The sequence below is a fragment of the Aegilops tauschii genome, chromosome 1, assembly GCF_002575655.3.
Source record: "Aegilops tauschii subsp. strangulata cultivar AL8/78 chromosome 1, Aet v6.0, whole genome shotgun sequence".
In the NCBI taxonomy this organism is placed as follows: Eukaryota; Viridiplantae; Streptophyta; class Magnoliopsida; order Poales; family Poaceae; genus Aegilops; species Aegilops tauschii.
In genome coordinates this window covers 286,363,705-286,435,793 of record NC_053035.3, presented here as the reverse complement: position 1 = coordinate 286,435,793, position 72,089 = coordinate 286,363,705, and the positions used below count along the sequence as shown (strand labels likewise).

General features: G+C 46.5%; 2 protein-coding genes across 2 annotated transcripts; one reads left to right on the top strand and one right to left on the bottom strand.

Moving 5' to 3' along the window:
- The first annotated feature begins 48,324 nt into the window (after positions 1-48,324).
- Positions 48,325-53,364, top strand: LOC109737534 (uncharacterized). Its single transcript, XM_020296667.4, has 3 exons — positions 48,325-48,984; positions 49,088-49,174; positions 53,013-53,364. The coding sequence occupies exons 1-3, from the start codon at positions 48,448-48,450 to the stop codon at positions 53,157-53,159; spliced, it is 771 nt and encodes a 256-aa protein (XP_020152256.1). The 5' UTR covers positions 48,325-48,447; the 3' UTR covers positions 53,160-53,364.
- Positions 53,365-61,366: 8,002 nt separating this feature from the next.
- On the bottom strand, positions 61,367-65,380 carry LOC109737535 (uncharacterized). Its single transcript, XM_020296669.4, has 11 exons — positions 64,893-65,380; positions 64,565-64,759; positions 63,895-63,999; positions 63,762-63,803; positions 63,465-63,560; positions 63,286-63,378; positions 63,009-63,125; positions 62,871-62,903; positions 61,874-61,924; positions 61,707-61,784; positions 61,367-61,615 (listed from the first exon to the last, which is right to left on the bottom strand). Exons 1-11 carry the CDS (start codon positions 65,193-65,195, stop codon positions 61,595-61,597), a joined length of 1,134 nt encoding a protein of 377 aa, XP_020152258.1. The 5' UTR covers positions 65,196-65,380; the 3' UTR covers positions 61,367-61,594.
- Between the last annotated feature and the right edge of the window lie 6,709 nt (positions 65,381-72,089).

Genomic DNA, 72,089 nt, shown 5'->3' with positions numbered 1-72,089 from the left:
GCTTCTAGAAATCTTTTAGATTCGGCCGCGGGAGGCACTTTTATGGAAATCACTTTAGGAGAAGCTACTAAACTCCTAGATAACATCATGGTTAATTATTCTCAATGGCACACTGAAAGATCTACCAATAAAAAGGTGCATGCGATAGAAGAAATTAATGTTTTGAATGGAAAGATGGATGAACTTGTGAAATTATTTGCTACTAAAAGTGTTTCTTCTGGTCCTAATGATATGCCTTTGTCTACTTTGATTGAGAATAATAATAAATCTATGGATGTGAATTTTGTTGGTAGGAATAATTTTGGTAACAACGCGTATAGAGGAAACTTTAATCCTAGGCCTTATCCTAGTAATTCCTCTAATAATTATGGTAATTCCTACAACAATTCTTATGGAAATTTTAATAAGATGCCTTCTGAATTTGAGACTAGTGTTAAGGAGTTTATGAATTCGCAAAATAATTTCAATGCTTTGCTTGAAGAAAAATTGCTTAAAGTTGATGAATTGGCTAGGAACGTTGATAGAATTTCTCTTGATGTTGATTCCTTGAAACTTAGATCTATTCCACCTAAGCATGATATCGATGAGTCTCTCAAAGCCATGAGAATTTCCATTGATGAGTGCAAAGAAAGAACCGCTAGGATGCGTGCTAAGAAAGACTGCTTTGTGAAAGCGTGTTCTTCTAATTTCTATGAAAATAAATATGAAGATCTAAAAGTTATTGATGTGTCCCCTATTAAATCTTTGTTTTGCAATATGAATCTTGATAATGATGGGACTGAATATGAACCACCCTTACCTAGAAGGCGTTCCAAAAATTCAGAGTCTTTAGATCTTGATGCACAAATTGGTAAAAGTGGGATTGAAGAGATCAAAACTCTAGATATTAATGAACCCACTATTTTGGATTTCAAGGAATTTAATTATGATAATTGCTCTTTGATAGGTTGTATTTCCTTATTGCAATCCGTGCTAAATTCTCCACATGCTTATAGTCAACATAAAGCTTTTACTAAACATATCGTTGACGCTTTGATGCAATCTTATGAAGGAAAACTTGAGTTGGAAGTTTCTATCCCTAGAAAACTTTATGATGAGTGGGAACCTACTATTAAAATTAAAATTAAAGATCATGAATGTTATGCTTTGTGTGATTTGGGTGCTAGTGTTTCCACGATTCCAAAAACTTTGTGTGATTTACTAGGTTTCCGTGATTTTGATGATTGCTCTTTAAACTTGCACCTTGCGGATTCCACCATTAAGAAACCTATGGGAAGAATTAATGATGTTCTTATTGTTGCAAATAGGAATTATGTGCCCGTAGATTTTACTGTTCTTGATATAGATTGCAATCTTTCATGTCCTATTATTCTTGGTAGACCTTTCCTTAGAACGATTGGTGCAATTATTGATATGAAGGAAGGAAATATTAGAGTCCAGTTTCCGTTAAGGAAAGGCATGGAACACTTCCCTAGAAAGAAAATAAAATTACCTTATGAATCTATTATGAGAGCCACTTATGGATTGCCTACCAAAGATGGTAATACCTAGATCTATCCTTGCTATTATGCCTAGCTAAGGGCGTTAAACGATAGCGCTTGTTGGGAGGCAACCCAATTTTATTTTTAGTTTTTTGCTTTTTCCTTCTGTTTCGGAATAAATCTTTGATCTAGCCTCTGGTTAGATGTGTTTTTATGTTTTAATTAGTGTCTGTGCCAAGTTAAACCTATAGGATCTTCTTGGATAATAGTTATTTGATCTTGCTGAAAATTCCAGAAACTTTCTGTTCATGAAAATAATTGTTAAAAATCACCAGAACGTGATAAAATATTGATTACAATTGCTTCTGATCAATAAACAAATTTTCTAGGTCGTCCTATTTTGGCTGAATTTTTGGAGTTCCAGAAGTTTGCGTTAGTTACAGATTACTACAGACTGTTCTGTTTTTGACAGATTCTGTTTTTCGTGTGTTGATTGCTTATTTTGATGAATCTATGGCTAGTAAAATAGTTTATAAACCATAGAGAAGTTGTAATACAGTAGGTTTAACACCAATATAAATAAATAATGAGTTCATTACAGTACCTTGAAGTGGTTTTTTGTTTTCTTTCGCTAACGGAGCTCACGAGATTTTCTGTTAAGTTTTGTGTTGTGAAGTTTTCAAGTTTTGGGTAAAAGATTTGATGGATTATGGAACAAGGAGTGGCAAGAGCCTAAGCTTGGGGATGCCCATGGCACCCCAAGATAATATAAGGACACCAAAAAGCCAAAGCTTGGGGATGCCCCGGAAGGCATCCCCTCATTCGTCTACTTCCATCGGTAACTTTACTTGGAGCTATATTTTTATTCACCACATGATATGTGTTTTGCTTGGAGCGTCTTGTATGATTTGAGTCTTTGATTTTTAGTTTACCACAATCATATTTGCTGTACACACCTTTTGATGAGAGACACACATGATTCGGAATTTATTAGAATACTCTACGCGCTTCACTTATATCTTTTGAGCTATATAGTTTTTGCTCTAATGCTTCACTTATATCTTTTAAAGCACGGCGGTGGTTTTGTTTTATAGAAACTATTATTCTCTCATGCTTCACTTATATTATTTTGAGAGTCTTAAACAGCATGGTAATTTGCTTAAATTGGGAAATTAATCCTAATATGTTAGGTATTCAAGACTAGTAAAAAAACTTTCTTATGAGTGTGCTGAATGCTAAGAGAAGTTTGATGCTTGATGATTGTTTTGAGATATGGAGGTAGTGATATTAAAGTTGTGCTAGTTGAGTAGTTGTGAATTTGAGACATACTTGTGTTGAAGTTTGCAAGTCCTGTAGCATGCACGTATGTTAAACGTTATGTAACAAATTTGAAACATGAGGTGTTCTTTGATTGTCCTCCTTATGAGTGGCGGTCGAGGACGAGCGATGGTCTTTTCCTACCAATCTATCCCCCTAGGAGCATGCGCGTAGTGCTTGGTTTTTGATGACTTGTAGATTTTTGCAATAAGTATATGAGTTCTTTATGACTAATGTTGAGTCCATGGATTATACGCACTCTTACCCTTCCATCATTGCTAGCCTCTTCGGTACCGTGCATAGCCCTTTCTCACATTGAGAGTTGGTGCAAACTTCGCCGGTGCATCCAAACCCCGTGGTATGATACGCTCTTTCACACATAAACCTCCTTATATCTTCCTCAAAACAGCCACCATACCTACCTATTATGGCATTTCCATAGCCATTCCGAGATATATTGCCATGCAACTTTCCACCGTTCCGTTTATCATGACACGTTCATCATTGTCATATTGCTTTGCATGATCATGTAGTTGACATCGTATTTGTGGCAAAGCCACCGTTCATAATTTTTTCATACATGTCACTCTTGATTCATTGCTATCCCGGTATACCGCCGGAGGCATTCATATAGAGTCATACTTTGTTCTAGTATCGAGTTGTAATCATTGAGTTGTAAATAAACAGAAGTGTGATGATCATCATTGATAGAGCATCGTCCCAATAAAAAAAGAGAAAGGCAAAAAAAAGAGAAGGCCCAAAAAAAGGAAGGGGGCAATGCTACTATCCTTTTTCCACACTTGTGCTTCAAAGTAGCACCATGATCTTCATAATAGAGAGTCTCTTATTTTGTCACTTTCATATACTAGTGGGAATTTTTCATTATAGAACTTGGCTTGTATATTCAAACAATGGGCTTCCTAAAATGCCCTAGGTCTTCGTGAGCAAGCAAGTTGGATGCACACCCACTTAGTTTCTTTTGTTGAGCTTTCATGCATTTATAGCTCTAGTGCATCCGTTGCATCGCAATCCCTACTCCTTGCATTAACATCAATCGATGGGCATCTCCATAGCTCATTGATTAGCTGCATTGATGTGAGACTTTCTCCTTTTTTGTCTTCTCCACATAACCCCCATCAATATATTCTATTCCACCCATAGTGCTATATCCATGGCTCACGCTCATGTATTGCGTGAAGGTTGAAAAAGTTTGAAATTACTAAAGTATGAAACAATTGCTTGGCTTGTCATCGGGGGTTGTGCATGATGAGAGCATTCTTGTGTGACGAAAATGGAGCATGACTAAACTATATGATTTTGTAGGGATGAACTTTCTTTGGCCATGTTATTTTGAGAGGACATAATTGCTTAGTTAGTATGCTTGAAGTATTATTACTTCTATGTCAATATTAAACTTTTATCTTGAATCTTTCGGATCTGAATATTCATACCACAATTAAGAGAATTACATTGAAATTATGCTAAGTAGCATTCCACATCTAAAATTCTGTTTTTATCATTTACCTACTCGAGGACGAGCAGGAATTAAGCTTGGGGATGCTTGATACGTCTCCAACGTATCTATAATTTTTGATTGTTCCATGCTATTGAAGGAAATATGCCCTAGAGGCAATAATAAAGTATTATTTATTTCCTTATATCATGATAAATGTTTATTATTCATGCTAGAATTGTATTAACCGGAAACATAATACATGTGTGAATACATAGACAAACAGAGTGTCACTAGTATGCCTCTACTTGACTAGCTCGTTAATCAAAGATGGTTATGTTTCCTGGCCATAGACATGAGTTGTCATTTGATTAAACGGGATCACCTCATTAGGAGAATGACGTGATTGACTTGACCCATTCCGTTAGCTTAGCACTCGATCATTTAGTATGTTGCTATTGCTTTCTTCATGACTTATACATGTTCCTATGACTATGAGATTATGCAACTCCCGTTTACCGGAGGAACACTTTGTGTGCTACCAAACGTCACAACATAACTGGGTGATTATAAAGGTGCTCTACAGGTGTCTCCAAAGATACTTGTTGGGTTGGCGTATTTCGAGATTAGGATTTGTCACTCCGATTGTCGGAGAGGTATCTCTGGGCCCACTCGGTAATGCACATCACTATAAGCCTTGCAAGCATTGTAACTGATGAGTTAGTTGCGGGATGATGTATTACGGAACGAGTAAAGAGACTTGCCGGTAACGAGATTGAACTAGGTATCGAGATACCGACGATCGAATCTCGGACAAGTAACATACCGATGACAAAGGGAACAACGTATGTTGTTATGCGGTCTGACCGATAAAGATCTTCGTAGAATATGTGGAAACCAATATGAGCATCCAGGTTCCGCTATTGGTTATTGACCGGAGAGGTGTCTCGGTCATGTCTACATAGTTCTCGAACCCGTAGGGTCCGCACGCTTAATGTTACGATGACAGTTATATTATGAGTTTATATGTTTTGATGTACCGAAGGTTGTTCGGAGTCCCGGATGTGATCAAGGACATGACGAGGAGTCTCGAAATGGTCGAGACATAAAGATTGATATATTGGAAGCCTATGTTTGGACATCGGAAGTGTTCCGGGTGAAATCGGGATTTTTCCGGAGTACCGGGAGGTTACCGGAACCCCCCGGTACCTTAATGGGCCTTATTGGTCCTAGGTGGAAGAGAGGGGAGGAGGCTAGGGCAGGGCTGCGCCCCCCTCCCCCCCCCAGTCCGAATAGGACAAGGAGAGGGGGGCGGCGCCCCTCCTTCCTTCCTCCCCTCCACCTCTTCCCCCTTCCACTCCTAGTCCAACATGGAAAGGGGGGAGTCCTACTCCCGGTAGGAGTAGGACTCCTCCTGGTGCGCCTCTACCTCCTAGGCCGGCGGCCTCCCCCTTGCACCTTTATATACGGGGGCAGGGGGGCACCTCTAGACACACAATTGATCAACGATCTTTTAGCCGTGTGCGGTGCCCCCTCCACCATATTACACCTTGATAATATCGTTGCGGAGCTTAGGCGAAGCCCTGCGTTGGTAGAACATCATCATCGTCACCACGCCGTCGTGCTGACGAGACTCTCCCTCAACACTTGGCTAGATCGGAGTTCGAGGGAAGTCATCGAGCTGAACGTGCTGAACTCGGAGATGTCGTGCGTTCGGTACTTGATTGGTCGGATCATGAAGACGTACGACTACATCAACCGCTTTGTGTTAACGCTTCCGCTTTCGGTCTACGAGGGTACGTGGACAACACTCTCCCCTCTCGTTGCTATGCATCACCATGATCTTGCGTGTGCGTAGAATTTTTTTGAAATTACTACGTTCCCCAACAGTGGCATCCGAGCCTGGTTTTATGCGTTGATGCTATGCACGAGTAGAACACAACTGAGTTGTGGGCGATATAAGTCATACTGCTTACCAGCATGTCATACTTTAGTTCGGTGGTATTGTGAGATGAAGCGGCCTAGACCGACATTACACGTACGCTTACGCGAGACTGGTTTCACCGTTGCGAGCACTCGTTGCTTAAAGGTGACGGGCGGGTGTCTGTCTCTCTCACTTTAGTTGAACCGAGTGTGGCTACGCCCGGTCCTTGCGAAGGTTAAAACAGCACCAACTTGACAAACTATCGTTGTGGTTTTGATGCGTAGGTAAGAACGGTTCTTGCTAAGCTCGTAGCAGCCACGTAAAACTTGCAACAACAAAGTAGAGGACGTCTAACTTGTTTTTGCAGGGCATGTTGTGATGTGATATGGTCAAGACATGATGCTATATTTTATTGTATGAGATGATCATGTTTTGTAACCGAGTTATCGGCAACTGGCAGGAGCCATATGGTTGTCGCTTTATTGTATGCAATGCAATCGCCATGTAATTGTTTTACTTTATCACTAAGAGGTAGCGATAGTCGTAAAAGCAAAAGTTGGCGAGACGACAACGATGCTACGATGGAGATCAAGGTGTCGTGCCGGTGACGATGGTGATCATGACGGTGTTCGGAGATGGAGATCACAAGCACAAGATGATGATGGCCATATCATATCACTTATATTGATTGCATGTGATGTTAATCTTTTATGCATCTTATATTGCTTTGATTGACGGTAGCATTATAAAATGATCTCCCACTAAAATTTCAAGATAAAGTGTTCTCCCTGAGTATGCACCGTTGCGAAAGTTCTTCGTGCTGAGACACCACGTGATGATCGGGTGTGATAGGCTCTACGTTCAAATACAGCGGGTGCAAAAAAGTTGCACATGTGGAATTCTCAGGTTAAACTTGACGAGCCTAGCATATGCAGATATGGCCTCGGAACACGGAGACTGAAAGGTCGAGCGTGAATCATATAGCAGATATGATCAACATAGTGATGTTCACCATTGAAACTACTCCATCTCACGTGATGATCGGACATGATTTAGTTGATTTGGATCACGTAATCACTTAGATGATTAGAGGGATGTCTATCTAAGTGGGAGTTCTTAAGTAATTAATTGAACTTAAATTTATCATGAACTTAGTACCTGATAGTATCTTGCTTGTCTATGTTAATTGTAGATAAATGGCCCGTGCTGTTGTTCCGTTGAATTTTAATGCGTTCCTTGAGAAAGCAAAGTTGAATGATGATGGTAGCAATTACACGGAATGGGTCCGTAACTTGAGGATTATCCTCATTGCTGCACAGAAGAATTACGTCCTGGAAGCACCGCTAGGTGCCAGGCCTCCTGCAAGAGCAACACCAGAAGTTATGAACGTCTGGCAGAGCAAAGCTGATGACTACTCGATAGTTTAGTGTGCCATGCTTTACGGCTTAGAACCGGGTCTTCAACGACGTTTTGAACGTCATGGAGCATATGAGATGTTCCAGGAGTTGAAGTTAATATTTCAAGCAAATGCCCGGATTGAGAGATATGAAGTCTCCAATAAGTTCTACAGCTGCAAGATGGAAGAGAATAGTTCTGTCAGTGAGCATATACTCAAAATGTCTGGGTATAATAATCACTTGATTCAACTGGGAGTTAATCTTCCGGATGATAGCGTCATTGACAGAATTCTTCAATCACTGCCACCAGGATACAAGAGCTTCGTGATGAACTATAACATGCAAGGGATGAATAAGACAATTCCCGAGCTTTTCGCAATGCTAAAGGCAGCGGAGGTAGAAATCAAAAAGGAGAATCAAGTGTTGATGGTCAGTAAGACCACTAGTTTCAAGAAAAAGGGCAAAGGGAAGAAGAAGGGGAACTTCAAGAAGAACAGCAAGCAAGTTGCTATTCAGGAGAAGAAACCCAAGTCTGTACCTAAGCCTGAAACTGAGTGCTTCTACTGCAAGCAGACTGGTCACTGGAAGCGGAACTGCCCCAAGTATTTGGCGGATAAGAAGGATGGCAAGGTTAACAAAGGTATATGTGATATACATGTTATTGATGTGTACCTTACTAATGCTCGTAGTAGCACCTGGGTATTTGATACTGGTTCTGTTGCTAATATTTGCAACTCGAAACAGGGGCTACGGATTAAGCGAAGATTGGCTAAGGACGAGGTGACGATGCGCGTGGGAAATGGTTCCAAAGTCGATGTGATCGCGGTCGGCACGCTACCTCTACATCTACCTTCGGGATTAGTTTTAGACCTAAATAATTGTTATTTGGTGCCAGCGTTGAGCATGAACATTATATCTGGATCTTGTTTAATGCGAGACGGTTATTCATTTAAATCAGAGAATAATTTTTGTTCTATTTATATGAATAATATCTTTTATGGTCATGCACCCTTGAAGAGTGGTCTATTTTTGTTGAATCTCGATAGTAGTGATACACATATTCATAATGTTGACGCCAAAAGATGCAGAGTTGATAATGACAGTGCAACTTATTTGTGGCACTGTCGTTTAGGTCATATCGGTGTAAAGCGCATGAAGAAACTCCATACTGATGGACTTTTGGAATCACTTGATTATGAATCACTTGGTACTTGCGAACCGTGCCTCATGGGCAAGATGACTAAAACACCGTTCTCCGGAACTATGGAGAGAGCAACAGATTTAGTGGAAAACATACATACAGATGTATGTGCTCCGATGAATATTGAGGCTCGTGGCGGATATCGTTATTTTCTCACCTTCACAGATGATTTGAGCAGATATGGGTATATCTACTTAATGAAACATAAGTCTGAAACATTTGAAAAGTTCAAAGAATTTCAGAGTGAAGTTGAAAATCATCGTAACAAGAAAATAAAATTTCTACGATCTGATCGTGGAGGAGAATATTTGAGTTACAAGTTTGGTCTTCATTTGAAACAATGCGGAATAGTTTCGCAACTCACGCCACCCGGAACACCACAGCGTAATGGTGTGTCCGAACGTCGTAATCGTACTTTACTAGATATGGTGCAATCTATGATGTCTCTTACTGATTTACCGTTGTCGTTTTGGGGTTATGCTTTAGAGACGGTTGCATTCACTCTAAATAGGGCACCATCAAAATCCGTTGAAACGACACCTTATGAACTATGGTTTGGCAAGAAACCAAAGTTGTCGTATCTTAAAGTTTGGGGTTGCGATGCTTATGTGAAGAAACCTCAACCTGATAAGCTCGAACCTAAATCGGAGAAATGTGTCTTCATAGGATACCCAAAGGAGACTATTGGGTACACCTTCTATCACAGATCCGAAGGCAAGACATTCGTTGCTAAGAATGGATCCTTTCTAGAGAAGGAGTTTCTCTCGAAAGAAGTGAGTGGGAGGAAAGTAGAACTTGATGAGGTAACTGTACCTGCTCCCTTATTGGAAAGTAGATCATCACAGAAACCAGTTTCTGCGACACCTACACCAATTAGTGGGGAAGTTAATGATAATGATCATGAAACTTCATATCAAGTTGTTACTAAACCTCATAGGTCAACCAGATTAAGATCCGCACTAGAGTGGTACGGTAATCCTGTTCTGGAGGTTATGTTATTAGACCATGACGAACCTACGAACTATGAAGAAGCGATGGTGAGCCCAGATTCCGCAAAATGGCTTGAAGCCATGAAATCCGAGATGGGATCCATGTATGAGAACAAAGTATGGACTCTGGTTGACTTGCCCGATGGTCGGCAAGCCATTGAAAATAAATGGATCTCCAAGAAGAAGACTGACGCTGACGGTAATGTTACTGTCTATAAAGCTCGACTTGTTGTGAAAGGTTTTCGACAAGTTCAAGGGATTGACTATGATGAGACCTTCTCACCCGTAGCGATGCTTAAGTTTGTCCGAATCATGTTAGCAATTGCTGCATTTTATGATTATGAAATTTGGCAAATGGATGTCAAAACTGCATTCCTGAACGGATTTCTGGAAGAAGAGTTGTATATGATGCAACCGGAAGGTTTTGTCGATCCAAAGGGAGCTAACAAAGTGTGCAAGCTCCAGCGATCCATTTATGGACTGGTGCAAGCCTCTCGGAGTTGGAATAAACGCTTTGATAGTGTGATCAAAGCATTTGGTTTTATACAGACTTTTGGAGAAGCCTGTATTTACAAGAAAGTGAGTGGGAGCTCAATAGCATTTCTGATATTATATGTGGATGACATATTGCTGATTGGAAATGATATAGAATTTCTGGATAGCATAAAGGGATACTTGAATAAGAGTTTTTCAATGAAAGACCTCGGTGAAGCTGCATATATATTAGGCATCAAGATCTATAGAGATAGATCAAGACTCTTAATTGGACTTTCACAAAGCACATACCTTGACAAAGTTTTGAAGAAGTTCAAAATGGATCAAGCAAAGAAAGGGTTCTTGCCTGTACTACAAGGTGTGAGATTGAGTAAGACTCAATGCCCGACCACTTCAGAAGATAGAGAGAAGATGAAAGATGTTCCCTATGCTTCAGCCATAGGCTCTATCATGTATGCAATGTTGTGTACCATACCTGATGTGTGCCTTGCTATAAGTTTAGTAGGGAGGTCCCAAAGTAATCCAGGAGTGGATCACTGGACAGTGGTCAAGAACATCCTGAAATACCTGAAAAGGACTAAGGATATGTTTCTTGTTTATGGAGGTGACAAAGAGCTCATCGTAAATGGTTACGTTGATGCAAGCTTTGACACTGATCCGGATGATTCTAAATCGCAAACCGGATACGTATTTACATTGAACAGTGGAGCTGTCAGTTGGTGCAGTTCTAAGCAAAGTGTCGTGGCGGGATCTACATGTGAAGCGAAGTACATAGCTTCTTCGGAAGCAACAAATGAAGGAGTCTGGATGAAGGAGTTCATATCCGATCTAGGTGTCATACCTAGTGCATCAGGACCAATGAAAATCTTTTTTGACAATACTGGTGCAATTGCCTTAGCAAAGGAATCCAGATTTCACAAGAGAACCAAGCACATCAAAAGACGGTTCAATTCCATCCGGGATTTAGTCCAGGTGGGAGACATAGAAATTTGCAAGATACATACGGATCTGAATGTTGCAGACCCGTTGACTAAGCCTCTTCCACGAGAAAAACATGATCAGCACCAAGACTCCATGGGTGTAAGAATCATTACTGTGTAATCTAGATTATTGACTCTAGTGCAAGTGGGAGACTGAAGGAAATATGCCCTAGAGGCAATAATAAAGTATTATTTATTTCCTTATATCATGATAAATGTTTATTATTCATGCTAGAATTGTATTAACCGGAAACATAATACATGTGTGAATACATAGACAAACAGAGTGTCACTAGTATGCCTCTACTTGACTAGCTTGTTAATCAAAGATGGTTATGTTTCCTAGCCATAGAAATGAGTTGTCATTTGATTAAACGGGATCACCACATTAGGAGAATGACGTGATTGACTTGACCCATTCTGTTAGCTTAGCACTCGATCGTTTAGTATGTTGCTATTGCTTTCTTCATGACTTATACATGTTCCTATGACTATGAGATTATGCAACTCCCGTTTACCGGAGGAACACTTTGTGTGCTACCAAACGTCACAACGTAACTGGGTGATTATAAAGGTGCTCTACAGGTGTCTCCAAAGATACTTGTTGGGTTGGCGTATTTCGAGATTAGGATTTGTCACTCCGATTGTCGGAGAGGTATCTCTGGGCCCACTCGGTAATGCACATCACTATAAGCCTTGCAAGCATTGTAACTAATGAGTTAGTTGCGGGATGATGTATTACGGAACGAGTAAAGAGACTCGCCGGTAACGAGATTGAACTAGGTATCGAGATACCGACGATCGAATCTCGGGCAAGTAACATACCGATGACAAAGGGAACAACGTATGTTGTTATGCGGTCTGACCGATAAAGATCTTCGTAGAATATGTGGAAACCAATATGAGCATCCAGGTTTCGCTATTGGTTATTGACCGGAGAGGTGTCTCGGTCATGTCTACATAGTTCTCGAACCCGTAGGGTCCGCACGCTTAACGTTACGATGACAGTTATATTATGAGTTTATATGTTTTGATGTACCGAAGGTTGTTCGGAGTCCCAGATGTGATCACGGACATGACGAGGAGTCTCGAAATGGTCGAGACATAAAGATTGATATATTGGAAGCCTATGTTTGGACATCGGAAGTGTTCCGGGTGAAATCGGGATTTTTCCGGAGTACCGGGAGGTTACCGGAACCCCCCGGTAACTTAATGGGCCTTATTGGGCCTAGGTGGAAGAGAGGTGAGGAGGCTAGGGCAGGGCCGCGCCCCCCTTCCCCCCAGTCCAAATAGGACAAGGAGAGGGGGGCGGCGCCCCTCCTTCCTTCCTCCCCTCCATCTCTTCCCCCTTCCACTCCTAGTCCAACATGGAAAGGGGGGAGTCCTACTCCCGGTAGGAGTAGGACTCCTCCTGGCGCGCCTCTACCTCCTAGGCCGGCGACCTCCCCGTTGCACCTTTATATACGGGGGCAGGGGGGCACCTCTAGACACACAATTGATCAACGATCTTTTAGCCGTGTGCGGTGCCCCCCTCCACCATATTACACCTTGATAATATCGTTACGGAGCTTAGGCGAAGCCCTGCGTCGGTAGAACATCATCATCGTCACCACGCCGTCGTGCTAAGGAAAATCTCCCTCAACACTTGGCTGGATCGGAGTTCGAGGGACGTCATCGAGTTGAACGTGTGCTGAACTCGGAGGTGCCGTGCGTTCGGTACTTGATCGGTCGGATAGTGAAGACGTACGACTACATCAACCGCTTTGTGTTAACGCTTCCGCTTTCGGTCTACGAGGGTACGTGGACAACACTCTCCCCTCTCGTTGCTATGCATCACCATGATCTTGCGTGTGCGTAGAAATTTTTTGAAATTACTACGTTCCCCAACAGCTATATTATATTCTGTTTTGGACATTAATGGGCTTTATTATACACTTTTATATTATTTTTGGGACTAACCTATTAACCAGAGGCCCAGCCCAGAATTGTTGTTTTTTTTGCCTATTTCAGAGTTTCGCAGAAAAAGAATATCAAATGGAGTCCAAACGGAATGAAACCTTCGGGAACATGATTTTCGAAACGAACGTGATCCAGAGGACTTGGACCCTACGTCAAGACATCAACCAGGAGGGCACGAGGTAGGGGGGCGCGCCTACCCCCCTGGGCGCGCCCTCCACCCTCGTGGGCCCCATGTTGCTCCACCGACATACTTCTTCCTCCTATATATACCTACGTACCCCCAAACTACCAGATACGGAGCCAAAAACCTAATTCCACCGCCGCAACCTTCTGTACCCGTGAGATCCCATCTTGGGGCCTTTTCCGGAGCTCCGCCAAAGGGGGCATCGATCACGGAGGGCTTCTACATCAACACCATAGCCTCTCCGATGATGTGTAAGTAGTTTACCTCAGACCTTCGGGTCCATAGTTATTAGCTAGATGGCTTCTTCTCTCTTTTTGGATCTCAATACAATGTTCTCCCCCTCTCTTGTGGAGATCTATTCGATGTAATCTTCTTTTGCGGTGTGTTTGTTGAGACCGGTAAATTGTGGGTTTATGATCAAGTTTATCTATGAACAATATTTGAATCTTCTCTGAATTATTTTATGTATGATTGGTTATCTTTGCAAGTCTCTTCGAATTATCAGTTTGGTTTGGCCTACTAGATTGATCTTTCTTGCAATGGGAGAAGTGCTTAGCTTTGGGTTCAATCTTGCGGTGTCCTTTCCCAGTGACAGTAGGGGCAGCAAGGCACGTATTGTATTGTTGCCATCGAGGATAACAAGATGGGGTTTATATCATATTGCATGAGTTTATCCCTCTACATCATGTCATTTTACTTAAAGCGTTACTTTGTTCTTATGAACTTAATACTCTAGATGCGTGCTGGATAGCGGTCGATGTGTGGAGTAATAGTAGTAGATGCAGGCAGGAGTCGGTCTACTTGTCTTGGACGTGATGCCTATATACATGATCATACCTAGATATTCTCATAACTATGCTCAATTCTATCAATTGCTCAATAGTAATTTTTTCACCCACCGTAATACTTATGCTCTTGAGAGAAGCCACTAGTGAAACCTATGGCCCCCGGGTCTATTTTCCATCATATTAATCTCCCGTCAACAAGCTATTCTAGCGTCGTCTTTATTTTTCTTTCTTTACTTTGCATCTTTATCATAAAAATACCAAAAATATTATCTTATCATATCTATCAGATCTCACTCTCGGAAGTGACCGTGAAGGGATTGACAACCCCTTTATTGCGTTGGTTGCGAAGATTTATTTGTTTGTGTAGGTGTGAGGGACTCGTGCGTGGCCTCCTACTGGATTGATACCTTGGTTCTCAAAAACTGAGGGAAATACTTATGCTACTTTGCTGCATCACCCTTTCCTCTTCAAGGGAAAACCAACGCAGTGCTCGAGAGGTAGCAGCCGACAGTATGTACTTCATATTGAAATCTCTAAAAATACTTGGTACTTAGGAACGTAGGTAGTTGTATTTTACATCATTTATGCAATCTCAGTTTAGCTTTTAACATTTACTGGTTGCTTGTAGGTACATATATGAGCGGTACTGATCCACGCTTCAATCCCTTTTGCGCATGGGGCAATGAGATATTCATGAACAAGCGTCAAGTGAGGAAACTAAGAAAGATTGTTAGGCAAAAGAAACGGGTGATGGGAATTAAGCTCTTTATTTACACTTTGTCCAAGACAACAGTGAACTTTAGGATGGTAAGTAATGTGTTGCCTTTTCCCCATGCCCACAACAAGTTACTCTATTAGACCTGAGTATCTGATATTTTTCTCTTTTCAATGGTTTCCGAAGCTATTTACTGATGATTACCTTGCAAACTACATGACCGGAGTGGAGGCAACTAAGGTTAAAGTATATAATTCATGACACCATGATAATGCTCTAGAAGTCTTCCTGAAGGCGATGAAGGATGGGCGGGCGAACGTCACAAGGCGTTGGACAAAAGTTGTTCGTGCCTATGGCATGCAGGAAGGCACATTATGGGTCTTCCGCTTCTTCAACACCATCGGCAGTCAAAATGATTTACACTTGTCTCTTCACCTTTACCGCCTGTAAATATTGTGGTTCATCATAGTTAATTGTTGTCTAATCCTGTAATTACTGAACATATTGTACTGATAATTTTATTTATGGATTCGTTGTTTAACCATTGTGCTGAGAATTTGAATTGCGCATTTCATATTTCAAAATTTCCAATTCGAATAATAAATTACAGGCAAAGATAAAAATATACATGAGCGAATAAAATAATGTGCACACGGTTAGAAAGAAAATAGCGTGTACGATGAAAAAAAGAGAACAGATGGTTCTTTGATATGAAACGTTTGCGATGCCCGACGGACGCACACACGGTTTCATCTCATATGCTTGTGCGATTCATGGTAATATGGCAAATGTTTCAAACCAGTGTGCGTGTGTGATAGGAATACTAATTGCACACAGTTATGAAAATGGACACGTTGGCGTTAGTAGATGCACCGCACACATTTTACATTCTTGAACCATGTGCGATAACGTACCTATCACAAACATATCGGCAAATCAAATGTTGATGTCCACCTTTTTCACACGACTATAGCGGCATAATCATTTCGGATGTCTCTCTGATCAGAAACATAACATCGAGATGTGACGTGTGGGACTGGGGTGGCTTCTCATACGTTTATTCTATGGTGATCGTCAGTAGCCCCTCGCCCATCCCCGACGGTTTCTAGGTCGTGTGGGAAGGACCCCCTATCGCCCACACTTACTTGGCAACGGTTCCAAATGCCATCGCGGAAAGGGGTTAAAAACCATTTGTATAGCACCTTATGGTACCAATGTGTATCTAGGGTAGGGTCCTAGGCCTGACCTACATACCCTATCCAAAGATACCACATACAAGAATCCAAGGCTCGCAAAGATAGGAAGAAGTCACCGACTGGAATACCTGCAACGTACAAGTCACTCAGACATAGGATTCACTCAGAGGCTTCACCATCACTCGATCATCTCACCCACTCGGAGTACCCATCGTCACTCGACCACAGAACACCTAGGGTCACCCTGAGACAGCAACGGTCAGGCAATCAGTTTGTCACATTAAAGAGCATCTAATGCTGGCGTTACGTGTAACGCCCGCACCCCTTTTACTTCTCCATTGAACCCTTGGGTAATGGGGCCTTCATGAGGGGCCAGCAGACTCTATATAAGCCACCCCTCTACCCCTGCACAAGGGTTCGCACCTCCTGTAGCACAACACTCAGATAAGCAAGCTCCTGCAGCATCGAGAAGTAGGGTCTTTACCTCTTCCGAGAGGGGCCTGAACTCATAAATCCGAGTGTACAACCACACCATAGCTAGGCTCTGCCCTCCAATGCATACCCCTATAATCTACTGCCATATCTATTCCCACGACAGCGTACACGGGGCTTTGTCAACTTAGTCAACAAATGATTCTAGCAGCTAGACCGTTGGATCTTAATCCAACAGCCGTGCTGCTTCTTCAACCTCTGACCTTCTTGGTCCAGCCGCCCAAACCAGCGCCGGCGGGACCGCCTGCTCCTGCCTCCCATTGGCCGCACTGCTGCCGCGCAGGCCTCGTCGCCCCACCCTAATCCCACTACCGGTCAGGCCTTCCCTCTACTCACCTACACCCCGTGTTATTCTCCGGCGACGGCAGCCTCACACTGCAGCCGAACCAGTCAACCCTCGTACTCCTGTCGGCGTGGGCATCCACTGCCGTGTCTTCCCGGGCTCCACGTTATCCCCTTCCTAGGCCTCCCTGTCGTCCACAACCTTGGTGCTCTCGGCGTGGCGTGGTCAACATGGTCAAGGAATGACTTCCATCGGAAGAGGACTGTACGTGGAGAGGCTGACAGCTGGGTGCATGGCCGCAGCAAGGAAGTGCCTCCTTATTACGCGTAAAATAATTATTCCTCCACCTGACAGCAGGGGCCCACCAGAAGGGACTCTGTATTTTGTGAAAAAAACGTTTCCCCGTGACAGCTAGGACCCACCAGCTACATCTTCATATGCAAGAAGTGCATCCATATTATGGGCAAAAAAAGGATTCTCCCCCCTGACAGCTGGGACCCACCATTTATATCTTCGCATGCAAGGAAGTGCCTCCTTATCCTCCCTAATAGCTGGGACCCACCCGGTGGAACCGTACATAGGGTTGTCTGTCTGGTCGTGAACGTGTACGTACATACTGGTCGATCAGTCTCTCTGCAACGATGGCCGAGCAAGCAGCGGCACGTGTAGTAGTAGAGCCCCCGACGTAGCAGTTCAGGCAGTCCAGTCAAAACCATGTACATGTACGTACAGCCAGATGCCAAAAAATACGGCCACATACATACATACAGGCGGGGTCTCGAACACGTAATCGCGCATACGTATGGCCAGGGCTCGTGTACATGGAGAGGCAACGGACGGCAGCAACGGCGTCCTATTCATCGAAAGCCAACCGGCTGGGTCGGACCGGAGAAAATGTGTCATGTTCATCGGGAGGCAACAGAATGCTTCTTGTTCATCGGGAGCCAACCAGCTTGGACGGAATAGCCAAAACGGGGTCTGGCGTACGGCAGAACGGAACAAACGGCCTTCTATATGAGTGCCTACGGTCGAAACGGGGTACTGTTGATCGGGAGGGGTGTGGCGTACCACAAAACAGAGGAAACAGACTTGTGTTGGAGCACCTACGGTTGAAACGGGGTCGTGTTCATCAGGAGGGGTGTGGCGTACTGCAAAAGGGACTCCACGGGGTATTGTTCATCCATCGTCTACTGCCTCGCTCCAGCCTCTACGGGCTACTATTCATCCACCATCGACTTCCTCCAGCCTCCACCTGGTACTGTTCATCCACCGTGTCTTCCTCCTGCCTCCACCAGCTATTGTTCATCCACGGGCTACTGTTCATCCGGCCTCCACCACTACTGTTCAACCAACCCTCCACGGGGTTCTGTTCATCCACCCCAACCGGCTCGGGTTTGGCGGCCTCCTCTCGATCGCGGTCCTGTTCATCCAGCGGCAACGGCCTCTACTACCATGGGGTCCTGTTCATCCAACCCCCAACAATGGTCACTATTCATCAAGAGGCAACATGTTCGATCGGCTTCAGTTAGCAGCAGTGGTGAAGGAATCGCTCGGGTTCAGTTAATAGCCAAGGGATCGATCGCTCGGGTTCAGTAACGTAGCTAGTGCAATCACTCAGGTTCAGTAAAATGAACGCCTCGCTCGGGTTCAGTTAGAGCCCAATGCCTCGCACACACACGCATACGTGTACGAGAGAAACACGCAAACCTTCATGCATCGCTCGGCCCTGACCACCCACCGTAACCGGGAACTCCCCGAAATTTTCCTCACCCTCGCTTCTACCATAATTTTTCCCGTCGTGGACGGCCCAAGGAATGTCATGCAGGTGCGCGCCCAACCCGCGTAGGATGAAAAGCCAATTTTCTGTCATGATTTTTTGTCATAGCAGTAAGATCCCACCACATCTATGATGATACGTGGTTTTGTCATAGTTATCGTCATAGAAGTGCCATAAGCATGACAGAAAAAAATTCGTTTGGCCCATAATGTCACGGATGTGTCTTTTTTTTGTAGTGACTCTAGATGCATGTTGGATAGAGGTCGATGTGTGGAGTAATAGTAGTAGATGCAGGCAAGAGTCGGTCTACTTGTCTCGGACGTGATGCCTATATACATGATCATTGCCTTGGACATCGTTAAAACTATGCGCTTTTCTATCAATTGCCCAATAGTAATTTGTTTACCCACCGTATGCTTTTTGTTCGAGAGAGAAGCCTCTAGTGAAAACTATGGCCTCTGGGTCTATCGTTGTCATATATTAAAATCCAAAAATACCTTGCTGCAATTTATTTACTATTATTTTATTTTGTGTTTTTTTACCTATCTATCACTACGAGATTTGATCTTTGCAATTAACCGCCAAGGGATTGACAGCCCCTTGTTTGCATTGGGTGCAAGTATTTGTTCTTTCGTGTGTAGGTGTTGTTCACGAGGTCTTGCGTGGTTCTCCTACTGGATTGATAACCTTGGTTCTTAACCGACGGAAATACTTTTCTCTACGGTACTACATTATCCTCTCCTCTTTGAGGAAATCCCGATGCATCTCACAAGTAGCAGTTTCAATGCCAAAGGAGATTAAGCTTGAGCCACAGGATGGCCAATGATCACCGGCGAGGCAGAGCGAAGCGCATGCTCGGCAGATGGAAGAAGGGAAGGAGCATGCGCTGTCATGGAAGAAGGGGGAGGCATGTTGGAGTCACTCTGAGTGATAGGGGAGATGAGTAGATTGAGGAAGAAGGACGGGAGCATTTGGAGAATATCGGTGAAAAGCAGAACGATGGGAGTCTGTGGGGAAGAATGGCGAGTTGGTGATGGTAAATAAAAAGGGGCATTTTATAGCAGTAAAATCCGCCTCGTGATCTCTCGGAATCAATGGGGTTAATTCATTGCCTCGGGAACCCATGAGTTTCTCAAGACGTGAGGCACTAAAAAACCATCTAGAAAGATGAAACGTCCGCTTCTTCTTAACTACCCCACGACGGGAGATTCCCCTCCCTAGCACGAAACCACTTCACTTTCCAAGAGAAACGTGATAATGCTATTCCCAAGCTGGCCCATTTAATATTTCTGCCCCACCCGCATCAGAAAAATTAGAGGCACACTCTTTTCTAACTATCATAATTGCTACGGGCGGGTACGGGGGCTACCGACGGAGTATTTGAAATGGGGTACCCCTAATACTCAGTAAATGGGCCTCGTTGGAAAAACCATATTAGCCTAAAAATTGGCAAATGATTTATTTACCACTATCTACAGTTTGGCATACAGAGGTACACATAGATATAGGGCTACCACAACCACATTGGCCACAAGGAATCATCAAGGAGGCGGGTGACGCCAGCAGTGACGGAATAGGGGGCTGGAGCACCGAGCATCTAGGACACGCGTTGCAAGGGCAGGTGGCCCTTGTGGAGCACTCCACCGACTGAGCATTTAATGCATGCTCAGGATATGCAATGTAGCCAGGCGCATGCCTATGAAGAGAGGCTATCATCACGAGTGATGTGACCAGACCCCTGGCACGACACAAGACCAAAGAAGGGTAGTGTGGCGTGTCACGTCAAGAAGGGGCACTCGAGCACCTAACACTTCGAAGTGTCAGGTCATCTACTGATTATACAGACTACAAGTTGCACGCAACATCTACCATTTTGTATACCTCCTCGAGCTAATGATCAATATGTTCCTCCCAGGCCTATATAAGGGGAGGTCCAAGGTCAGTAGAGGGACAAGCAAGACAAACTCACTAGCACACATCCATCAAGAACACCAAGTACTATGTTTACCCAAGGGAAGGCAAGAAGACTAGATATAGGAGTGTTCGGGAACTCTATCTATACCCTGACCACCATTGGTCACACCCCGATCACCATCCTTGTAAAACCAAAGCGCTTGTACTCGTCCAGTTCATATCGATACCAACAGGAGGTAGGGTTTCACGCTCAGATGGCGGCATGAACCTCTGTAAAAATTCCTATGTCCGTGTACGATATTTTTCTTGTGGTTTGACAAAGTGTTTTAGCCCTTAGCTGAACTCACAAATACGGGGTATCCTTGATCCCTGGTGTCCTGAGTGCACACTCCGACGACCTCCCGTAGCCCGAGAGCTTGATTCCCTCGCTATGATGAGACCCTTCCCAATTCATCGTAGCTAGCCCTTCCTCTACACCCCTCTACCCCCCCTCTAACTTCAAGCATCGAAGCCCATGACAAGCACACGTTCAACCTCGTCGCCGATTGTTTCGTCGACTCTGTCACCCCTGCGCTGGTCATTCGGCCCACCGGTGTGATTGTGTTCGAGCAATCGTTCGACTCCCGCCATCACCCAACCTCATTAATGTCTCCTTCCCAGTAGGTAAGCCACCCATCATCACCTTCCTCTGTTTCTCTAACCAGCGAGGTATAGCGGTTCAACTCTTTTGAGTGGGCCCCACTTGCCGGTGCTAGAGGAAAACATAGTATCCAAAATACGTTTTCCATATAGAGAAACAGTTTGCCTTTTATGTCAAGGAAGTTTAGATTTCTTTAAGTAAAAGAGTATCCTTCTATTTAATCTTCCGACGCCTCCCCTGAGCACTTGACTGCACATCTGGGCTGACTCGTTTCCTCCCACTGGCAACAATGCCCTTTTTCTTTATTTAAATAGACCGCAAAAATCCATATCCTTCCGAACACAACTCCAAGTCTAGTGGTTCATTTTCCTAAATTCATCTAAAATCAAGGCTTTCCAATAAAATTAGTTTCATAATTTTTTTGAGCCATGTGTATGTCCCGTTGTATGTGTTTTGCTCGTGTGCTTTATTTTTCAAGCGGTTAGGGTTACACCTAATCGTGAATGTATGAGGGTGTTACGAATGACTAGTCACGACCAAGACAAGCAAGGTAAGCAACCTACTTTGACCATGTTGTTTTTATATTTTCATTACTTAGTTACAATTCATTTTCAGTGGCTATATTCTAGAAACGCTAATTTAATCTATTGGTTTAGATATGCCCCATGTTGCTTGAAGATATGATGCCCCTTTGTACTACTAATACCATACTTGTCTCCCTAGGTCAATTACTTATTGCTCGACTTCACTTTGTTGCAACTTCAGCATAATAAAATTTAATAGCTCAGCCATGCTTTAGCAAATAAAATTGTTGGATTTTGGATAAATGTTGTGACTTTTCAAAAATGTTTATAAACCTCTTGGGAGACATTTATTGCCCAATAGTACTTGTGAAAAAATAAAGTTCGAAAAAGTAATAGTGAGTTGGCAGTCGGAGATAGAGATGTATTCGAAAGCGAGTTCCAAACAAGAAAGATGTGGATGATGTGATGGTTATGACATGATTGACTTGTGAGGATGAAATTATTTGATGGTTATGGAAGTGATTATGGATATGGTAATGCGGAGATATTACGACTTCTATGGATAATGTAAATGTCTTATCCACAAGGCGAAGTGGTTGTAGAGATGGATGATAGTTTCTTTTTAGAAAACGCTCGAGTCTAAGTGCCATCAAAACCTAGACTTACATGTGCAACCACATTACCCCAATTTGGGATGGGGCTTGGCCTGGAATCTTGTCTTACCTAGTATAGATCCCGCAATATTTAACACTACGACGAGAGCTGAAGATGCCTCTCGCGGGATGAGACCTTGGTTGCCGAGGTCATGGAAAGCGGTATTCCTTTGAGTGCAATGATGGGTCCCTCATTCCAAATGTAGTGACCATTGCGTTCTGTGACGCCCCCGATTCAATCGTACACTAATCATACACGCAAACGTGTACGATCAAGATCAGGGACTCACAGGAAGATATCACAACACAACTCTAAAAATAAAATAAGTCATACAAGCATCATAATACAAGCCAGAGGGCTCGAATACAATTGCTCGATCGTAGACGAGTCAGCGGAAGCAACAATATCCGAGTACAGACATAAGTTAAACAAGTTTTCCTTAAGAAGGCTAGCACAAACTGGGATACAGATCGAAAGAGGCGCAGGCCTCCTACCTGGGATCCTCCTAAACTACTCCTGGTCGTCGTCGGTGGCCTGCAAGTAGTAGTAGGCACCCGCGGTGTAGTAGGAGTTGTTGTCGATGGTGGCGTCTGGCTCCTGGGATCTAGCATCTGGTTGCGACAACCAGGTAGAAGGGAAAGGGGGAAAAGGGGAAGAAAAGCAACCGTGAGTACTCATCCAAAGTACTCGCAAGCAAGGAGCTACACTACCTATGCATGGGTATATGTGTAAAGGGCCATATTGGTGGACTGAACAGCAGGATGCCAGAATAAAAGGGGGATAGCTAATCCTCTCGAAGACTACGCTTCTGGCCACCTCCATCTTGCAGCATGTAGGAGAGAGTAGATGGTAAGTTCACCAAGTAGCATCGCATAGCATAGTCCTACCCGGCGATCCCCTCCTCGTCGCCCCGTTAGAGAGCGATCACCGGGTTGTATCTGGCACTTGGTTTCGGGACCCCGATTCCAAGTCACACCGATCTAGCCTGTAACACCTCATATCACTTTGCGGCCTCACGCACGGTACTCCCACGGGTGTCGCCTTACCATGGCCCGGGACCGTTTGCGCCTTTTGTCTCGCGTATATGACAATGTCGCTAGCATCCATATGACAGAGAACCCGGGCCGACATGGCTAGTCGTGAACCCAAAGCGGCACTAACGTATGGGGACAGGCATACATGAATCAACATCGAACATGTCGGTCAGTAGCGTGCGAATCCGGGCTGTAGCACTGGGCTAACAGGACTCCGGGAACCCGGGCTATAGCAGGCTAGGCAGGACTCCGGATGTCACCGCGTGACATTTCCCCGAAGGGACAGACACAGGAACGAAGTGAATCACATGCCGGCCAGTCAAGTGTTCCGGAGCAGTAGTGCTGGGCTAGCAGGACTCCGGTGAACCGGGCTGTAGCGGACTACTATGGCTCAAGGAGGCACTAGACTACATTTCCCCATAAGAGAGGCTGCTAAGGATAGACAACTAGATTGTCGGATCCCACACATACCAAGCATTTCAATCATACACACAATATGCTCGATATGTGCAAATACAACATGGCATCACAACAAGACTCTACGACTCAGAGTATTTATTCATTAGGCTCCGAAGAGCCAGATATTACAAACATGGGTCTCATGACCCAACATTCAGAGCATACAAGTCAAAGCACATGCGGAAGCTCAACATGTCTGAGTACAGACATCTACAAATGAAAAAAAGCTGAGAAGCCTGACTATTTAGTAGATCCTGCCGAGGGCACAAGATCGTAGCTGAGGTATCAAGCTAAACGTCGAAGTCCACACGGAACTACTAGCGAGACTGACGTCTCTCTGCAAAACATAAAATAAGCAAACGTGAGTACAAATGTACCCAGCAAGACTTACATCAGAACTATCTACATATGCATCGGTATCAACAAAGGGGGTGGTGGAGTTTAACTGCAGCAAGCCAGCTTTGACTCGGTGGCTATCCTAACTACGACTGCAAGCAACTCTTTTGAGGTGGCGCACACGAGTCCACATATTCACCAAATCAATACTCCACTATGGACCCGCTCCCGTCTCCTTACGAGAACGCCATCCATAGCACTCACGCTTATCTTGCGCATTTTAGAGTATCCACTTTCACTTGTCTATGAACTGTTATAGGCAACCCAGAAGTCCTTTACCGCGGACACGGCTATTCGAATAGATGATGTTAACCCTGCAGGGGTGTACTTCGTCACACACGCTCTCGCCACTTACCACCATGTACACGTCGTGTACCTCGGCAACCTTCAAGCGGAAGCCTGGCGAGGGAGTCGGCCACAGCCTACCTAAACACTCAAGTCTCTAGTCCAGGTTTATCGCCTATTCAGGTTCCATCCGCAGGGAGTCCGGCCGAGGTTTCCACATACGGCCCCCAACGATGTGTGCAGGGTTCCCGAGACACCAAACGGGCGCCCGGTACACCGTGCCACGTGCCTACCGCATCACAGCCCACCCCTCGGTCAGCGCTGTCCACGGCCTCCAGCATACTACAAACACCAGAAACTACTTGCAACTCCTGGACAGAGGACAAGGGTGATTAAGAAGCCGAGAGGGTCCATTGGTTTCGGGCCCAATGCGTGGTAGTAACTGTATCATGGATCACAAACACAGAACTCAGTTCCTGAGGACGGCTTCAATGAGACAACCCACCATGTACTCCTACATGGCCTCTCACCGCTACCTTTACCAAATCGTGTTCACACACTTGGCTCACACACAGTAGGACATGTTCATCACCATTCCAATTCATCCCCGATGAATCAGACCCGACTCAACTCTAAGCAGTAGCAGGCATGACAAACAAGCATGAATGAGTAGGCACATCAGGGCTCAAACAACTCCTACTCATGCTAGTGGGTTTCATCTATTTACTGTGGCAATGACAGGTCATGCAGAGGAAAAGGGGTTCAACTACCGCAGCATGTAACAGTTGAATCGATTGTCCTAATGCAGTAGAAGAGAGCAGGAGCGAGAGAATGGGATTGTATCGGATTGAACAAGGGGGGGTTGCTTGCCTGGCACTTCTGAAGATATTATAGTTCTTCATCGGTGTCATCGATCACGTCATCGGAGCATCGGCTACTGAGAGGGGACGATTACCGGCAAACAGAGAAGGGCACGATCAATGCAATGCACAATATGATGCATGCTATGACATGGCAATATGAATGTGTTTTGGGCTAATGCAAGCTAGAGCAGAATGGTTTGAGTTGATTTGAACCAAAGATTCAAATTCACATTCAAACTATGAATTCAAATAGTGCATTATCATGTTTTCACCTATACAGCAGGTATAACTTAGTTTGACATGCATGAAAATGATACAGATGGATAGATTGCATTTTTCTGATAATTTTTCATATATAAATTATTTCATTCTGAGCTACGGTTGATTTTATATGATTTTTAGAAGTTTATACTATTTTCTAGAATTTCCTGAATAAACTTAAATCCAGATAATGCTTTACTGCGTCAGCCTGACGTCAGTGTGACGTCAGCAGGTCAACTAACCCAGTCAGGTCAAACCTGACCAGTGGGGTCCGCACGTCAGTGTGACAGGGCAGGAACAGAGGCTGACCAGTGGGGCCAGGTCAACGGCCACGTCAGCGTAGTCAAACTGACACGTGGGGCCACTGGACTTAGATTAATTTAATCTATTTTTGTTAGATGGTTAATTATACAGTGGGGCCCGCATGTCAATTGCACAGGGCATCATTAGCACTAGCCTAATCGGGGTTAGGCCGGCGCTTAGCCGCCGGTGACCTCTGGCCACGGCGGAGGCACGCCGGAATCGCGGCTCCGGCATCCATTCGACGCGCGGATGGGTGCTATGGGTAGCTAGCGCTCGCGCCCATCCAATGGAACAAGCGGGAGGCCGTGGGGTGGCCGGAAGTGGCGCCGGCGTTGAGGTTAGCGGCGGCCGGGGCTACGGGACCGACGAAACGACGCTGCAGTGCACGGCAGGAGCAACGGTTGAGTGTTCCAGGCTCCTGATGGCGTGCTGAGCATGTTGCAGTGCTTGGTTGCGGTCATAGCTAGCTCTGGCCGCGGCGGCGATGTGGCCTGACGGCGGCGAGCTTCGGAGCTCATGAGGACGGCAGCTACAGGGTGAAATCGACGAGGTGGTTAGGGGGAAAAGGATCGGAGCCTCACAGTGAGTGCAGAGGTGGCCTCGGCGTGCTCGGGGAAGCACCGGAGCGAGCGGGGCGGCGAGAGGGATCTCCGGCGTTGGGAGGTTGAAGACGACGACGTGGAGGCACTCGGGGCGTCCGGCGTTGCACAGCTCGACGAGGAGGAAGAGGGATACTAGGCGGAGCTCTTGGGCATCTCAGGGCGTCGCCGGGATGGCGGTGTCCGCGGTGGTGGCGAGCGGCGGCGACGGAGGCGTTCGGGCGGGAAGAACAGAGGAGGGGGAGAGCGTTCGGGGGAGAGAGAGAGCCGGACGGCTCTGGGGGTCGCGTGGCATCGTCCAGACGCGTCGAGGCGGAGCCAGGCGGGCTGGGAGGGAGGAGGTGGCCGCGGCGTGTAGCTGCGCACGTCGGGCACGCGCCCTCGCCTACTGGCGCGAGGAGGAAGGCGACAGGAGAGCGCCTGGTGGGCTGGGCCGCCAGCTTGGCCGGCCAGGTGGGCTGCACAGTAGGTAGGTCCAGGTAACTTTCTCTCCCTCTTCTGTTTTCTAATTTGTTTTTGTTTTCTAATTATTTTCCTCTGTTTTGAGCTTAGGAAAAATACCAAGGCATTTCCTAAAATCCTGAAAATATTCATGGACACTTGCTGAATTATTTTAGTGGCCCAAAAATAGTTCCAACATTATTTGAACATTTAAATTATTTATAGCATTTAAATGCCCAAAACTCAAATACAATAAGATTTAATTCAAAATCCAGGATGGCCTAGAAATAGGTGCATCATTTTTGGCAGGGGTTTTCACCTTTAACAAAAATCATGAACTTTTCTAAAGGGCATTTGGGTTCATTGAAAATATTTTTTACTTGAACCTAGTTGAATGCATTTGGTGCTAGGGTTTCAACATCCCCATTTCAAGTTTCTTTGAAAATTAAACATGATGACATGAGGAACAAGCAAAAGTCAAACAAGGGCTGATCTGGGGCTGTGACAGCTCACCCCCACTAAACAAGAATCTCGTCCTGAGATTCAAGACGTGAGGTAAGAAGGCAGAGGGGACACCAAGCTAACACGATCTTCATGACCCAATTGCTCTTCGCGAAGACGTTGATCCGTTGCTTCAATTAACGTTGACATCTTTGCCTTCGAGATCTTCATCCGACACGATGACGACAAGGGAAACTCTATAGAAATCGATCTCCTTAAAGATCGAGCAACTCACGATCAACTCACGGAATGCGACGTTGAGTATCTCTTGAGCTGAGACTCAACACATACATCGAGAGAGGGATGAAGTGAAACAGAGAACGAAGATTCAAGTTGATAAACACAATTCCACGTTGAATAAGACGGTGCATGGTTTCAAAGTAGCGAGGAGATAATTGCCACGATTCCATAACGGGGCACCTTGGGGAAGGTGACTCGTAGAACTATTCCTTCAGTGGCAAAAAGAATTACTTTTGATATAGAGATCATTGAAACTCTTTATACCAGCTTAAGGCAAATCACAGCAATCGTTTGGCGGAGTTCGAAGGAATGGCATACTCGGACTAGAATGGATGATGTGGAATACCTTGTTGAAGACAACGAAATGGATGATTTTTTTTTATATATCATCGGAAATGAATGGGACTTATGGTAAGACCACTTGAAGATGATCTTGATCAGTAACTACTGAGAAGGGTAGTCCATAGTAGGATGGCACAATGACGGTGCAAACTGGGAACATAATACAAATGCTGGAATGATTTTAGTAACAGGGGAGAAGCTCAACAGTAGAGAGTGAATCCACTGTTTGAAAGGTTATAGCATAATCGAGGAAACTGGGAGCAATTCCAGTTAGTGCCGGTGAAAACACCTAGCGCTTGTGCGTGCTCTCAAGAACTTGAGCATTTCCATATTCATCAAGGTTTTACCAACATCCGTGTCGAGGATCCTGGCAACACAACATACTACCATGATGAACGGTGACGGAGGATGCAGGTGCAAAGGAGGACATCACTTTCTCAGATTTCACCTTAGCGAAGCCAAGGGAGCAAAATCTGGATGATCGACCGAGAGACATTTAGCACTCCGCTTCTAATGTTCTCCTTGATGTTCTAGCGTAACCCATTAGATGTGGTTTGGAATCTTGAACATCAAGTAGTAGGTCGGACTTCGGGAGCGTAGGAATCCATAGGGAATAACTAGCGGAATAAATCCTAAGAAATCCTTATGGGGAGGTGGCCAACTTCCTCAATCAAGATACTACAATAATAGGCCTTCCGGCTGGATGTGTTGGCCACGGCATCCACTTTACCGGTTATCGAGAGGGCAATATTATAATTCTTGGGAAATGTTCCAACCATCATATCTGCCTGAGATTCAGATCTAGTTGGCTTCAGTATATTCCAGACTCGTCAAGTCTAGAAAGAAAATTAAGGTTTGCAACACAAATCGACGAGAAGACGTTGCAAGATTCTCAGGGGGTGAACTACGATAGCAAGCTCCAAAACATGAGCTGGTTCTGCTACATACATGTGAGCACGTTGTCCCAGACAAGCATGATCACATGGTAGTCTTATAATAAAACACTACCGGGTTCTGGTTGGGAACCATCAACGAGGATGTCGAAGTTCTTTGATAAGTCCGGATTAGCTCTTATGAAGGAACTCCTTCTCCTTGAACAAATCAATCAGTGGCTTGGTGTGCTAGGGATACATATAGAATGAAGGTTGCAAGTCTCCAAACCGCGGTATACTTCACACATATGCATGACTGACTTGGGATGATTCCAGAGGAGGCAAAACAAACTTTCTCGAATTCACGGCGGCAACTTGCATCTAATGCACATGAATTAGAGTAAGTCACTTCTTTCATCCAACATATGCTTCATGACGGAACACGAAGATAATGCTTATAAAGTTTCCAATACTAGCTGGATGTTCAACACGAGTCATGGAGAAGGTAGCAGTGTTGCTGATGGGCTCAACAACATTTCATCCAGGTTTCCATGGAGATGGAATTCCATAATTATGTGAACAAGTGATAGCATTGGTCAGACCCAAAAGATATAATGGTGTATGCTCGAGGGATCAACCACGAGTAAGACAACATTATGAACATCGTTGGTCCTGATTTGATTTGATGATAGCCCATACTCAAATCAAAGTCTTGATACGACAATAGGTCCAACAACTGATCACAGGGACCAATCGATGAAGATATCATCTATCTTCAACACACGCAAATATATCCCTTAACATGAACTAAGTTAGACGAGCTTTTATCTTTCAACTCTCCAAGTTGTTGTTTAGCTTGACCAACTAGCTAAGGGGTATCCAACACGGATTCTTGGAGAAGGGGTGGTTTACAAGAGACCCACTTGATCACGAACTCAACATAGCGGTCAGGTGGCAACCTGGTGACACTTCCAAGAAGATATTCGGAACATCACGAACCACCGATATGTTACTAAGCTCGAGAACGATCTTGCTTTTTAGAGCAAGATGATATGACTGAATAAGCAAGGACTGACACTATCCTAACTCATTGATCGAAAAGTGCACCGGGAATAAGGACTGGGTAGCACGATCAACCTTAGGATGTGATTCAGTAACCAACACGCTAAGGATGAAATTATTGTCCTTTAACTACCAAGCAACGGAGTTGCTAGGAGTATAAATTTCACACATCATAGTTCACCTGTCGGCATTCCGGTTGCAACAACACAGGACCAAGAAATGAGTGATGATGGCGAGGAGTATCACTAAGTCAAGAATTCATAAGAGGTGGTGCAATTCTCATGACACTCTTGCCATAAAGATGGTAACACTCCAAGGTAGAACAGAACAAAAACTGGATTGGCATTTGATCTGTGGAATACAACTACTTTGACCCAATCCCAGAGATGGACGAAGTACTGGAGTTTGTTTCTCCTAGTCATTCCGGATTAGAATGGCTTGACAGACCACCAGAATAATAGGCATCGATAACACAAATGCACAATTACTCCTGACTATCAATTGATAGACGAGGGCCAGAAAATAACTAAAGAGGGACAACTCAAAGGAACATATGGTTTTCTGAGTTGTGGATGCATAGATTAGTATGTCGGGCGAAGCTCAACATTTCTTCCGGATAACCCATGGAGAAAGGGTAGAACTGGCAGATTCACAATGTAGAATGGAGAACTCATTAAGAGCACTCTGGTCGTGACCTTTTGGTTCAAACGAACTCCTGCCAAGAATGGTTCATGGTATTTAGAAGAACGATATACCTCGGACCTCGAGGACTAATGCAAAGGTTACTAATAACTTAAGGGAACTAGCAAACACTAGCTACACGAGTTAAGTAGAGTGAATCTTGGGTTCAAGAACCCAGAAATAGAATGCCTACTAACTAAATGGCATCACGGGATGCTTTCAAAAATAGTGCCCAGAATCATCACACTGGGGATGCAAGCATTGCTAGATTACTAAGTGGTCCTCTAAGACACCTAGGGTCATAATAATAACTCAAACATACACGTCGAGGTAACGGAGTACCTCAACTCGACGATTAGTGTGGTTAATCTGGCCCAAAGGAACATCGAGAGCGGACGGAAAGGATTTGCAAATGCATCAGACCATTTAGGAACCTGGGATGACTCGGACAGCATAACGACTGTAAATGCTCAAAAATACTTGAGACATCCTGCAAAATAGTGGCATGACCACTCAACATCACAATATAAACTTCCGGGATCAATGGTCAACATACGGAAGTAGTAGGAACTGAACTGAGGCTTAAGTCCATTAATCCTATGAGTCTACGGATTAGTAACACGTGAACCTGATAGAGAGAAGAGAAGCCTAGTTCTTAATCCCCGTAGAAGAGAAGAGGGTGACTCAGATCAGAAGGGCATAAGGTAAAGGAGTAAAAAGAGCCTTACGTTCCCTTCCACAATCAATTCCCTTACATAACTAAAGCATTTCTAGACTCAACTTCGACCAGTTTGGCTTGGTAATCCTACAGGCAGTCAGGCTCTGATACCAACGCTGTCGGGACCCCGATTCCAAGTCACACCGATCTAGCCTGTAACACCTCATATCACTTTGCGGCCTCACGCACGGTACTCCCACGGGTGTCGCCTTACCATGGCCCGGGACCGTTTGCGCCTTTTGTCTCGCGTATATGACAATGTCGCTAGCATCCATATGACAGAGAACCCGGGCCGACATGGCTAGTCGTGAACCCAAAGCGGCACTAACGTATGGGGACAGGCATACATGAATCAACATCGAACATGTCGGTCAGTAGCGTGCGAATCCGGGCTGTAGCACTGGGCTAACAGGACTCCGGGAACCCGGGCTATAGCAGGCTAGGCAGGACTCCGGATGTCACCGCGTGACATTTCCCCGAAGGGACAGACACAGGAACGAAGTGAATCACATGCCGGCCAGTCAAGTGTTCCGGAGCAGTAGTGCTGGGCTAGCAGGACTCCGGTGAACCGGGCTGTAGCGGACTACTATGGCTCAAGGAGGCACTAGACTACATTTCCCCATAAGAGAGGCTGCTAAGGATAGACAACTAGATTGTCGGATCCCACACATACCAAGCATTTCAATCATACACACAATATGCTCGATATGTGCAAATACAACATGGCATCACAACAAGACTCTACGACTCAGAGTATTTATTCATTAGGCTCCGAAGAGCCAGATATTACAAACATGGGTCTCATGACCCAACATTCAGAGCATACAAGTCAAAGCACATGCGGAAGCTCAACATGTCTGAGTACAGACATCTACAAATGAAAAAAAGCTGAGAAGCCTGACTATTTAGTAGATCCTGCCGAGGGCACAAGATCGTAGCTGAGGTATCAAGCTAAACGTCGAAGTCCACACGGAACTACTAGCGAGACTGACGTCTCTCTGCAAAACATAAAATAAGCAAACGTGAGTACAAATGTACCCAGCAAGACTTACATCAGAACTATCTACATATGCATCGGTATCAACAAAGGGGGTGGTGGAGTTTAACTGCAGCAAGCCAGCTTTGACTCGGTGGCTATCCTAACTACGACTGCAAGCAACTCTTTTGAGGTGGCGCACACGAGTCCACATATTCACCAAATCAATACTCCACTATGGACCCGCTCCCGTCTCCTTACGAGAACGCCATCCATAGCACTCACGCTTATCTTGCGCATTTTAGAGTATCCACTTTCACTTGTCTATGAACTGTTATAGGCAACCCAGAAGTCCTTTACCGCGGACACGGCTATTCGAATAGATGATGTTAACCCTGCAGGGGTGTACTTCGTCACACACGCTCTCGCCACTTACCACCATGTACACGTCGTGTACCTCGGCAACCTTCAAGCGGAAGCCTGGCGAGGGAGTCGGCCACAGCCTACCTAAACACTCAAGTCTCTAGTCCAGGTTTATCGCCTATTCAGGTTCCATCCGCAGGGAGTCCGGCCGAGGTTTCCACATACGGCCCCCAACGATGTGTGCAGGGTTCCCGAGACACCAAACGGGCGCCCGGTACACCGTGCCACGTGCCTACCGCATCACAGCCCACCCCTCGGTCAGCGCTGTCCACGGCCTCCAGCATACTACAAACACCAGAAACTACTTGCAACTCCTGGACAGAGGACAAGGGTGATTAAGAAGCCGAGAGGGTCCATTGGTTTCGGGCCCAATGCGTGGTAGTAACTGTATCATGGATCACAAACACAGAACTCAGTTCCTGAGGACGGCTTCAATGAGACAACCCACCATGTACTCCTACATGGCCTCTCACCGCTACCTTTACCAAATCGTGTTCACACACTTGGCTCACACACAGTAGGACATGTTCATCACCATTCCAATTCATCCCCGATGAATCAGACCCGACTCAACTCTAAGCAGTAGCAGGCATGACAAACAAGCATGAATGAGTAGGCACATCAGGGCTCAAACAACTCCTACTCATGCTAGTGGGTTTCATCTATTTACTGTGGCAATGACAGGTCATGCAGAGGAAAAGGGGTTCAACTACCGCAGCATGTAACAGTTGAATCGATTGTCCTAATGCAGTAGAAGAGAGCAGGAGCGAGAGAATGGGATTGTATCGGATTGAACAAGGGGGGGTTGCTTGCCTGGCACTTCTGAAGATATTATAGTTCTTCATCGGTGTCATCGATCACGTCATCGGAGCATCGGCTACTGAGAGGGGACGATTACCGGCAAACAGAGAAGGGCACGATCAATGCAATGCACAATATGATGCATGCTATGACATGGCAATATGAATGTGTTTTGGGCTAATGCAAGCTAGAGCAGAATGGTTTGAGTTGATTTGAACCAAAGATTCAAATTCACATTCAAACTATGAATTCAAATAGTGCATTATCATGTTTTCACCTATACAGCAGGTATAACTTAGTTTGACATGCATGAAAATGATACAGATGGATAGATTGCATTTTTCTGATAATTTTTCATATATAAATTATTTCATTCTGAGCTACGGTTGATTTTATATGATTTTTAGAAGTTTATACTATTTTCTAGAATTTCCTGAATAAACTTAAATCCAGATAATGCTTTACTGCGTCAGCCTGACGTCAGTGTGACGTCAGCAGGTCAACTAACCCAGTCAGGTCAAACCTGACCAGTGGGGTCCGCACGTCAGTGTGACAGGGCAGGAACAGAGGCTGACCAGTGGGGCCAGGTCAACGGCCACGTCAGCGTAGTCAAACTGACACGTGGGGCCACTGGACTTAGATTAATTTAATCTATTTTTGTTAGATGGTTAATTATACAGTGGGGCCCGCATGTCAATTGCACAGGGCATCATTAGCACTAGCCTAATCGGGGTTAGGCCGGCGCTTAGCCGCCGGTGACCTCTGGCCACGGCGGAGGCACGCCGGAATCGCGGCTCCGGCATCCATTCGACGCGCGGATGGGTGCTATGGGTAGCTAGCGCTCGCGCCCATCCAATGGAACAAGCGGGAGGCCGTGGGGTGGCCGGAAGTGGCGCCGGCGTTGAGGTTAGCGGCGGCCGGGGCTACGGGACCGACGAAACGACGCTGCAGTGCACGGCAGGAGCAACGGTTGAGTGTTCCAGGCTCCTGATGGCGTGCTGAGCATGTTGCAGTGCTTGGTTGCGGTCATAGCTAGCTCTGGCCGCGGCGGCGATGTGGCCTGACGGCGGCGAGCTTCGGAGCTCATGAGGACGGCAGCTACAGGGTGAAATCGACGAGGTGGTTAGGGGGAAAAGGATCGGAGCCTCACAGTGAGTGCAGAGGTGGCCTCGGCGTGCTCGGGGAAGCACCGGAGCGAGCGGGGCGGCGAGAGGGATCTCCGGCGTTGGGAGGTTGAAGACGACGACATGGAGGCACTCGGGGCGTCCGGCGTTGCACAGCTCGACGAGGAGGAAGAGGGATACTAGGCGGAGCTCTTGGGCATCTCAGGGCGTCGCCGGGATGGCGGTGTCCGCGGTGGTGGCGAGCGGCGGCGACGGAGGCGTTCGGGCGGGAAGAACAGAGGAGGGGGAGAGCGTTCGGGGGAGAGAGAGAGAGAGCCGGACGGCTCTGGGGGTCGCGTGGCATCGTCCAGACGCGTCGAGGCGGAGCCAGGCAGGCAGGGAGGGAGGAGGTGGCCGCGGCGTGTAGCTGCGCGCGTCGGGCACGCGCCCTCGCCTACTGGCGCGAGGAGGAAGGCGGCAGGAGAGCGCCTGGTGGGTTGGGCCGCCAGCTGGGCCGGCCAGGTGGGCTGCACAGTAGGTAGGTCCAGGTAACTTTCTCTCCCTCTTCTGTTTTCTAATTTGTTTTTGTTTTCTAATTATTTGCCTCTGTTTTGAGCTTAGGAAAAATACCAAGGCATTTCCTAAAATCCTGAAAATATTCATGGACACTTGCTGAATTATTTCAGTGGCCCAAAAATAGTTCCAACATTATTTGAACATTTAAATTATTTATAGCATTTAAATGCCCAAAACTCAAATACAATAAGATTTAATTCAAAATCCAGGATGGCCTAGAAATAGGTGCATCATTTTTGGCAGGGGTTTTCACCTTTAACAAAAATCATGAACTTTTCTAAAGGGCATTTGGGTTCATTGAAAATATTTTTTACTTGAACCTAGTTGAATGCATTTGGTGCTAGGGTTTCAACATCCCCATTTCAAGTTTCTTTGAAAATTAAACATGATGACATGAGGAACAAGCAAAAGTCAAACAAGGGCTGATCTGGGGCTGTGACACTTGGAAGGGTGTGTTTTATTAAGTATCCAGTTCTAGTTGTCATAAGGTCAAGGTACAACTCCAAGTCGTCCTGTTACCGAAGATCACGGCTATTCGAATAGATAAACTTCCCTGCACGGGCGCACCACATAACCCAACACGCTCGATCCCATTTGGCCGGACACACTTTTCTGGGTCATGCCCGGCCGCGGAAGATCAACACGTCGCAGCCCCACCTAGGCACAACAGAGAGGTCAGCATGCCGGTCTAAATCCTATGGCGCAGGGGTCTGGGCCCATCGCTAATTGCACACCTGCATGTTGCGAACGCGGCCGGAAGCAGACCTAGCCTAGCAGGCGTTCCAGTCCAATCCGGCGCGCGCGGCTCAGTCGCTGACGTCACGAAGGCTTCGGCTGATACCACGACGCCGAGTGCCCATAACTGTTCCCGCGTAGTTGGTTAGTGCGTATAGACCAAATGGCCAGACTCAGATCAAATACAAAGAACTCGTTAAGCGTGTTATTTTGAAGTAACCGCGGACGCCGACCAGGGCCAGGCCCACCTCTCTCCTAGGTAGTCACAACCTGCCCTGTCGCTCCGCCACAAAGTATCAGTCGGGGGCCGTCGGGAACCCAGGACCACCTCTACCGGGATGGAGCCACCTGCCCCTTCAGCCCCATCTCTGAACAGTATCATAAGTAATGTAACAGTACAAAGTATATAGTATATGCCCGTGATCACCTCCCGAAGTGATTACGACCCAGTAGTATAGCATGGCAGACGGACAAGAGTGTAGGGCCACTGATGGAACACTAGCATCCTATACTAAGCATTAGGATAGCAGGTAAAGGTATCAACAATTGTACCAACAATGACAGGCTATGCAACAGAATAGGATTAACCGAAAGCAGTAACATGCTACACTACTCTAATGCAAGCAGCAGAGAGAAGGAAGAGGCGATATCTGGTGATCAATGGCGGGGCTTGCCTGGAAGCTCAGCCGAAAATGAGGGGTCGTCAACACCGTAGTCGATCGGGGGTCGCCGGCAGTCTCGAGGTCTACCGGAAAGAAGTAACGGAGGGGGAACACAATAAATAACAGAGCAACCAAAGCATCACAAAACATAACGAGGCAATACGCGGTGCTAGGTATGCCCTAACGCGGTAGTAAGTGATACCGGCGAAGGGGGGAAACATCCGGGGAAGTATTCCCGGTGTTTCGCGTTTTCGGACAGATGAACCGGAGGGGGAAAGTTGCGTGTTTGCTATGCTAGGGATGTGTGGCGGATGAACGGGCTGCGTATTCGGATTCGTCTCGTCATTCTGAGCAACTTTCATGTAGAAAACATTTTCATCTGAGCTACGATTTATTTTATATGATTTTCTAAAGTTTTAAATCATTTTTAGAATTTATCTAATTAATTTAATCCAATATTATCCAGAATAGTGTTTGCTGACGTCATGGTGTTGACTGGTCAAACTGACGTGTAGGCCCAGCGGGACCCACCTGTCATACTCTGTTAGGTTGATTAGGGTTTAGATTAAACAAAATACTGTTTAATTAAACTAACAGGTCAATTAGATTAATTAAGTAGGATTAATTGACTTAATTAATTAATTAATTAATTAAATTTATTATTATTATTATTTTAATTCCTTTTTTTAAACACGTTCTGGGGGGTGGGGCCCCACATGTCATAGGCCCCTGGGGGCCTAGCGGGCGAAACGGGCAGCGGGCACCAGGGCGTTTGCACCCGAAGGGCAGACCCGGCGCGCCACGGGGTGCCGGAACTGGCCGCCGGCGTGGCGGTGGCCTGCGGGGCCAGAGGAGGAGGCGGGGCACAGGACGACGGCGGGGCCAGAGTCAGGGCGGCCGCGGTGGAGGTGGTGGCGGGGTCGCGTGGGCGGAGCAGGGGCACGGCACATCACAGCAGCGGCAGCAGCACGTGAGCGCGGCGGGGTGGGAGTTAGGCGCGTGCACAAGGAAGCAGGGGCGCGGACGTGGGCGCGCGCGGAGCTGCGGGCGCCGCGAGCGGGCAGGCGCGGCGACGAGTCAAGGGGGTGCAGGGGGAGGGCCACGCGCGGAGCGCGGACGGCGCGGCGAGCGGGCTATGGGGAGGAGAAGGACAGGGGTCCTCACCGGGGTGCGTAGGGACGGGGCAGCGGGCTCGGAGAGGAGGACGAGGAAGGGGCGGCGTCTGGGTCGCCGGCGACGAGTGCGGCGGGGCGACGGGGTCGAGGGCGCGGCGTAGGGCGACGGGGCACCGGCGAGGTTGTCCGGCGAGGGAGGGCACTCCGGGCAGCGGCGGGATCGGGGCGGTGAGCACTGGGGCGCTCCCGATCCAGATCGCGCTGGGGGGGAGGAGTGGGGATCGTGGGAAGGGGATTAGGGTTTCTGGTAGTGGGGGGAACGGGGCCATATAGGCCAGAGGGTTGGGGTGGGCCGGCCTGGCTGTTGTCTGGGCCAAGGCCCAGGGGAAAGGGGGTTTTCCTTCTTCTATTTTTGTTTGTTTTCTGTTTTGCATTTTCTTTTATTTATTATTTTCAGTTCTATTTTAGTTACACCTATTTTAGTTTCTATAAAATACAAAACAAACTCCTAAAATATTTTTATAATATAGCTCACTACCTCAAAAAGTTTGGTGCAATATTAAAAATACTCGGTACATTTTTATTATTTAAAAAGTACTTAAATATTTGTTTTAGCCACATTTTTTATTTATTTTAGTGCATTAAAACATGTTATAAAATTGTGGATTCTCCACCATAATTACCTATGCATTATTTGTCACAATCCGAACATTTTAGTTTTAATATTTGAAAACTTTTGTGGTTTGCCTTTAACTCAAATTTGAATTTGAATCGTTTTGAACTAACGTGAGATTAACAACAGTAACCGCGATGACGTGGCATGATTAACAGGGAATTACTGTAGCTTAAATATTCGGGCGTCACAATTCTCCTCCACTACAAGACATCTCGTCCCGAGATTTAAGAGGGGAAGTGACGGGGAAGGGATTTGGTTACGAAATTCTAACGAGTCATCTCGGTCTTGGTTGCTCTTCTCGAAGAGGTCGATCCATTACGTGGGTGTCTTCATTTCTCTGCTTCGGTCATCATGACGATGTTGGCATCCTTTCTTCGGGAGCTCCATCGTACTTACGAATAGGAAAGGGGCAGCTTGACAACGATAGAACGCTACCAGGGGTAATCACCGGGGGTTATCCCACGAATGAACATATGAGTATCTCTCGAGTTGAACGAATAAAACATGCCGAGAGCAAAGTAATATGGTACAATAAGAAGTTTCAAACGGGTAGATAGTTGCTCGAAGTCTGAACCAGAGAGGAAAAGGGGTTCAGAGCAGCGAGAGTAAGTATTGCGTTTGATACCAAAATAGAGCACTAGGAAGGTGGCCCATGAATTAAATACGAAGCCAAGCGTGAGGAATAACCATTAGAGACAGGGTTGTACAAGAGAGTCAGGTTTTGATCCTGTGGAACTGTGGGTTATGGGCCCACCATGTGGGTTAAAAGTAGGAAGGGCGGAGACGTCTTGCGTGATCATGTAAGCAAGGCATGTCAGAGGATATCCTGTCATTTATGTCGACAACAACATCGGTACCAAGAGCGAGGGACGAAGAGAACCATTTTCCTGCTCGTTGAACGAGGCGGGCCAATAGGCAAAGTTCTCGTCCATCGGTGGTTACCGGAATGCTATCAACAAAAGCAACAGGGTCTTACTGACACGGTTGTACACCAAGGTGTTTACATAAGCAGAAGAACATTACTGCTTAGATCATATAGATCACCAGAAAGGTTAAACAAAACAATGGAAAGGAAAATGTGCCATCAGATTAAACAGAACAATGGAAAGGAAAATGTGTTTAAACACATATTTCAGGGGTATATCCTTTCCAAGGACAAGCAGATGATTTCCATGACAGGATAGAAGGTAGAAAACCATTTAGGTAAGGGGAGAGAACTTTCCTGACATTACCCATACAACGGTGTTTGGATAATTGATAAGGAAAATTTAGCATTGTGCTTTAAATGTTCTTATTGATGATTGGAGTACCACAAACATGCTTCGAGATAGCTTTGACATGGTCTTCAAGCAAAGGTCGGACTTTGGATACACAAAGGATCCATCAGGAACAACTTATAGAATAAGTCTTACGATTTCCTCATGGAAGAATCAATAACCTTGTTAAGAAGGGAACTATAACAATAGGGTCCTCCGACAAGGTGTACTAGGTATGACATCACCTTACCGGGTCATGTAAAGATGTTATAACTCCTGGAAATATGTTCCAACCATCATATCTGACCGAGATTCAGATCTGATTGGTGTCAGGATACCTCAGACTCAGGATGTCTGAGAAGAAAAGGTGCAACACAAATTGACGAGATGACATTGTAAGATTCTCGGGAAATGAACTATGGAAGCGAGTTCTGAAACAAGAGTTCATCATTAAAACAAGGAGAGGATGAGGAGGTGGCTGATGGACTCGGCGACTATTCATCGAGATTAACAAAAGATGGATTTCCACAATGATGTGAACAAGGATTTAACACTTGTCAGATCAAACGATATAATGATGTATGCTCGAGGAAAACATACACAATTAAACATTGGTTGAAAGGTGCACCCGAAATATGGGCTGGGTTGCACGATCAATGTTAGAATGGTGACTTAATGAACAAGAGAATTAGAATGAAACTCGACCATTCACTTCAAAGCAATAGGGTTGCTAGAAGTTTTGAATTCACACATCATAGTTCAATTGTCGGTATTCCGGTTAGAAACAACACGGGTATCAAGAAAGAATGGTGAGGGTGAGAAGTATCACTATACCAGGAATTCTTAAGAGGTGGTGAAATTCCCACGACATTCTTGACATAAAAGGTGGTAATATTCCAAGGTAAAGAAGAACAAATGCTGGGTAGCAAGGAACTCAAGGTATAACACAAAACATGAACAAGTTTGTGTTGGAGGGAAGACAATAAAGTGGCCGATGATAACACAACTTCGAGGGCAAGGATGTATTTCTCATCGTGAATTCGATTGATATCCTGGAAGAGCTCAGAATGTTGATGGTGATCATGACAAATTTTGTCAAGAGGCCCCACGAAGAAGCCATTGAACAACGGCTACATCAAGCAACAGGACTAATGCAGAGAAAGATTATTGGAACCACGGATACGACACCAACTCGGAATCAAGCTTGTTGTTCGAGGTGATACGATAAGACAAGGAAGATCGACGTAAGCTTAGCTCATCGCCGAAAGTGGTGCTCCGAAAATAAGGACCAGGTAGCACAGTTAAAATCAGCACGATACTGATATAGCCGATCAGGCTAGAAATGACGTGATCGAGTACAAACTCGTAAGTAAAGAAGATTACTAATAGTTGTTTAATCACGATGCGGACTCGATTCAGTTACCGATGTCCTTGAGTGTTTAATGACCCAGAGCCCGTGAAAAAAAATTGAATCAGTGAGAATGTAGTACTTGATGGAGAACTCATAAGAAGTTATGCAGTTCCGTGATAATCTCAAGATACCAGGGTGTAATACTCAACGGAAGATCAAAGTGAAGGTTGGACTGGTGTAATGATCCACAGAAGATAAGTGCTTAAACTTGCACGAGAAATGGTATTTAAGGGAGAACATGGTCGGAACCACGATTGCAAAAGGCCAGATCCCAGATATAAGATGAACTTATACCAAAGGAATAATTAATTTAAGAGAAGCTTTAATGATAAGATCTACATCGTGTCCATGGGCATGAACACAAAGTTCAAGGTCGACTCCCACTTCTCCAATGTATAACCGTTCAATCACTCCTCGCCTTCGATGAAGTTGTAGTGTAGAAATTTATCTGGCATAACACCAGTAGAGTATGACCCGTAGAAGTTCCCGGGTTCATACAGATTAGGGAAGGCAGTGGTTCAACCCATCGGGGCATCTTAGGAACATATACCACAAGCTTCGAGAGTAATTATCACCAGCTCAAAAGCAGAGCATGGTTGGCCAAATCAGAGAACGAGATTTACCAATGGCATTATGTATCAGGGAAAGAACTTCCAAAATGATTGAATATGAGGGACGTTGTCGGATAAAATCCAACAAAGGATCCGATGGTCCTCAAGGGATCTGATATAAGCATCGGTACTCAACCAGAGGAAGAAACAATGCAAGGCATTAGATTATAGAATATCTGATTAATTCGATGCTTAAATAACAAAGGAATTATGATTTCCAAATCGAAGGATCAGAAGCAGACGCTCTGATCAAGGAGGGATAAATTGAATAGACCAGAGGCACAATCGACGACAGATAGTTTGGTCGAGAACCAGCTCATGTTCAAAATGACGCCTGAGCCGGAAAGATAATTTAGAAGGGTCGATTGATGATTGTGTGCATTCGCACACGTGTTGAATCAATAGGATCAAAATGACGGTGTCAAAAGATACTAGTGAATATTGCTAGTGATATGGGAGCATCCATAATATAAGCATACAAGTATTTGCAGAGCAATAGTTTGAAGAGGATGCTCAGAAGGTCGGATAGTATTTCAGAGTATCTTATGAAGCATACGAAAAACTGGGGATGAACGGATACTCGATAAGTGCAAGGAATTTTCAATAGGGGTATTCATGTGGTAAAGAACTGCAAGGCAATAAGCTCAAAGGATTTTCGGAACAACGAAGAGCAGTTCAGGGCATCCTGTAATAACAAGAGCAACTGAGGATGAATGTATGAATGACAATTGTAGGTAGTTATCCATAAGGGTATATCAGTGGTAGGGAATTGTAAAGTCGGTGGGCACAGGGGTCTCGGAAAAACCTCAGAGAGTATCTTCTGACTCTTCTGGTGAAGCAAGCGATCGTCCAGAACAAGGGGCTCTCCGGGAAAAAGTATTTACGAGAACCTAGAGTTAGAGTTAGCAAAATCATTTAACCCGAATAGAAGAGAGATCAGAGTCCCAGAGTATAAACGGGGAATAAAAGATCCTAATACCACCCAATGGCGACGTGGGCCCGTAAGGCACACAGCCATGTTAATAAAAGTTTTGTAATGTCTAGACTCAACTTCGGCCAAGGAGTGTGGAAGGGGATTCCTACAGGCAGTCGGCTCTGATACCAACTTGTGACGCCCCCGATTCAATCTACACTAATCATACACGCAAACGTGTACGATCAAGATCAGGGACTCACGGGAAGATATCACAACACAACTCTAAAAATAAAATAAGTCATACAAGCATCATAATACAAGCCAGGGGCCTCGAGGGCTCGAATACAATTGCTCGATCATAGACGAGTCAGCGGAAGCAACAATATCTGAGTATAGACATAAGTTAAACAAGTTTGCCTTAAGAAGGCTAGAACAAACTGGGATACAGATCGAAAGAGGCGCAGGCCTCCTGCCTGGGATCCTCCTAAACTACTCCTGGTCGTCGTAGGTGGCCTGCAAGTAGTAGCAGGCACCCGCGGTGTAGTAGGAGTTGTCGTCGATGGTGGCGTCTGGCTCCTGAGCTCTAGGATCTGGTTGCGACAACTAGGTAGAAGGGAAAGGGGGAAAAGGGGAAGAAAAGCAACCGTGAGTACTCATCCAAAGTACTCGCAAGCAAGGAGCTACACTACCTATGCATGGGTATATGTGTAAAGGGCCATATCGGTGGACTGAACTGCAGAATGCCAGAATAAAAGGGGGATAGCTAATCCTCTCGAAGACTACGCTTCTGGCCACCTTCATCTTGCAGCATGTAGGAGAGAGTAGATGGTAAGTTCACCAAGTAGCATCGCATAGCATAGTCCTACCCGGCGATCCCCTCCTCGTCGCCCCGTTAGAGAGCGATCACCGGGTTGTATCTGGCACTTGGAAGGGTGTGTTTTATTAAGTATCCAGTTCTAGTTGTCATAAGGTCAAGGTACAACTCCAAGTCGTCATGTTACCGAAGATCACGGCTATTCAAATAGATAAACTTCCCTGCACGGGTGCACCACATAACCCAACACGCTCGATCCCATTTGGCTGGACACACTTTTCTGGGTCATGCCCACCGCGGAAGATCAACACGTCGCAGCCCCACCTAGGCACAACAGATAGGTCAGTACGCCGGTCTAAATCCTATGGCACAGGGGTCTGGGCCCATCGCCCATTGCACACCTGCACGTTGCGAACGCGGCCGGAAGCAGACCTAGCCTAGCAGGCGTTCCAGTCCAATCCGGCGCGCGCCGCTCAGTCGCTGACGTCACGAAGGCTTCGGCTGATACCATGACGCCGAGTGCCCATAACTGTTCCCGCGTAGTTGGTTAGTGCGTATAGACCAAATGGCCAGACTCAGATCAAATACAAAGAACTCGTTAAGCGTGTTATTTTGAAGTAACCGCGGAAGCCGACCAGGGCCAGGCCCACCTCTCTCCTAGGTGGTCTCAACCTGCCCTGTCGCTCCGCCACAAAGTATCAGTCGGGGGCCGTCGGGAACCCAGGCCCACCTCTACCGGGATGGAGCCACCTGCCCCTTCAGCCCCCATCTCCGAACAGTATCATAAGTAATGTAACAGTATAAAGTATATAGTATATGCCCGTGATCACCTCCCGAAGTGATCACGACCCAGTAGTATAGCATGGCAGACGGACAAGAGTGTAGGGCCACTGATGGAACACTAGCATCCTATACTAAGCATTAGGATAGCAGGTAAAGGTATCAACAATTGTAGCAACAATGACAGGCTATGCAGCAGAATAGGATTAACCGAAAGCAGTAACATGCTACACTACTCTAATGCAAGCAGTAGAGAGAAGGAATAGGTGATATCTGGTGATCAAGGGGGGGGCTTGCCTGGAAGCTCAGCCGAGAATGAGGGGTCGTCAACACCGTAGTCGATCGGGGGTCGCCGGCAGTCTCGGGGTCTACCGAGAAGAAGTAATGGAGGGGGAACACAATAAATAACAGAGCAACCAAAGCATCACAAAACATAACGAGGCAATACGCGGTGCTAGGTATGCCCTAACGCGGTAGTAAGTGATACCGGCGAAGGGGGGAAACATCCGGGGAAGTATTCCCGGTGTTTCGCGTTTTCGGACAGATGAACCGGAGGGGGAAAGTTGTGTGTTTGCTATGCTAGGGATGTGTGGCGGACGAACGGGCTGCGTATCCGGATTCGTCTCGTCGTTCTGAGCAACTTTCATGTAGAAAACATTTTCATCTGAGCTACGGTTTATTTTATATGATTTTCTAAAGTTTTAAATCATTTTTAGAATTTATCTAATTAATTTAATCCAATATTATCCAGAATAGTGTTTGCTGGCGTCATCATGACGTCAGCAGTCAACAGAGGTGTTGACTGGTCAAACTGACGTGTAGGCCCAGTGGGACCCACCTATCATACTCTGTTAGGTTGATTTGGGTTTAGATTAAACAAAATACTGTTTAATTAAACTAACATGTCAATTAGATTAATTAAGTAGGATTAATTAACTTAATTAATTTAGTTAATTAATTAATTAATTAAATTTATTTTTTATTTTTTTTATTTTTTTTAATTCCTTTTTTTAACACGTTCTGGGGGGTGGGGCCCCACATGTCATAGGCCCCTGGGGGCCTAGCGGGCGAAACGGGCAGCGGGCACCCGGGCGTTTGCACCCGAAGGGCAGACCCGAGGCGCCGCGGGGTGCCGGAACTGGCCGCTGGCGTGGCGGTGGCCTGCGGGGCCAGAGGCGGAGGCGGGGCACAGGACGACGGGGGGGCCAGAGTCAGGGCGGCCGCGGTGGAGGTGGTGGCGGGGTCGCGTGGGCGGAGCAGGGACACGGCACATCACAGCAGCGGCAGCAGCACGTGAGCGCGGCGGGGTGGGAATTAGGCGCGTGCACGAGCAAGCAGGGGCGCGGACGTGGGCGCGCGTGGAGCTGCGCGCGCCGCGAGCGAGCAGGCGCGGCGATGAGTCAAGGGGGTGTAGGGGGACGTCCACGCGCGGAGCACGGACGGCGCGACGAGCGTGCTATGGGGAGGAGGAGGACAGGGGTCCTCACCGGGGTGCGTAGGGACGGGGCAGCGGGCTCGGAGAGGAGGACGAGGAAGGGGCGGCGTCCGGGTCGCCGGCGACGAGTGCGGCGGGGCGACGGGGTCGAGGGCGCGGCGTAGGGCGACGGGGCACCGGCGAGGTTGTCCGGCGAGGGAGGGCACTCCTGGCGGCGGCGGGATCGGGGCGGTGAGCACTGGGGCGCTCCCGATCCAGATCGCGCGGGGGGAGGAGTGGGGATCGTGGGGAGGGGATTAGGGTTTCTGGTAGTAGGGGGAACGGGGCCATATAGACCAGAGGGTTGGGGTGGGCCGGCCTGGCTGTTGTCTGGGCCAAGGCCCAGGGGAAAGGGGTTTTCCTTCTTCTATTTTTGTTTGTTTTCTGTTTTGCATTTTCTTTTATTTATTATTTTCTGTTCTATTTTAGTTTTTATAAAATACAAAACAAACTCCTAAAATATTTTTATAATATAGCCCACTACCTCAAAAAGTTTGGTGCAATATTAAAAATACTCGGTACATTTTTATTATTTAAAAAGTACTTAAATATTTGTTTTAGCCACATTTTGTATTTATTTTAGTGCATTAAAACATTTTATAAAATTGTGGATTCTCCACCATAATTACCTATGCATTATTTGTCACAATCCGAACATTTTAGTTTTAATATTTGAAAACTTTTGTGGTTTGCCTTTAACTCAAATTTGACTTGAATCGTTTTGAACTAACGTGAGATTAACAACAGTAACCGCGATGACGTGGCATGATTAACAGGGAATTACTGTAGCTTAAATATCCGAGCGTCACACGTTCTCTTTGTGGAACTGTCTGGCGTGCATTCTGGTTGGTTGTTATATGTCGTATTTCCAGTGTTGAGGGAAAACCAGATCTTGCAGGTCTACATTAGTGTACGGGAAGAGGAAAGTCATGTATGCTTGTTCTATTGTGTTCACCCTAGTCTAACTTGGCCGACTAGACGAACATATCATGTCTCGTGGGTAAAGTGTACAACCTTTAGAGAGGGTCAATTTATTCGAATAGTTGTGCCCACAGTCAAGGACAACTAGTGAAGCCACATGAAGGTGTAGATGGTTTTATTCTTACAAAAAGGTTTTCGAAGAACAAAGGAGAGAAATGGTTTCAGACGGTACCATGGGCATCGACTACATACCTTGGACTACGTTATTGGATTTGGATTAGATGGTGATAATATAAATTTTTGGATATATGGGCATTAGCTTTGGTGAATGAAGATTTGACCGATAGGGGTCACCAGTAGATGGATAACCCTCCTTTGGTATTATTGTGGTTCTACCAACCACTTATGAAAATGCTTTTACAAAACTACCATATGTATACCTAGTAGGTTAAATTTGTTTTTTCATAAATGACGAGACCTAGCATAACAACCCTACTAAGCCATGCATTAATATCTATTACACCTCCTTGTGCGTTGCTTATGAGTACATTGTTGTCTGGCATTGTTGTCCCTCACTATTTTGGTCAGGCATGGAGGAGTAGTATGTGGATGAGGGGTTTGACGATGACCTGGTGAACTAGGATGCAATCCCAGTCGGTTGCATGTGGCGTCCTGATGGGTCTACTCGATGTGTTTGAAGATTCCGCTGCAATGTCTGGAGTGGTGACCATCACCTCGACCAAATGGTCGTAACTATGTAAGTATAAGCTTAGTGTTTATGGATGTTCTTTTGTTACCGGTTCGACTGTGCACATCGACACACCGGTTATGAGATCGTTGTAGGATGCACGAGGAGGCTTCAGTCAGCTAGACCGGGGTCCCCACATAATCACATTTACTAGCTCATTAAAGGTAAGGAGTTAATGTTCGAGACGGCACTTGAGCGGCTACATTTGAAGGATTCGACTAGAGATGCTCTTAGCCTATGTCCACAAGCTCATACCATTCCAAAGAAGCGTGACGAGTTGTTGAGATCCGTATTAATCAATGTGTCGATCCATTAAAAAGAAAAAGGTAACTAAAAGCTCTCCGATAACTCACGGTCGTGACCATCCAAACGTGAAACAAGATGGTGACTATTTTAGATTTGCCGTTGAAGGATAAGGGCATCTTCAATGCTATAAATTAAATGGTCTCTAAACGTTGGACTGAGCAATCAAAGACATTTGGTGCTCTCCAACACCGTCCATCAAACATCCATGCACAAGTCCGTACGTCGGAATTTTCGCAAACGGTAGACGTCCGGTCTGCACGTCGAGTGGATTAACCTGGTGCCTGTGTGCACTTTAGACGATGATGAAGGCGGAAACTAGGATGACGTACCAAATGTCCGTGACTCCTAGGACAATGCTCGGTCATTCGAACTTGTATTTCATTTCTGCTTTCCTTTCACTTCCAGAAATAACATCTATGATTTCGTTAATGAAATCAGGGAACAAACAATCTCTTTCCTAAGAAACGAGGTCGTGACCAGAGCACAGAGCGGGAGCTCTAGAAACAAATCCAGAGCGAGAGTTCATGCAAAAAAAAATTCAGAGCGAGACGAGGTAGCACCCTTGTCAGAGACACCCCCAGGCGCACTGCGGGGCCCACGCTCCAGCCGCCGCGTTCAAAACCTCGCGTCGCCCTCCGCATTTTCAAAAATCAAAACCCTCGCCGATCCCTCGCCTGCCTCCCATCGCGACCCCTCAATCCACTGCTAGGGTTTCGGTCCACCATGGCGAGGGTCAGCCGGACGACGCCCAACGCCGCGGCATCGTCGCGGACCAAGGAGGCGGCGGCGCCCAAGTCGCGGACCAAGAAGACCCCTGCCGCGCCCCGGTCGCGGACGAAGAAGACCCCCCCGGCCGCCACGCCGCCCTCTCCGGCGCCGGCGACTGCGCCGGCGAATCAGACGGCACCTGCGAATCAGACGGCACCTGCGCCGGCACAGGCGAATCAGACGGCACCTGCGCCGGCGCCGGCGAATCAGACGGCACCGGCGCCGGACGTGGAGGTGATCGAAATCTTCGATTTCCCCACCCCATCGTTGAGCTCCGGCAAGAGGAGGGATCGGAAGAGGGCGGGGGCAACCGCCTCCTCGCCGCTCGACGTCGACGAGATCGAGATGTGGACGCCGCGGCAGAAGCGCCGATTCGACGAGGACTGCCTCATCCTCTCCGCCGACCCCCTGGCCGCCAACAAGGCCCGACCCGTCGTCGTCCCCGCCGCCGCCGCCGACGAAGACTTGGCAGTTGTCGCCGAGCGCGGCCCGGTACGAACGCCACCACTCACGGAATTTTTCATTCCCCTCTCAGATTGCACCTTCCCCAACTGAGCCCGCGATCGGCGCGATTTCGATTTGGATGTGTCTGCAGGTGGCCTGCAGAGATTTTCCGCACGCGAGGTATCTCTGCGTCAAGTTCCCCTTCGCCACCACCCCTCACGAGAAGCACTGCGAGCAGGTACCTTCGATTGAGAGAATAGCCGAATTACCATTATCTAAAATTCCGAAATGTCGCTAGTGCCATAATACAACTACAATCTCGGTTTTTTATGCCAAAAATGTCACTCCCGTCAAGTGTCAATTTTTCTCACTGGGAGACCATGGCTGCGGCCCCAACCGCTGCATCGCGCGCCCGCGTTCGCTCCTCCCGGCTGCTTCCCTGTCCCTTAGTTCCCCTCTCGGCAGACCGCGTCGCACCCTTGTCCTGGCTCGGCCCGGTGATGTGGACGTCGACCGCCGGCGCGTCCTGCTCTGCTAACCACGCTGCCGGAACCCTGCTCTGCCGATCGCGTCCCTGTTTAATCTTGCTCCCTCGACGCTGACTTCAACCGGCCGTCTGCGCGTGTCTAGGTGCTGCCCCTCTCCCTGTCTCTTTCCCGTGGTCTTCTCTCTATGTGGCGGTTGTGCGGCTGCGTAGCAGGATCAGCACCGTGTTGGAGCAGAGTCTCCCGTATGCTGATCTGATTACTTCACTGAGCTCTGGCTCTGTCTCTCCCTTAGGTGATTTTTTCTCTCAACTGCATCACACAATGCCAGTCATTTCAAGGCTCAAAGTGCAAATGATAAGGTAATTCATCATTTGTGACCCCAAATTTCAAGCAAGTAGTGTATAATATACTCCTAATAACTGCAGCACACAATGCTGGTTATTTCAAGGCTCAAAGTGCAAATGATACGGCAATTCATCATTCATGACTGCAAAATTTCAAGCAAGTAGTGTATATAGTAATCCATCGCTGTACTCAATTGCTGCTCCATTGTTATCCGGTTTGGTGCTTGGAGAGCTTTTCTTCTTGCACTTGTGTCAATTATTCTCTTCCTAATTCACAAGGTCACATGCTTGACTGCTGGTTGCATTAAAATTGTGGTTATGAATCTCGACCCTATGCCTCGCCGTATCCTTTGCTCTGATAAGCAATGGTATATGTCTCTTTCTTTCAATATGTTAGAGCATCTCTGGCAGATCCCTTAAAAGCTCGTTGAACCATTAAATTCCGGCGGATTTACAGTTCGCATGAAAAAACAGGACCGAACAGATACCCTAAAAACGGCCAGGCCCATTAACTGCCCTCGATTCCCATATATATACCGGAGCGACCGCATTTTAGGGTTCGCATCCGGCATTTCCCATATCCCCCTGCACCGCAAATCGTCTTCACCGGCGAGAAATCCTCCTTCCTATAGCCGCAGTTTGCCGCGCGCGTAGGCAGCCAAAGCTCGCCCCGATGTCGAGCGCTGGTCGCGGGAGGGGTGGCCCAGGGGGCCGCGGCGGCTCGCCGCTGCTGAAGCGCCGCCATGACGAAGAGGCGGGGAGCTTCTCCCGCAGCGGTGGCCGGCGGGCCTGTAGCAACTTCGACTGTCTCGACAAGATCTTTTGGCCCGCGCTCAAGCGACTCCAGGAGATGGAGCGCACATGGTGTGAGGCGAAGGAGGCGGCCGTGCTCAAGTGACTCCAGGAGGTGGAGCGCACGTGGTACGAGGCGAAGGAGGCGGCCGCCGCCGGAGAAGGTGTCGTGGCGTCGATGGCGGCGGCAAAGGAGGAGTACGATCTGGCGTTCGTCTTCTCCAACTCGCTGATGGAGTAACACCTCCACGTCAAGAAGCCTGTTGATGATGATGAGTAGATTTAGGTTTTTATTATGTTTTAAGCTAGTATGAACTTTGTTTGTCGTATGAACTTTGTGGTGAACTCCGGCTATGTATGTGGCGCGAACTAGTAGTTTACATTATGTGGTATGTGTTTACTGGATCTGATCTTTCGTGACGTCCGCGGTACCGCGAATTCGGTTTACAGTATCTAATAAACAAAATTTGCGGTACCGCGGTTTGTGGGATCTGCTAGAGTTGCTCTTAGCCTCGGTTTGATACTAATTTTTTATTATCATGAAACAACTGAACAGAGTGGCATTTTTGTACTTTGGTTTTCACTAGTGGTATTCTGGAACTTTCAGTTTTGACTAGTGCTATTTTTGCTATTCTCTTTTTTCAATTGTCCCATTCATCTAGATATCTAGATGAGGGGCCCCAACTCCCGTGTCGCTCCCGCGCGGGCGGCCCGGGAGAAACCCTAGCCGCCGCCGACTCCTCCACCACTCAGGCTCCTTCTCCCCCCGCCGCCGCCTGAGGCCGTCGCCGAGCAAAGCCCGTGCGGCGCCGGCGGCGGCGGGGACGGTCTTTCCCTTCCTCTAGTGCGGGCGTGGCGGCGCGGGGCGCGTCCTGGCGGCGGGGATTCGCGTGCGACCTGCGGTGACACTGCGCGGCGACGCGGGCTCGCGTGCGTCCAGCGGTGGCACGGTGCGGCGGCGCGGACGGTGCAGAGACGCGGGGGCTGGTCGTCCGGGGAACCCACAGCTGCTGTCCCTGGGAGCTTCGGCGCCAGATCTGGCTCCCTAGGGGCGGCGGCTACCTCGGCCGGCGGTCCCATGGCTGCGACCGGGGGACGGCGGAGCGACGCGGAGGTGCTGGGCAGCGCAGCTCTCTGGCGGTGCGGTGGCTAGGTGTGCTGCCTTGCTCTGTTGGTCATCGGGGCTGCGGCTGGGGGGTCGGCGGTGGTGCTGTCGGCGGGGTCTGCTGTGGTGGCGATCGAGTGTAGTGGATGGCAGAGAGGGATTGCGTGCAGGCGGCAACAAGGTCCTCCTTGGCTCCGGTATGTGCAGGTGCTCGAGGTGAGCGACTGTGGACTCAGACGGCTCCTTCTGGACGTAGCGGGGACGCTTGCTGTGTTCTGGAAGCTGGGTAAGGAGGCCTGCGTTGCCGGACTCGGCGGCTGGCCACGCGGAGAAGAGCGGGATGGGATGCTCCAGGCGAAAGCCTATTGTCGACCTTGTCGGCAACAATGATGGCGACGCCTTTTGGCGCCGCTTCCCTTCATGAAGGCGTCATTGGGGAGCTCCTATTCTCACTCTTTCTGTGCTCCGGGTGAAAGCCTATGATCCTTCTCTGGATCAGGCGACGATGGCATCTTTGATGGCGTTTTCCCCCTTGGGGGCGTTGTTTTGGAGTCACGGATCCGCGGTTGGCTGCCTAATGTCTGGGATGAAGCGGTTGTTGGGTGATGGGGTTGTTTGGTGGTGGCGGTGGAAGTGAGCTATGGTAGCGACCGGCGCCTTGGTCGTTCTGAGGGTGGACCTTTCTCTTGGGGGCTCGTGGCGGCGGTGAGGTCTCGGGTTTCGGTGCCCTTCGACGGCGCATGAGGTTTTGTTGCCTTGTTGTGCTTTGGATCCCTCTATTTGTAATGGTGGCCATGGTGTGGCCTAGAGGAGGTGCAGGGCTGTCTCGGCGGATCAGTGCCCTTCGGCACGGTCTATGACTCTCTTTGTCGTGACGTGCCTAGGCAGTGGAAGGCCCTTCGATGGTGGCTGCGACTCTCCTAGCTCTTCAAGGTGCTGAGTGATCGCAAAGCAGCTGGTGACTTCTTCTCTACGTCTTCTCGGTGGCGGATCTCCTTTCGACTGATCCAACAAAGCTAGCTCCTGCTCTTCTCGGTCTGCCTAGGTGCTCAGTTCTTGATGTTGGCTGTGTGTCTCACTCACTTCTGGTTCTTCTTGTGTCTCTGTTGTTCCCTGTAACTCTCTGGCGTGTGTTGTGCAATCTGTTGCACCTGTTGTGTTGTATCCTACTCTTATCTATAATGAAAATGATTCAGGCAGGCGTAAGCCCGCCGTAGCACCGTCAAAAAAAAATTGTCCCATTCTGTCGGGTACCACTTATCACACTGACAAGCCTACATTTGGAGCCTGAAAATGGTCATGTCTGCATGCTAGATTATCACTCATCTTGTTTCTTCTGTGCTGCAGTGCTACTGCTTTGTGTGCGACGTTGCTGCTCCGTGCACAACTTGGAGAGGACATGCCATGTATGGGCATTGCCATGCTTCAGACCAGGACAAGATTTGGAAAACCATGAGAGGAGCGAAGAAGGCGAACCCGTGCAAGACCTACTGATCGTCAACCATGCTTTAATCATCCATTAGCTTGTCCGGGCCGTATGGTTACTTTGCAGAATTACCTGTATAGAGTTGGATTAGGAAAGAACATGATATAATCTTCTACCAGAACTCGGTGCATGAGCTCGGAATGTATTGCAAACAAACTAGCAGCCGATACATATGGCATATATTAATATCAGTGCAATCAGCTTAATGTTCTATCCAATTTTAGCATGGTGCTTGTTCTTGTCCTGCTGTTCACTTGCAGCTACCTCTTCTACTAATTTTACCCCTTTGAGATCGGCAGATGCATGCAAATTTACATGTTCAGATTCTGTTCAAAATAAATTGCATGTGTTACCGGCATGAGGCTCATTCTTCATTGATGTTCCATTTGGGATTCTGCAGCTTGTTTTGTTTTCTGTCAACAAGTACGCCCCTCTGCTTCCCTCTTCTGTCCATGGTATAATTTAGATTTTCTCTGTTGTGGGAGCTCTCCAGCTTGCTGGTTGAGAACCAGGAAGGAGGAGGAGATAATCAAGCTTGAAAAATGGAAGAAGTCAGAGCAATTGAAGCAGAAAAGCAATGGTATTGCTAGGGGGGCTGAGACCAGGGCTCATCTTTCTTCATTCCCGTGTCACTTTGAGCTCCTCAGAAAAAACAAAATGAGACACCATTTAGAAAAAGTAGACAGGGTTAGCAAGTAAATGTTGCTTCACCTTGTTCATGTAGTCATGCTTGACTAATAAGATCCCTACCAAAGATACGACGGTCCGCAGGATGGGGGCGCCTCCCTAGCCGGCAGTGTCCCTCCGTCCCACACGCTGAAGCTCAGTACACCTTCCTTCGGTCCCTTGCTCACGCCAGTAATTTCCATACCTGCAAGAGGATCACCATTTTATACATCAAGTCAGCCGAAACAACTTTCCTTCTATAATAGCTTTATTGTGTGTGGTCCATAAAGTCCAAGCCAACGCAGTGAACCTCACCCAAGCCAACCTACGGTTTTGGACACGCGTTTCTTTGATATAAACCGGTATAAGTCCGGAAAAAGCAATGCTAGACACACGAGGCTTTACAGGGGGATTACGGGGTAGTTAGAAATTGATTGATTTAGATTTGGTTAAGTGAGGCGAGCCCACTAGTTAAAATTAGGGGTAAGGGGCAATTAGAGTACAACATGCAGCATGGTCCATGAAAGTCCGTCGATTCTTCCCATGCGTGTAGTATTATCGGTCTGGAAAAGCACTAGCATTTCATCTACACCTTGTCGCCTCGTGAATGATTAGAAGGACAATGGAAAAGCACTAGCATTTCATCTACACCTTGTGGCCTCTTGAATGGTTAGGAGGACAGTGCTATTCCCAGCCTACCAGAATTCAAATCATGTTGCTTGCATTTATTCAGAATTTATTTTCCGGCGATATGTGTTCAGTGGAAGAAGACGTTTCCGTCGACTATGAGTCGCCTACAGTGACTTCGTAAAATCTCAAGATGACATGCCGGCTCACCCTCTCGGAGGTGCTCATAAGGATAAGGTGTGTGTTCATAGGGATGAGTGTATGTACGTATATATGAGCGTTTGCGTCCGTACTGTGTTCAGAAAAAAAAACTTATGGCCTCGTGAAGCACACTCCACGCAAATCTGGTCACAATGCACCGAATAATGATATGGTCACACGTTTCATTTTGCCCGCACCAAACACATTTGCCATCCCCTATCCCATGTCGTTTCCTAACTTGATCCCCACTTGGGAACCTATTCCTCGCCACTTGCCATATATTTCTTTTCTATTTTAGACGGTTTACATTACATGGTGTTATTGTGCAAAAATCTCCCGATATAAGGGTCCCGTAAAGAAATTTCCAGATTAGTCGATACCTTAAGTGACCACGTCTCTCCCTGAGCTGACCCTGTGGCCGGCAGTATCTCGGCAGACCCTCCCACTCGTGCGTTTCTTAGGCTCCAAGTGATCTATGAAATCGGGGAACCGAACAGTTACTCGGCCACGCATCCTCCATCTTAGCCTCGGGGTTGTCTGAGATGGAGAAAAACCTAGGATATGTTTCGTTAAGAGCCCTCTCACCACACCATCTATCCAGCTAAAAGAGCGTCACTCTACCGTTCTTCACTTAAAATCTAGTACCCAATCGCAACAAAGGTTGAACTTTTCCCACACCCTTGGCAAATGGGAAAATTTGGTATTCAGACGGAAATCCATTCCTCCCTCCGCGAGGTAATTCGATTTGACTATTTCTAACCAAAGGGCACCCTAACCAACAAGAATTTTCCACACCCATTTCGCGATTAATGCATGAAAGCATTATAAAACATGTATTATTTTTTCATACACAAATTATAACATATCACAAAAGATACGATGTCATGTGATTTCATTAAGACTTGATAAACATATTTTGTGTGGTTATCTACCCCCTATGGTCAAATCCTGGCTCCACCCCTGCCTCCCCCCCCCCCCCCCCCCCAATGTCCGTGGACACATCCGACCGGTGTCTAAGCAAAACTCCAACGGGCCGATCCAAACGGACACCAAATGTGTTCATTTTTTGTCCATTTGGTTGGCCAGGTAGACATCAAAAGTCCGCCCGTCTCCGATGTCCCGCCAGCGCGCCCAACGAGTCGGCCCGCATTATTTTCCCTTTTTTGAATTTTATTTATATATATATATATATATATATTGCCACCAGAAGTCTATCCATTATATTAATTAAACTTAGAAAATAACAAAAAACCTAGATCTACCACTCATCATCCTTGTCCACGTCCTTGTCACCAACGAGGTCAATGTAAACCGGAGGCGACCATGGATATGACCATGCTGGTGCAACGGATATGGTCGTCAGTGCGTGATACAGATTTACCTGATGTAAAGAAGATCCTAAAAGTCTCTGATTAGTCGACTCTCTCCATTTAACACTTTCCTCTATCTCCTTTTTTCCACTTACTCAATTCTAGTTTATTAGATTCTTGTTTAAAAGAATGAAAAAAGTTCAATAGAACTAAGAACACATAAAAAATAGCATAGAGGATCAAGGCCATTACCAAAAGTTCCTCCCAAGGATCCTATATCCTATTCGGTATCTGTTCCCCGCCTTTTCCTGCTAGGATCGGAAATCTTATATTTTCCATATCCATATACCGTTGAATCCTTGGGGTTCCAGAATCTCGATGCGGCATAGCTGGCGCGTCATGCTGCTCTTCTTGGTGCTTCTCCTCCGGGTCGAGAGTGCAAGGGAACGTGGAAGTCCACGTTTGCCCCACTAGCCCTTGCAGTGGCCACGGCTCCGGCGGTGGCCTCCACTGCTGATGCGTGGAGCGCCATTTGTAGACCAGGCCACACACGAGCTCAGCCAGCTCAGAGCCCTCGAGGGCCTACTTGAGGGTCTCATCGTCCTCGGGCTCCTCCTTCACCATGGTCCCCCGCGGCGAGGCACACACACGCGGCGACGCTGGAGCACGTGCGAAGCACGAGTGGCGATGCTGGTTGTGCTCGTCGTTGAACCACGTGTCCCACTAGGGGGAGTCCTCGATGACTGTCGAATCGTGGACGATGTCCTCGGCTAGTAGATCAGGACGGCAGATCTCCAAAGCCATTGTGCGACCGGAGGGCGGATCGACCGACATTGGAACCCTTTCCTGGTTCAAATGCCAACTTTTTGGCAGGTGCACATCGGGCCATGGGCCTGGATGGCCTGCTCCCAATACCGTTGGCATTGCATGATGGGAATCTAAATGTGGTCGCCCACGGGCGGCGCAGCCCCTGGCGGCGTCACGGTCAATGGGGCCAACGACGCCGACCCGAGGAGGAGCTAGCTTCATGGTCGTGCTTCCCGGGGTCCACTTGCACGACATTTTGCACTGGCAGTGGTGACATTTAAAAGGACCAGCTCGTGGTTGTTGGGTGGTTGCCGCGTGGCCCGGGACGGACACCAAGCAGACGCGCGACGTGTTCATGTCCTGTCCTTGAGGACGTAAACCCGACCCAAATTCGGGGCGGATTTGCGTCCACACGGATACAAAATAGATAGAATTGCCAAATGCGTCACAGCGTTGGGCCATGGTTTCTATCCACGCGGACTCAATAAGACACGAGCGAATGAAATGTGTCCCAATGTTGGAGTTTCCCTAAGCACATTCTCTTTGAACCCTCATTTTTTTCTCTCACACAACAACCCCCCTGAATTGTCCTATCACTTCGCACATTTCATCGAACATGTCGCGGGTGGCACCGGCAAAGCACGCCCGAATGCGGGACGACCTCACTGACGATGCGTGCATGCCCGAGCAGTCCCACCGCCGAGAGGGCGCGAGATCGGATGGCCTCGCCTGAGCAGTGCCTAGCGCACGCGCGCGGCTATAAGCGGCTAGCTAGTTGTCTAGCACGCACACTCGTAGTAGCCAGCCAGAGCACGCGCGAGGGCGCCGGCAGGGGACATGAGCGCAAGCGGTGGCGAAAGGCGTGAGAGAACTCTTCTCCGGCTTCGGGAATGGACGTGAGGGACAAGCAGACTCAACCTCGACCACGAGCGGCATGGGCTCCACTGGCGGTGCGGGTGGTGGCCAGCACACCTAGGTGAGCTCCTCTCCGGCCTTGGGAGACACGAGCGCGAGCTCCTCCCCTGTCCTAGAAAACGAGAGAGAGGAAAGGAGGAAATATGTAAGGTTGCAGGTGACGCTAGGTGGCTTGGATGAAATTTGGGTTCACATTGCGTACATGTCCGAGCCTCCCCATATTTGGCTTATATATGATATGGGTTGGATTTGAGAGGAACAGGACAACCTGGACATATAATGAGGAAGTGGTGAGTCTGGTTGGGTGGGCTTTCTTCTATATCATGTCCGGGCCCTAGCCGAGCTCTTGGCCTGAATGTATAGGAAAAGAATGGGGAGGGGTCCAGTTGTAAATGCCCTTACTGCTCTTGAACCCTTAGAGATAATAAGGTGATGTAAGCAATTTGTAAGCATTTGAATATAATATTTATACTGAGCTGGAGAAGAGAGAAAAGAAGCGACTTGTAGATTACGAGTCGGCTATAGCACGGAATCCAAAAAACTTCATGGGAGAGTGAGGTGGGTTAGATATTAATAAAGTGGTATCTTTTTTCTAAAAAAAATGGTATCTATTTACAGTCAACTACTATACATGCTAACTATAAAATTATCCATAAATCACATGTCAACAAGATATAGCCAACAATCAGCTATATTATTAAGCATGTTCTTAGGTGGCGACGTGGGTCCCAAAGGAGCTTCATATATCTTGATACATGAGTACCATGCGTCAGTAAAACCATGTCTGAACGTGAGTGTGGGCAATGCTTGCCACCGAAGAGGCTAGCAATAGGTTATTTAGGTAGAAGCCCAAAACTCAAAATTTTGGATTAGTAATCATAAAGAACTCATTAACCAAAAAATACGACAAGTCAATCATCTCACGGGGAAGATGGATAGGCTCAAGACTATCGTTTCATGCGGGGAAAAATTCTCTTCCATGTGACGGACATTTTCCTTGTCGTGCTGTCACGTGCGGCCCTTTTCTTCTCCCAATTGTTTTCAATCACCCACCGATTCTTCTTTGGCACAGTCGCTTGTACACCGGCCCCTCCACTTTGCTCCTCTTTGTCATCCAATCCAATAGATTGTTCGGAAGTTGAGCCACCGTTTTCTTCAACTTCTTGAAGCCATTTCGAGCTCTTCAACGACGGTTCACTTTGCTTTCCCGTTCACTTTCAACCAATAATGCGAGAAAGTGGATGGCTTGCCCTCGGTTTGGTTGTACAAAGTGTCCTCCAAACCCAACTAGCAAAAAAGAATCACTCAAAACAATGCAAAACCGCAATGAAATACAAATGATGACAATGTGAAGTAAGTCAAACTTACATGGCTACTCACTGCAATGACACTTTGGTTCCGGCTGACCATTTGTGTATAGTAACCACAAAACTTGTAGACGCTCTCATGGATGAAGGACGATCTATGTTTGTGAAAGGTCTCGTTGCGGGTGGTATGGATAGCACGCGGCTCCACATAGTTTATGTGTTCATGGTAGCGTTTATAGATCTTTTTTGCCAATACTTGACGACCTTTTGCTCAGTTCCACAAATGGGATACATGTTTGTGGCCAACAAAGATTCACACAACAATACATATTCTTGACTTGTGAATGTCGGACCTCTTACCTTTGGTATCTTCGCTTTTTTGGCGCGTGATGTTTGTCCAACATCAAACATAGGGAAGTTGGTATCACCCCAGTCAAAATGCATAGGTTCTTGACCATCGTGTATCATGTTAATCATGAGTGTGTCCTACAATATGCATCATAATGAAACTGCCATCTCTAGCGATCCGGGATGCCCGCCCATTGGGAGGCCGGAAAGGAGTCGGGCTCGGGCGACAACTTCTTCCTTCTCACGGTCACGGTGGAAGGCACAAAGGCGGTTGCCAGACCGAATGCGCCCAAGTCCATGTCAGCGACCTTCACCAAAGTTGCCTTCTCCACAACTTCCCAAACGCACTGCCGTCTGTCGGATGCATAATTCCTTCGGGCGACATTCAAGAGACGACAGCCGAGAGCAACATGGACTCCGTCAAGGCATCATCCATGGCGGCAGTGGGGGCGTCGGTATCTAGGACAGCAAAATCGAACGGCAGAGAAAGGGAGGGGAACACGAGAGGAGTGCAGTCTATTTGATGGATTTAGTCAATTTGGAGTAGGTTCGACCTGGGTGCCGAACAGCCTAAAGTGAAGGAAATCAACAAAAAACGTAGAACATCATAACATTTCATTCAACAGTATTTGTCTTTACTATGAGTTGCAAGCCAAGCCGTAATTCACATCCAAGCCAAAGCTCATCTGCATCTGATGGAGTAAATTGCAGAAAACCATCATTTTAAAGGCTCGGTTTGCAGAAAACACTACGCTACATTTTTTTTGCAGGAAACACCACGTCTTGCTTAATCTTTTGGCAAATACTCCCTCCGTTCCAAAATACTTGACTTTCATTTGTCAAAAATGGATGTAAGTACATCCATTTTTGACAAATGAAAGTCAAGTATTTTGAAACGGAGGGAGTAAGTACATCCATTTTTGACAAATGGAAGTCAAGTATTTTGGAACGGAGGGAGTAACACTGATCGGCGGATTAGACTCATTTGAACGCGTTTATGACATGTGGGTCCCTTTTTTGCTTACGTGGCGTGATTGTTTGGGTTTAAAGCCAAAAAGCCCTCAACTTTCTTCCCCCTGTGCCAACCAGACCCTCCCCTTCCCTCAAGAAAAAGAAAAAAAAACAGACCCTTCCCTCGCACACGCATGTCCACTAGCTCAGCGCCGCCGCCGCCGCTCCCTTCGCAGGCCGCCGCCATTGTTGCCGGGCACTGGATCTGCAGGCCGCCGCTCCCTCCGCAGGCTCCCACTAGCTCGCCGCGTCGTTCCCTCCGCGGGCCACTCCCACTATCTCCGCGCTGCCGCTCCCTCCGCGGGCCGCCGTCGCCGCTCCGTCCGCAGGCCGCCGTCTTCGTCGCCCGGCACCGGATCTGCAGGCCTCTGCCGCTCCCTCTGCTCCCTCCACAGGCTGCCGCCCCCACTCCTTCCGCTCCCTCCGCAGGCCGTGGCCGCCGCTCCCTCCACAGGCCATCCCGACAAGCTGCAGTTGGCCGGCCGAGGAGCTTGAGGTGGTTGCGCTCCAGCCGATGCCCTAAGCCTCCACGGCTTGCTGCATCGAGGGCGCCTTCCTCCCATACCCCGATGCACGCCATCCCGCCGGCGACGAGACCCATGGGAGTCTGTTCTGCTCATGCGAGCCATGGTGGGCCTAATTGCGTTTTTTATTTTTGATTAAGGGGTGTCTATATAAAATTGTTGAGACTAGTTTGTAAATATAGATAAAAACCTATTTGGCATGAAATGTTATGCCACGTAAGCAGAAATAGGGATCCACATGTCATAAACGCGCTTAAACGAGACTAATCCGGACTAATCCGGCGATCAGTGCTTTTTGCAAATCGATTACACAAGATGTGGTGTTTTCTGCCACAGAAATGTAACATAATGTTTTCTGCAAACCTAGCCTTCAAAGTGGTGGTTTCGCACAATTTACTCGCACCTGATGAGTAGTAAATCCAAAAAAAGTACAAAATTCTAAACTCTCTTGGCATAAAAAATGCTCAACTGCACAAGGAGCGTGCAAAGTTTCGTGGTATTTGGAAATTTGCGGACCTCTAGGCAAAAATACAAAATTGGGTCCAAACAGTGTTCCTTTTCAAAGTTTGAATTTACTGTCCATGCCCAGGTGCATCTGGGCACCGAATCACCGCGTTCCAACTCAATGCACTATCAGCATATACTACACGGATACATCTTAATTTGCATCCAAGTGAGCAACGAACGATATTTTGTTCGACAACAACAGTCCACATCCTTCTGGGTCTTAAATTCGGATACATGTAGCCTGCAAGGTGAACGAGGCATCGGTTTTCTTTAAGACGAATAAACATGTACAGTCACAGGAAATTTCGAGGATATGCAAGATGGATACATACTTGGAGATCCAACCCAATGTGTTTAGCAATCTCTACCTTCCTCATAATATACTCATTCCATGTCTTCTCTTTGTGAAGCTGAAATTTAAAATGAAGTTTAGTTGCAACTTCAAGAATAAAAAAGGAACTTTCAGACTGTACCAGAAGTCCAGAACAAGCATGCATACCTTGCTCCAAACCGCCATTGTAATTAACCTACGGCCTTCATCCTCTGGAGTCTACAGCAATCAAATGTTTGTGTCATCGATATGAGATTTAAGAAGGTATACACAAATTAAAAGAAAACAATGACACACTATCTTCATCCCATATTGCGCGTATCGCAGCAGAGAGACGGTTTAAACTCACCCGAATACAGCATAAAAATTATAAGAAAACAATGACGCGCTATCTTCTATATCTAAATAGTTAGTCCCTACTATTGGATTTCTCTGCAATTTTATGCAGCCACACCACCGCCAAATAGTAAATAGTAACATTTGTTCGCTGCGTCGCCAAACAGGTGTCGGGATTGGCAACTTTACGCTGGGCAATCTGGAAGACTAGAAACAGGGATTGCTTCGAGCAGAAACTAATACATTCGAGCAGAAACTAATACATTTGTCAGCTGGATTTATTTGTTTGTCCTGTTATCCTTCACAAAAATATGGGCAAAGCTCCAAACAGGCAATGACTAAGTTTCCAAGAGGATATAAGCCGTTAAACATCAAGAGGCTATTCACACAAACACACACACACACACACACACACACATCAAGAGGCGCTCCGCCAATGGTGTGCCTAGAGAAGCAGATGGGATACCTGCGTCCAAAACCTGCCCTGGTAATTGTTTGGATAATTCACAGCAACTTGCCGATGTAATGGGCTATGTAACGTCTGATGTGTTTTGACTCTGTTTTGCAGTTTCGAACTGTTAGCTGCTAATACTTTCTGCTGGGTTGTGACTTGTGTGTGTTATACAGTGGTCAGTAACTAGTTTTCGCTTTAAGCTTTTTAATTTTCTTTCTTTTGAACTGCTAGTGATAGCGGTAACTGTTGAACCTGTCTAGAACTAATTCTATTGTTGACTATAATGGAATCGAGAGGTAAGCCATCATTAAAAAAAGCACAATCAACGATGTGATTCACTGTAAATTGCATATAATTTTTATATATCATACATACCTCATCGGAGATGTCTTCCACGCAAGTATCGAACTGGAAAAAAATGAAAGGATTAGCAAGGATAATGCACGTCAATAATCAGAACTCAAGAGGATTAGGGCATAAATTGCAGAACCTCGGCCTAGAATAAGAACTTACAGTTGATTGCAAACGAGTATAGATACTAGTATTATCCAGTACAAATTGTATACACTTCTCCTGTCGAGGGAACATGTTCTCTTGCTGGATTTGTTCCAGAGCCTGTCTGAATGTAATCTAAGCAATGTTCAAGAAAGGAACATACATCACCAAGCGTATACAACAGGCATGAACACAAACAGATACTATGGTTTTGTTTGTAAAGACCAAGGTTTTATTGGATGAGTACACCACAAATGACAGTTCCATAGCATACATGCCGAGGTACAATGCTAACCTTTTGCTTAGTGACACGCTTCCAAATCTCAAAAACAAGAGGATCAATTTCTTCACGGTCAAAATAATCAAATCTCGTGTTAAAAATATGATCCTAAATAAAAAAAATGTTGATGTCAAATAAAACAAGAACCGTTGCTGATCTCAGAAATTACTGAAAGTGAAGAGAACATATTGTACCGTGTATGCAGTAGAAGCTAAATCAAAGCTCATGTGGGGAAAGTCTACCGCGATCTCCACTGCTTGCCAAAATCCTCTAGCTTCCATCTCTATCCACTACAGAGCAAAGGGGTTATCATATTATACTTCATTTATACTTCCTCTGTCTCAATAAGACGTTTTTGGCTGTCTGAAAACGTTTTTAGGACTGTCTATTCACATTGTTTTGAGGGCTGTCTGAAAACTCAAAATCGTCTTATAATTTGGGACAGAGGGAGTACCTTTTACTCGACATGGTTTTCTTTAGGGCATGTTTACCTCAGGAGATCCTCGTTCAAATTCCATGTAACGTTTAATCCACTGTCCCAAAAGATCAAGGTTATTGGTAGCCCATAAAGATGAAGAAATTAGATTATCTTAAACCTTCATAGCTACATCTGATGATGCATACCTTGATCTTCTTTGATATTTCTTCAAAGTACTTGAGATACTCTTCATCTGTTTCGTAGGTAGTAAACCATGAGCAGTACTTCTCCCAGTCAAGGTACCTCGTGCCCTGCACTCCCAAGGGAGAGAAGAAATAGATGACATACATTACTTAACGAAAGGTTTCGATGCTATTAAACAAATTACTGTGCTAATTAAACTTGTGTACAATGTTCATCATCACTAGGTGTTAAAACAAGGGGCAGTTCTGAAGAAAAACAAAAGCTTCAAAAACATAGCTTGGACATCAGGGGAAGTAGTGAATGTGTAACCATGTCTCGATATTTCATACTTCCCACGGTCTCCAGGATGCAATTTCAATATTTGTTTGCACTTTCAGAACTACAAAACTTTAATATAGAGAAATTACTGTGTGAAAAATACCACCATGGCACTTTTACATGATCAATCCAAATGCATACAAAGGTGCTATCAATTATTAATATTGCTTCAAAACTGAACGCCGTGTCAAGGATTTGCAACTAGAAGGAACACGGCATCTTATTTGGTCCAAACAGAAGTATCAGATTAGTTGAAATGCGCAATTGATTCACGCGTACTATATAAACTAAATGCTGAAGCTGAAGCTGAAGCTGAACTAGGCATCGTTATGAGTATGAGCGGATGCCACTTACATCTCCATTTTTAAGGACAAGGCGGTGGTAGTCGCTCAAGTAGGAGTGGACCGAGTGGTCAGGGTCGAGGTACCAATCAATGGTGTCATCATGGTCGTAGTCACCGAAGTAATACATCTCCTCAAGAGCTTCCGGGAGGCATTCCTTTCTCAGAGTCATGTCATCCAGCTCGTCCATGGACACTCCCTGTGTCATCTGCATGTGCAACAAAAACACAAGCCGTGAGAGATACAGTTCATCAGAAACTTGCAGGAGCATTGCAGATAAATTACTAGCAGAAAACAGACGGGATATCAAAATGATAGGGGGGATGTGAGGAAATAATAACCTTGGATGCTCTGATGCGGTAGAGCGCAAGGCGCTCGTAGACCTTGCGCTGCTGTTCACTGTCCATCCTGGGCCCGACGATGGTTGTAGGACGAGGCCTGCTGGACAAAACACTGAGGTGCTCACAGAAATCCTCCTCGCTGACTCTGTAATCCTCCTGGTCCGCGAGCTCGTGTGATGAATCCGATGGCGGCCAGACCGTAGCACGCGCAGAGGACGGTGTGAAAGACGGTCCTTCATCACTGTCACCAGCGCCGGAGCCGAACTCTGGATCGAATTGAACGGGGGTCCTCCCGTGCAGCATCTCCACCGGCAATCGAGATCATCGCCGAACCCAAACCCTAATATGTAATCCACGGAAGGGGATTTCGCTTCTTCCCTTCTCGCCGGTCTCCTCTGTTGGAGGAATCCCTCCTCTGCCGGACAGTCCCTTTCTTCTTCTTTTTGAGACGTATTCCAGACAGTCCCTCCTAGTCTCCCTTTCGACCTGCCTTGCCTCCAAATAATTAGGACCCTGATAAGTATCACACATGTGACACGAAGCAATCCCATCCTAACTTTTTTTATGGCAATTTTAGTTATGTAGAGACGGCAACTTTAGTTGTAAAGCATGGCAAGTTTCAATATTTTTGGGTTTCGTTTTTTATGGCAATTTTAGTTATAAAAATATCAGGGTGGTGTTACTACTGTTAGGTTGATCTCTCTCCCGTTCGAGCCCAACGGGTCGAACGGGCCCCTGACTCGCGCCCTGATCGGGGGCGCCCAACCAAACCATGGTTGGTGGGCCCCTGTGACCCGCGCTATATAAACAGAGGTGGGGGGCCGGGGCACGACTTACGAGGTTAATCGCTGCCACAAACCCCACCAACAATCCCTACCGATCTAGGGTTAGCGCGGTGCTCACGGGAAGCTCCACCACCGTCGCCCACTCTCCGCCATCGCCGTGTGCCACAGCACCACGATGGCCTCCAGCTCGAGTTCATCTGCTGCTGGACAAGGTAGGTTCACCGGATCTACTAGCCTACTCTGATCTAAAGTTCTATCAATGGTATCAGCCAGATCGGGCTAGTCAATTTCGGTACAAAGAAACAACAACAGAAAAAGAAAAAGAAAAAGAGATCCCCTTCCCCAAAGAACCCTAACAGCAAAAGAGGGCAAAGAAATCTCAAAGCAAAGTTGTGCCGCCGCTTCGGCCGCGCCGTTCCTCTCGATCCCAAATCGCATCGGCACGCCGAGGATCCGGGACGAAGACACTACCCCGCAAGGGGCAAAGGGCACCACCACCGAACCGCTTGACGGCGGCGCTCTCTCCTTCGGGAGCTCGCGCGCACCGGCAAGGGGGACGGGGGAGGCGCCGCTGTATCGCACAAAGGAGCAGAGCAGGGCTCTGTTGGCGTCGCTGATCTCTCTCTCAGTGGTTTTGGTGGATAGAGTGAAGAAGGAAATAAAAAGAAAAGAAGGGGAAGGGGAAAAGGGTGCTCGCGCGGCGCGGTGGCGCGCTGTCGCCGCTGGCGGCCGGCGGAGCCCCAACTCCATTGCAACACAGAGAGAGACAGAGGCGGGCGCGAAGTGGAGCAGAGGTGGACGCAAGCTCGACCCTCTCTCTCTGCCACAGGAAAGGAAGGGAGGCGTGGCACGGCGTGGTGGCTTTTCGCCGCCGTCGTCGGCGACCGGCGCGATGCGGTGGCCGGGTGGCCAGAGAGGTGGCGATGCGGGCGAGAGGCAGAGGAGAAACGGAATGAACGAGATACGCTAGGGTTTCCATCAGCGCGACCGGGCGCTGGTTTTGATCCAGCGAGATCCGCGCTAGACCGTCGGATCGTCACGGACGGCCGTGATCCAAACCCTAAGCCGCGGCTGGGCCGAAAGTGGAGAGCGGCGCGCTGGGCCGTGGCCAGCCGCCGCGGGCGCGCTGGGTCCAGGCCGGCTGGGCCGCGCGCTGGGCCGAGGCCTTAGCCGCACGCCGTTGCTGCTGTAGATTTTGTCCAGTTTCTGGGCAAATTTTAAATAGCTTTCCTATGCAATTTTTTCCAACGAAAATTTTGTCTAGAAAATAGAAAAGTGACAGAAAAAGTTTCTGAAAATGCAAAAAGAAAATGTTCAGAAAATAAATGTTCATGAAGTTTATAAAGAAAATTAAAAAAGTTCATGATTTCTTATTCGGTCAAAGAAAAGTTTCTGTAAAAATTAAAAAGTTCGTGAATTTTTTATTCATGATTTTTCGCTGCGTAAATAATTAATGCTCTTTTACAAAGAAAATAAAAGTTTACATAGTATTAAGTTTTTAAGAGCATGTTAAAGTGATTATTAAAATGAATATGATTATGTTATTTTTATGACCAACGTTGTTAATAACATGATCATGTTTTATTATTGAAATTTAAAGGTGTAATTTTTGCCCAACGGTAATATAGATTTAATTGCATAGACAATTATATGTTTAATTTGACCAACGTTAGATTAATACATATGATTGTTATATTGATGTCACTTAAATTGTAATTTCAGGAGGCTTTCACTTGATGAGTTGCCTAAAAAAAGTTCCGACACTCAGAGGTGACAACCACACTGAGTGGAGGAAGAAAGTTGAACTGGCGTTTGTTTGTGTTGATATTGACTGGGTTGTGGAGAAACCACAGCCGGTCAGACCCACAGAGCCAGTAAGAGAGGCTACTGATGATGATGCTGCATGGGCTAAAAAGAAAGGGGACTATGCTCCTTTGGAGCAGTCCTACCTCATAGATAATCAAAAGTGGGTCAATGCAAACAAAAAATGCTTGGCCTTTATAAAGAACACCATTGAGAGCACCATTGTGGGCTCCATTGCAGAGTGCACTTCCGCAGGGGAGTTGTTCTCAAAGATAAAGAGCCAATTCACTGGCTCTTCAAAGATATATGCCACCCAGGTGTTAGAGCAACTGGTGACAGAAAAATACACAGGTGATAGTCATGGCATAAGAGAGCACATCCTCAGGATGAGCAATATGGCAGCAAAGCTCAAACCCATGGATGCGGATCTGGAGATCAAACCAGCGCTCCTGGTCCACCTTGTCATGGCTTCACTGCCGAAGGAGTTTGAAGCTTTTGTTGTGAACTATAATATGTCACCTGGAACATGGGACGTTGAAAAGACAATAGCAATGTGTGTTCAAGAAGAGGAGAGACTCAAAGCCTCACATGGTGGTACACTCAACTATGTGCAGGGTCACAAAAGAAAGAATTACAATCTAAACAACAAAAGTTCTCCTTCAAAGCCACAAGGAAAAGTTTCCTATCAGCATCAGCGTCAGCAATAGCCTTTCTCAGTGGACAAAGACACTTGTCTCCACTGTAAGAAGACCGGGCATTACAAGAAAGACTGTCCTGTTTGGCTAAAGTCGATCATGGGAAAAAGAGGTAACAATATAGTTTCATTTGTCAATGAATCCCTGTATGCACAGTTTTCAAAATCCACTTGGTGGATTGACTCAGGAGCAACTGTTCATGTTGCAAATTCTTTACAGGGATTCCATTCGACGCGGACTACGCTAAGAAGCGAAAGACGCATTGAAGTGGCGAATGGAGTTGAAGCAGAAGTTGAAGCTGTCGGTGATATCTCCTTGGAGTTAGCTGATGGATTCAATCTTCTACTTGGAGATGTTTTATTTGTTCCATCATGTCATAGAAACTTAATAAGTGTTTCTTGCTTGGACAAAGATAATTATGAGTGTTATTTTGGACATGGCAAGTGTGCCATTTGGTTAAATAATGCTTATGCGGGTGATGCTTTACTACATGATGAGCTTTATTTGTTATCACTTTGTGAAAAAGTTTATTTCGTTTGCAATGTGAAAGAACATGTTTCTGCGTCGAATAAAGAACAAAAGAAAAGAAAAGGAACATTTGACTCATCGAAATTATGGCACTGTCGCTTGGGCCATATTTCGAAAGGGAGAATAGAAAGATTAGTCAAAAGTGAAATTCTTCCTCCGTTAGAATTTTCAGACTTAGAACAATGCATAGATTGCATTAAAGGAAAGTACGTAAAACAAATCCAAAAGGTGCAATCCATAGCACAGGCACACTAGAAATCATTCACACTGATATTTGTGGACCATTTCCGGTGAAAAGTGTGGATGGATATGACTCGTTCATCACATTCACAGATGATTACTCTCGCTATGGTTATATTTATCCAATCAAAGAAAGATCGGAAGCGTTGGATAAATTTAAAATATTCAAAGCTGAAGTTGAAAATCAGCACGATAAAAGAATAAAGATAGTAAGGTCCGACCGTGGGGGAGAGTACTACGGTCGACACACTCCACATGGCCAAGTCCCTGGAACTTTTGCGAAGTTCTTGCAGGAGACTGGCATAGTAGCCCAGTATTCAATGCCGGGTGAGCCTCAGCAAAATGGAGTAGCTGAAAGGCGCAACCGTACCCTTATGGATATGGTGCGCAGCATGATGAGTTATTCCAACTTGCCATTGGGATTATGGATGGAGGCGCTTAAAACCGCCATTCACATTCTCAATAGAGTACCAAGCAAGTCGGTGCCCAAAACACCGTACGAGCTATGGACAGGAAGGATGCCCTCCCTACAACACTTCAGGGTGTGGGGGTGCCCTGCTGAGGCCAAAATGTTTAATCCAAACATTGCAAAGTTAGATCCCAAAACAGTAAGTTGCCACTTCATTGGCTATCCAGACAGATCAAAAGGTTTTCGTTTCTACTGCCCTGACAGATATACAAAGTTTGTAGAAACGAGACATGCAGTCTTCTTAGAGGACGAAATGATGAGAGGGAGCTTGGTAGCTCGGAAAATTGATCTTGAGGAGAAGAGGGTGCATGAACCTAATCCGATGATTCAGGAGCCATTTTTCTCACTACCAGTTGCAACTCCACCCATGACAGCTATGGGGGAAGACCCGGAACCTGTCCGTCAGGAGCCGACTGAACCCGTTGTTGAGCATGAAAGGGAGTTGCAACAGCAAAATTTAGAAGAAGTGCCGGAAGTTGAGGCACAAAATGTGCCAGAAACTGAGGCCCTTAGAAGGTCTACAAGACCAAGAAAGTCAGCTATTTCTACTGACTTTAAAGTTTATAACACAGAAATGGTTCATATGGAAAAAGATCCCACCTCATATGAAGAAGCCATGAGAAGCCCTCATTCATTGAACTGGATGAAGGCAATGGAAGACGAGATGAAATCGATGAGTTCCAAAGATGTTTGGGACTTAGAGGAAATTCCCAAAGGAGCCAAAACAGTAGGCTGTAAATGGGTCTACAAAATTAAGTATGACTCTAAAGGGAATATAGAAAAGTACAAAGCACGACTCGTGGCAAAAGGATTTACACAAAGAGAAGGGATAGATTACAATGAGACATTTTCTCCAGTCTCATGTAAGGATTCCTTCAGAATCATAATGGCATTAGTTGCTCATTTTGATTTAGAGTTACATCAAATGGATGTTAAGACGGCATTTCTGAATGGTGATTTAAAAGAAAAGGTCTACATGAAACAACCCAAGGGTTTTATCATGAAAGGCAAGGAAAATATGGGATGCCGCCTGAAGAAATCCATTTATGGATTAAGACAAGCCTCTTGGCAGTGGTATCTAAAGTTTAATCAAACGATTAAAAGTTTTGGATTTAAAGAAAATATTGAGGATAATTGCATTTATGCAATGTTTAAAAATGGGAAATATATTTTCCTAATCTTGTATGTGGATGATATCCTGCTTGCTAGTAGTGATGTTAGTCTACTACAAGAAACAAAGAAATACTTATCCTCAAATTTTGACATAACAGATCTTGGTGAAGCATCATATGTTTTGGGCATAGAAATTCACCGAGATGGGAACAATGGAGTCTTAGGACTATCTCAGCAAGCATATTTAGAAAAGGTTCTTAAAAAGTATAATATGCATGCGAGTAAAGCCACACCTGCTCCAATAGTCAAGGGCGATAGTTTTGGGAAATTTCAATGTCCCAAGAACCAGTATGAGATCGATCAAATGAAAGCAGTACCATATGCTTCGGCAGTTGGCAGCTTACAGTATGCACAAGTGTGCACTCGCCCTGACTTAGCTTTTATCACCGGGGTACTCGGTAGATATCAAGAGAATCCAGGCCTAGAGCACTGGAAGATGGTAAAGAAAGCATTGTGTTATGCGCAAGGCATGAAGGACTACATGCTAATATACAGGAGAAGTGATTCCCTAGAGATAAAAGGGTATTCAGACGCAGATTTTGCGGGGGACAGAGATGATAGAAAATCCACGTCAGGATACATATTCACCCTCGCTGGGGGAGCTATTTCGTGGAAAAGCTCCAAACAGTCGATAGTTGCATCATCCACGATGTATGCAGAATTCATAGCATGCTTCGAAGCCACGGGGCAGGCGATATGGCTAAAGAAATTTGTACCCGACTTGAAAGTGGTAGATTGTATTCACAAACCACTAAAGATGTACTGCGACAGCCAGCCCGCGGTATTTTACGCTCACAACAACAAGTCGAGTAATGCTGCCAAAACAATAGAGATAAGGTATTATGTTGTGAAAGATAAAATCCAGGATCAAACTATAAGTCTAGAGCATATAAGGACAAAAGATATGCTTGCGGATCCGCTAACGAAAGGCTTACCACCCAATGTGTTCAAGGAACACTTAGCCGGCATGGGTTTAAGGGAAAGCCTTATGATTCCTGGATAGGCCCAAAAGGAACAGAATTTGTTTCTGAACATAACGTATGTTGTAGCCGTATGATTCTAACGGCAATTAAGCCGTGACGATGAAACATGCTCTATGTACCAATATGTGATGAAACAGATAAACTAGAAAGTATAAAGTTAAAAGTAAAGTTGAGATCAAGGGGGAGAATGTTAGGTTGATCTCTCTCCCGTTCGAGCCCAACGGGTCGAACGGGCCCCTGACTCGCGCCCTGATCGGGGGCGCCCAACCAAACCATGGTTGGTGGGCCCCTGTGACCCGCGCTATATAAACAGAGGTAGGGGGCCGGGGCACGACTTACGAGGTTAATTGCTGCCACAAACCCCACCAACAATCCCTACCGATCTAGGGTTAGCGCGGTGCTCACGGGAAGCTCCACCACCGTCGCCCACTCTCCGCCATCGCCGTGTGCCACAACACCACGATGGCCTCCAGCTCGAGTTCATCTGCTGCTGGACAAGGTAGGTTCACTGGATATACTAG

Coding starts and splice junctions, on each gene's coding strand:
- LOC109737534 (XM_020296667.4), top strand. CDS start 48,448: ATGGCGAGGGTCAGCCGGACGACGCCCAACGCCGCGGCATCGTCGCGG. Junction 48,985..49,087: donor TTGTCGCCGAGCGCGGCCCG/GTACGAACGCCA, acceptor ATGTGTCTGCAG/GTGGCCTGCAGAGATTTTCC. Junction 49,175..53,012: donor ACGAGAAGCACTGCGAGCAG/GTACCTTCGATT, acceptor TCTGTGCTGCAG/TGCTACTGCTTTGTGTGCGA.
- LOC109737535 (XM_020296669.4), bottom strand. CDS start 65,195: ATGCTGCACGGGAGGACCCCCGTTCAATTCGATCCAGAGTTCGGCTCC. Junction 63,804..63,894: donor AAATATCAAAGAAGATCAAG/GTATGCATCATC, acceptor CTTTTGGGACAG/TGGATTAAACGTTACATGGA. Junction 63,126..63,285: donor AGCGTGTCACTAAGCAAAAG/GTTAGCATTGTA, acceptor AACATTGCTTAG/ATTACATTCAGACAGGCTCT.